Here is a 65,325-nt window from a genome sequence, read left to right as displayed (position 1 = left end):
GTGTCTTGCCCATGGATCAGTCTCTGAGTAAGAGCTTCAGCAGCCTCAGGCCCGGATTTTAGCTTCCGACTGAAACGTTGAGCCTGTGGAAGCTGCATATTCTTTTGGAACCTGCTACTTATCAGCAAATTCCTGCCAGAGGTTACAGGGATTTGCTGCTCAGCTGGTAGAGCTGTTCGCATCCTGCTCTCTCATCCAGCTCAGGCTCGGAGCTCAGGTTCGCAAAGCTCAGCCCCGTAAGGTGTTTAAACGGGAGCTAGGAGCGCTCCGGTCCCTGCACCCCAGCGCTGGATGTCGGGCCCGACAGCTGCCTCCTGCGGGCCGCACCCCGGCACGGCCGGGCGGAACCGTCCCCTCCCGGGGCTCCCCGCCGGGCTTGGCGCCCGGGGCGGCGGCAGGTGCGGGAGGAGGCGCCGGGGAGTTTCCTTTCGGGGCATTGTGGGAAGGCGCGATGCGGCCGGGGCCTCACCTGGCGCGCCGCGGGCAGGCAGGGCGGGAGGCAGCCGGCAGCCAGCCGGGCCGGGCCGGCTCCAGCCCGCCGCCGCGGCACCATGGTAAGTGCGCCGGCCTAACGCTGCTGCGGCGCAATGCCCCTCGACGGGCAGCTCCGCGCTCCCCGGGTGCCGCGGCTCGTCCGCCTGCCCCGGCCCGGCCCCGCGGAGCTCGCTCGGCGCCGTTGGTTTCCCGGAGCCTGGAGCACGCGGCAGCGTTTGCACGGCGGCTGGGGACGCACGGGGAGGCCGGCGAGGTCGGCTGTCCGGCTGTGCCGTCCCGGCGTGCTGGGCAGCAGGCAGGGAGCGAAGCGCCGCGTACGCCTCGGTACTGGAGCAAAGAAAGTTGGGGCTGCGAGTATCCGTGCAGGAATGAATGGCCCGAGGTGCTTTTAAGCGGAGGTAACGTGCGTTTGTGAACAGGTCGGTGGAGGGCTGTCCCAGCTCTTCCGAGAAGCGGAAATGCAGCTTCCAGGAGAGCGTGGGCAAGGTCTGCACCTGTCCTGGGAAACGAACGTTGTGTTTCTCCTTTGTTTCTTCCCTTTTGGCTGGCGGGGTGAGCCTGGGTCACGCTGACGGCCTTTCGTAGCCAAGCAGGGAAATAGGGCTGCTCCGCAGAGACTTGATTAAGTCTTCCTGTAACCCGAGGAGCCGAGGATCGAGGCAGCTCGATGCATCGGGTTTGGTTTCACGTAGGTTCTTCTGGTGGAGCCCGAGCAGCGGCTTCCCGGGGCGGCACGTGGGGAAGGGCTTTTTCCCTGCCGCCCTGGACTGTGCTGCGGGCCGCTTGGCTGCATCCCCTATAGGAGCCCGCTGAGCCGTGGCGCTGCCGTGTGCCAGGCGTGGCTGAAGCTGTTTCGTCAGGCTCAGAAGTAATCACGGTGCCAGCGTGTGCAGTTCGATGATCCCTAGTTTGGTGGGCTCTGAGCTGAACTACAGCCACTCAGGTAGGGGGCAATTCACAGCAAAGCAGCGAGGTGTAACGTGTCTGTTTTAACAGGGAACATGCGGGCCTGGTTTGCTCCTTGTTGCGTGCCGGCAGCCGCTACGTGTGTAGCACGGTGGTGGTGGCTGCTCAGGGTGGGCAGCCTTTGTGTTATGGGCATCCTGACAGGGCAGCCCGTTGGGCGTTCAGGCTGTTGGCAGAAGGTCTGGTGGTTGTTTGCTGGGATCAGGAGAGGTTGCGTGGTTATTCTCTTTTGTTAAACGTGATGGCCAGCATCCCTGGAATAATGGCTGGACTTTCCCCAAGGAGGACTGTGGGCTTTCCAGCCCTAAGATGGCCAGCCATGCCCCGCAATTGAGAAACCATCTCGCAGTGATTATCAGGCCTGGGGCAGGTTCTGTGAGCATGCCCGGAGCTCCTGTGGTGCACAGTTTGCCTGTGGTGCTCATCTGTGCTATCAGTGACGGCAGTGCAGCTGCACCGAGTCCAGCATCGCAGGCTGAATTTTGACGTGTGTTTCTATCCTCATAATGCAGCTGGGTTGTTTTCTTTCCAGGGGTTTAGTCAGAATACACCTCCTCGTGTGTTAGTCTAATTTTGTGTGTTGGGAAAGATGTGCCTGCCGTTCAAATTTGCATGTAAAATCTGTGCCGTAATGAGTTTACGGATGGCAATGCAGTTTCCATACCGCACGTCCCAGTATATATACACATATATATGCTACCTTTCTGGTTACCTCCTGACACAGCTCTCTGTATCTATTTCCCTGGTGTAACGCTTATGTAAATAACCGGAGTTCATACTGTGCCCTTGAAGGTCAGTAAATATGGGAGGTGATTTCGGGGAAGCTGATCTCAGACCTCTCCCTGGTGCATGCACTAAACAAATGCCAGTTCTCAAAGCACTCACCATGGTCCCGAGGGAGCGGTGCTCGCAATGGTGCTACTTATTAGCAGGTCTGTCTGCTGTTTGATGACTATAATTTCGTAAAGTGAGTGTGTATTCTTATTCCTTTGCTGAGCTCACAGCGCGAACGCTTGCTGGCATCGTTACACCAGGCAGTGCTCTCCTGTTGTAGACCCAGTGCCGATGAAAGGGTGCTTTTGTCAGAGTACTCGTGCTTCAAATTCCTCTGCCTGTCCTCCAGGAAGGGTTGTTGTGTTGAGTTGCTCATCAGGAATTAAGGATTATTGAGTTACAGGCTAAGAATAAACTTTATTCAGGCTCACAACTGAAGAACTTTTATTTAAAAGCTCTCCTTAGCTCAGTTTTTCCTGTTTAGCATGAGGGGGTTGTGCTTGCCGCCAGTGTTAAATGCTTGGAGATTGGAAGGTACTCCTGCAAACGGTACCGTGTCTCAGCAGGGGGGTTGTTGCCGTTGTTTGCTCTGCTGCAGATTGCCAGGCTGGTTTCGGGGGAGCTCTTCAGACAAGCGTTGTGTCCTGCTGAGAACTTCGTTACTGCCCAGCTGCTACCTTGTGACATGCAGAACAAAGGATTTTTAGAGAACAGGCTGCATTCTGCTCTCTGATGTATGGGTGCAGCAGAGAAACTCGAAGGGTTGCTGTCTCAACACATCAGAAAGTGAAAGCCGGGATTGGACAGAGAAAATGATTTCTTTCCCCAGGGACACGTGTTGCTGCAATCTTTCATGCCCGTAAGTGTTGCAACACCACTATCCCACAGCCACCTCACCATTATCAGTATTATCAAGTTCTCTATTTGCACAGCTCTGAGTGCAGAACTGGTGCCTGCAGAGTAAAAGGCTCTGCTTCCCTCCTGCCTCTGCTGCTCATCAGTACAGTGCAAAGCATCAGTACCTGTTGGCATGACCTGAAGCCCTGGAGAAAGATCAATAGAAGCTCCTGGCGAACAGGAGGCTCTAAAGACATACTTGGCGTGCTTGGGAAGGAGTTGGCAGGTGGTGTTTCCATGTAGCAAGGCATATGATACTCATCACAGATCTAGAAACCTGGCTGGAAGTGTTGGTTAAGGTGAGTGCAGGCGCTGACACCTGCCTGGTGTTCGTCAATGAACTCTTGGCTCTTCTGAATATTGACTTTACCAACAGTCTCAGTGCCCTTAACTGCTAAAATAAACACAGGTCTGTAAAAGATGTTTTTAGTGTTGTGCAGAACTTACTGTCAGTGATTTGAAGAGGAATGTGCTCTAAACCTTGCCTGTTTTTCTTCCCCCTCAGTGTCACAACTGTGTGTCGCATAGCAGGAGTGATGAACCTCACCTCTAGGAGTTTAACTTGGAAGGATATGAAGGGCAGGAGATAAAAATAGATGGGAGAAGAAGAGAAAACTGCAAATAAACGAGTCTGGTTATTGGAGGTGCTGTTACACATAGTGTGTGGGGGATAAAGTGTTTTGTTTGTCATGTAGTGAACAGTATGTATGAGAGTCAGCAATGGTAATGGAGTAGCATTCACTGGAGAATATCCTAATAGATGGAGACTTCTCAGCTTGGCAATAGATACTGTAGGGGAAAAACCAGAAATGTATGAAATGATGAATGCTGTAAAGAATGCCTCCTAACAGACAAGTAAGGATACAATTTGTGAGGTTTCTAGATATTAAATGTAAAGAAAAGGGGGTATTTTTTTCATGCAGGTTGTCTGTGGCTGTTGATGTGATCCTCTTTAGTTTTGGATCTTCTCTCTCATGTACTCACTCATTACAGAGTATCACTGTTCTGGACTCACTGTCTTTGCAATAATCGTGATTCACTCTCTATAGTCTCTGGGTAGTACGCTTAGCAAATGGACCATGTGAAAATGTTTGAGCCTTTGCAGCTTTTCTGTATCTTTCCTCTAATTACTCAAGAATGTTGTGCTTTACAAACCGTGCTGTGGATGTTTGAAGGCATCAGTTTTATGCAAAATGATGCAGAATGATGGAGGCACAGAGGAAACCAATGGGCTGAGGAGGGCAGATAGAGCAGCTCTTGTTGCAGTGCTTAGAGGATTTATGCTTCAGCATTTGGCACGTACATCAGGCATTTATGCAAGCCAGTTGTATTCTTTGCAGCGATGCCTAAATTAAAATGATACTGCTGCTGTAAAAATAATGCTTTCTATAGCACCCATGCACATCTACTAATTAAGCTTTCTTCCCATTTGTTTCCCTGCTGTCCTATTCCAGCAGCCTGTCATCTGCCTTTGCTTTGGGTGGAGCTCTCTTGAGCGGCCAGCCTTGGGCCTTTTTATATTAGCAGACATTGCAGTTTAAAGCAGTGTATGATCCAGTCGTGCACAAATGGTGTTTCATTTGCAAGTAGGAATATAGTATGTGGATTCAGTGGGCTACAACTGGGAACTGAAATTTGCATCGGCGTGTTTGAAGGCAAGAATGATGAGCCTTTCTGGCCAGACATGTATTTCTGGTCTAATGTGTCTTGGATATATGCTTCTCAATATGATAGATGTAACAGAGGGTGCTCTGTGCAGCAGTCTTTTTTCTTCCCTGGCTTACTGGGTTTGTGTAAGATGTCTGTGCTATTTTCTGTCCAGGCCTGAGAAGAAGAGAGAGGTCATTAAAAGCCTTCTGCAGCATCCAGTAAATGTGGTTGCCTTGCTGTTTGCAGGTGGATTTGCTCAGAGGCCTGCAGTTTCTCTCCACCACTGCAGGGATTCCTCCATGGTCATCACCTTCTGCTTGGTCCCCTGAGGCAGGCAAATAGACATAAGGCACAAGGAAATAAGAAATGGAAAATAGAGTGTCAGGGTTGTCTGCTCGGAGCTTTAGAAATGCCATGGGAATGGCTGCATGACCTACAATGAAATGCTCAGACCTGATGACTCGCAGGCTGAGAAGCTGGAAGGTCGCTGTGGAAGACTAAAGCTGAAGATGGAGCGTGTTTTTACTGTAAATGCCTCTACCTGCTGTGTGCCCTGCTCCAGGGCACAGCCTTCCTCCTTTGCTCCTGAGAGGTCAGAGGCGAGGGAAGAGCACTATAGTGTGCACAGCAGGGCTCTGCAAATAACTGATAAGACAGAGTGGAAATGGGAGTAACAGAGGCCGCACCTTTTGCCAGAGTCCAGTGAGTTAGATTTTTAGCTCTGTTTCTTTACCAGGTGTTTGAGAACCAGACTGGGATTTTTAATTTATTTATTGTCTGTGACTGTAAAACACACAGGGGCTGAGGTGAATCACCAGCTTCAACTTCTTGCAATGAAAGGAATTCGATCACCCCCACAAACCATGGACAGCCTTGGTGCTGCCCTGCTTTCTGCTGAGTTGGGTCACCCTCACCCAGGCTTTCTTGACCAGCAATGCGACTGCAGTTTGTAGTTGCTCTAACCATCATTACCCCTGCAGAGTTAGCAAGTTCTGTTGCTTTGGGGGCAAGTGCAAGCACTCCAATGCTCTGAGATGAGATACTGCTTTGAACACTATTTTCCCACCCTTGGTTAGGGTCAGGAGTGGTTTTGGCTCTGAGCTTGAGTTCAGCTACGCTGTTTTGGTTCTAGGTTTATTTAACTGGAATGAGGCTCAGGGAGGTGGTTGGCTGGATCTGTACTACATGGAGTCCGTATCCTCTTGGTGTTAGTGTGCTGGTCGGTTGAAACTCTTCAGTAATAAAACAGTGTTGACTTCATCTTGAAAAGAATAAAATCAGTGTGTAAATATGGTCACGTGTGCCTGTAATGATCTGGCACAGGCTTTATTGCATGGACTTTGGATGTATTGTTTAGAGGAAATTGTGCAGAAATACTCCTAATGAAGATTAAGCTGGAAGGAGTTCTGTTCCTGCTGGGCAACAATACACTGCTTGGGTATTCTTACATCGCTGCTTTCTCACTTATTTTCCTTTTCCTACTTGCTTACATCAGAAAGACTCTGTGTTTTAAATGTGAAAGCTAAGATTGTGCAGTATTTAATGTACAAGGGTTGGTTTCGTGATACTGTGACTAGAAGTCGTAGTAACAGTAACAAGTATTCATTCCATAGTGCTGCATTTCATTTCCTTGCATTCCACTACATGGCTTTGGCCTTGGTGTGTTAGGGTTGTGTTGCATTGTTGTGTGCTCACAGTAGCTATACATTTTTCATGGGCATTCATCCTTTATTAAAATAAACATTTTAACGATAGCAGTTTGCTTTGGTTTTGAATTTCAAGGTGCTTTGTAAAAAGGTTCTGGACGCCTGTCTGTGCTGAGAAGGAACTTTTCATATCAGAGGTAGGAATGTAAAATCATAAAAGGCGTGCAGAGTATGAACCCATCTAGACAAAAGCAATAAAGATGAATAAAGAAGATAAAGCAGATTCCAAGGGAAGAAGTTAAAAGGGAGCTGTATGACAGAAAGTTGCTTTCTTTCAACCAGGTACAGCCGGTCAGTCTGGCTTTCCCCAGGCTGCAGTTAGTGCTGGTTGTCATATCAGCAGCCAAAGGTGTGGCTTTTTTTCATTCCATTACCCTTTCTTTTTGTGTGGTCTGTAAGCTTCTCTTCGTTAGTGTCATATATTGCCTCCACTGGCAACAGCAGCCTTAAACTTATAGGTTTTAAATGGAACTGAAGAGTTTCTGAGTTCTGCCAATCCATCCGTTTTAGGGTGGTAATTCCTAGTTCACCGTTACTAGTTGCTTGTTCAGGAGCTTTTCTGTTTGATAAAGGTGACTTTGATTAGGGAGAGCTCTTAGCTGAATGTGGGAAGCTGACAGCTGAAGCAGAATCTAAATGCTGTGCTGCTTGAGTAGTGGAGCTGCCTCACGATGCAACTCCTTGCCAAAGCCAAACACCCATCAGAGAGAGGCCTGCCTTGCTTTGCAGCCTTCCAGCTCCTGCCTTCCCTCCCTGGCTACTTGGGGTCCTCCCACCATGGGACCTGGAGCAGCCAAGTGCAACAGGACAGGTTTGAAACCAGTTGGCAAATGCTGTCTGTAAGCTGCCTCATGGGAGGAGGAGAGCACTGTTAGCATGGGTTCTTCTTGCAGCTGGATGAGTGAGATCCCTGCAGCACAGACCCCTTGAGCTCACTTTGCGGGAAGAAATGTGGCATCTCTTAAATGTTTATATCATCGGACAGCAAACTGAGAAAACAACCCTGGGAGTCAGGAAAACTTGCTTCGTCTTCTTGAAAAGTGTTTTTCACTGATTGCCCTGTGGACGATTTGCTCTGTATGTAACACAGGCTATTCTGCAGTCCTTTGGATGGTCTTACTGAATGCTGCAGTGCATATTTGTGTGTTTTGAAACTGCAGTAAATGCCACAAGTGACCCAAGTTTGCCAGCAGCAAACCAAGTGTGAAGTGTTTGGTTGTCCTGGGGAGTAAACCTTCTGTATTTGGTGCTGTTGATGTCTGTTCTATTTACCCTGTAATTATTTTGTGTCAAAAGCCTGCTATCTGATTTTCCAGTAGCCTTGGAACTAAGTGTTGTGTGTTATCCTCACTAGTCTTGTAGATGAAAATAAAACAGAAGGCCTGTAACATTTTGACCTGTTGTACAACATAGCTACAGCTGGCTCAGGGAAGGGAACAGTTCAGGTTTAGAAATCCTCAATGGTTTGAATCCTCAGTTATAAAAAAGAAGTATCTTTTTTTCTCCGGTCAGAAAACAATGGTCTGCAAATACAGCTTGTATCCTTGTGGCTACTTACAGACATTTAGGGAGCTCATTTGGCACCATGCAGTAAGTGGTTGGGTCTGATCTGGTAAAACAAGCTAATGAAATTACATTTAACTCCCAGACTGAGGTCTGTCTCATCTGGACTCTGCATCTGAAGACAGCTGTTGGTCCGGGAGAGGCTGCACATATCATCCTGACCTGCTCCAGAATGGACCTCAAAATGCTCTCTGGCATTGCCTGCGGGTCTGGTGGTTGTTGGTCATAGCCAGCATGGTGTTGTCCAAAAGGAAACCAAACACTCTGCTTCCAGGGGTACTTGGTTTGAAACAGGTCTTTTGTCTTTGCTATCCTCCAGATCTAGAACTAAAATGTTGCAGGATAATCTACCTCTGTTTCTAACTTGGCTGCTGAAAACCAACCCAAAATTCCTTAATCAACATCCATCTTGTTAGTGGCACCATCAAAAAGGAGGATTGTTTTCACAGTCAAAGAGCAAGAAACAGATGAGCTGTTAGACTTGTGTTTACGCAGTGCTTTAACATTTCCAGGTGTACTGATGCATCAGAATCTTTCCAGTGAGCTGTAATCAGCAGGGCTGTGAGATTGAAAAATGTGTTGTATCATGTCAGTGTGGCTGGGCAATTCAGTGTTTACGCTTAGAGGAATTAAGCCATTCAACCTCTTGAGAATGTAATATTGCTTACCTTGAGAGTTCTCCAGATTGAATAGAGTTTAGAAGTTAGGAAAAGGCAGAGGAGTGAAAAGAGGCTTGGGGGGGTCTGGGGGGGGGGATGAGAAGACTGTATTTTTCCTTCTAAGTATCTGCAGTTTGGGGTGTGCTATCTTTCTGCAGGCTGTGAAACCAGAGTACAACAGAGGCTATTAGCTGTTTTCCAACTGTAAATACTTCCATAAGAGTAAAACTGGTCTTCAGGGTTTGCAATGACATTTTGCATATGAAACAGAACATGGTATGGAAGACCCAAAATATGGGAGTTTTGAAGCTTGTGTATGAATCTTGATGCATTGGTGAGAGTCCATAGATAATTCTGCTTTGCAAAGAACAGTAGCCCTAACTTTACTCATGAAAGAGTTGGTGAAACATCAGCTGCGTCTGAAACAGTTTTCAAAGTAATTTGAAATGGAGAGCTGCTCACTTTTCTGTGGGTAAAGCACAACATACTGAAGTATGTTAGTCAGGAGAAAACGGCAATAGTACCGAATTCCGTGGCCTAATGATAGTTAGCCTTTTAAAGGCATAGGGCTGCTCTCTGGGAAAACGTGTTCATTAATTACAGGATCTCAGATGTAAGGCCCATTAAGTCCGGCAGTTGAAACTAAACCTGAATACCCTTTAATTATCTTCCCCTGTTCAAGTACTCTAAGTAGGTATTTCTTCCTGAGGGTGTTAGAAACTTGTCTGAAACAGCATGACCTTGTTATGCTGAACACGCTGTCAGCTTTTGCTAGGAGTTCATTGTCTGAAGCCTTGCCTTTTCAGTCAAATATGATCATCCTCCCCCATCTGTTTCAACGTATTTTGAGATTTGTTTATCAAATAGCTGCTACCTGTGCCTGATTGCTTTTAAATGGACACCTGCGGATTTGCTGCTCTTATCTTCAAAACCTGTATTTTGCTTTTCAAAATGCACTCCCCTTTACAAAGGCTCTGGAGTGAATGTGCTGTGCAGCAAGCAAAAGAGTCATTCATTCAGCTTGTCTCTAGGCAAAGCGCATAGACAGTAAGTACTGTCCCTTCATCTGCTGCAAAAGGGGTAACCCTGACAGCTGGAATATTACCATGTCAAAAAGCAGCTGGCAGTACGATTGGAGAAAAGGAAGAGCATGGTGCTTTGATCTTCACTGTCATCAAGCCATGTGTATTGCCAGTAGCGTAATTGTTTTATGTAGCAAACACATCTGGAAATTAGTGCAGTGCTCAACACAAGGCAGCTAGAAAATCCTTGTAATTCTATCAAGCACATTAGTCTAACAATAGCGAGAGCCATATTTCCAATAGGAGATCCTGCCACGGGCAGAATCCATGCCAGCCCCAGGCTCCCTTCTGCTGGGAGCTTAGAAGCAATTTGGGTAAGGAAGAGGAGGCTTCTGTGCTTCTTCCTTCTCCCAGTGCCAGCCATGCAGATCTGACTGCAGCTGGGTGAGCTTCCAACTGGCCTGGCTGCAGTGCATTGGAGAGGAGCTGTGCCTATGGCTGGCGCAGGCAGAGCAGTTCACGTTTTCCTTTCTACCATCTCATGCCCTGCTGGGTTCTGTTGTTTATCAGGGGACATCCTGTTGAGAGGATCATCCTAAGACAGATTTCCTGTGCTCTTCAAGCCATTTCTGTGATATGGGTAAATGACTTGCTGTGCTGCTTGAAGGCCTATTGTGGTCAGTTCTCTAATCAGCTCATAGAAGTATTTGTGTAAATGTGGATTGATACGTTTCTCCCAGAAGGCTCCACAGCGTTTAAAATCTAGCACTTGTGTATCTCAGTAACGCTGCTGATGCTGAGTGTGCCAAAATCATGGTTCAAATGGTGTGAAATACTGACTGGCTTTGAAATCTGAAATTTCAGAACGGTGCGTGCAGTGCTTTTTGTAGTGTATCGTTGCAGGGTGCTGAGGTCTGTCTTGTGTCATCAGACTCAGCTGTGTTTCAGAATCCAGGGATTTCTTTGGTAAAATGTAGTTGAACTCCATTCCCAAAGTAATTGACTTCTTTCTTCTGCTCCTAGTAGCCCCTTGTAGGAACACAGTGATCAGTAAGTGCACTTAGTGCACTACCAGAACCTGGTGTTGGCTATCACTGCCAGACATTATGTTCCCCTCTATGCCACGCTCTGTATCAGTGGTTCCCTAGCCCGGCTGTATTATACATCTTCATCGCCTTTGCTAACATGCAGTCTTGCTGAAGGAAGGCCTGGGACCTTCTTCTCACTATCACAAAGTGGGGATGTAGCAAAATAGAAAGCGAAGTGACCAGTCGTACATGGTAAAGAAGCGCGGTGGGAGAGATTATACAGGGAGGGGAGATCTGCCAGGGATGGCACAGGAGACAGAGGAGAAGGGGCCCAGCTTCCATGCTCGGCCTCCCCCAGTCCTCCCCATCAGAGGACAGTCGGAGACCTGTGCTGAGCCTGCGGGGTCCTGGCAGGCACCAAGATGCCTCCTGCACTGCCTGGGGCTGAGGCCATGCCCCAGCGTTAACCATGTTGCTTTGTTTGCTCTAGATACACTTTATACTGCTGTTCAGTCGACAGGGGAAATTAAGGCTTCAGAAATGGTATACGACACTACCTGAGAAAGAGAAGAAAAAGATCGTTCGAGAAATTGTTCAGATTGTTTTGTCTCGCAATCAAAAAACCAGTAGTTTTGTTGACTGGAAAGACCTCAAGCTTGTTTACAAAAGGTGTGAGTAATTTTATGGGAACATATAATTGCTATTCGTATAAATAATGTGTTACAAGTGGGAAAATAAAGGCTTGTTTTAGCACCTGGGGCTTGTTGGTTTTTGTTTTAAAGAGTAAGATGTTGGGAACCTGCCATTGTGAGTCTAACGGCACAGTGGCCCTGGGTAAATAAGCAGGGTAAATTGTGGGGGGAAAAAAATGTTTGCACTATTTGTCAAATAAGACAAATGGACTAATGTAATGAGTACTAGTGGTTGCCATTCTATGAGGAGGCTTTTGACTTCGCTCCCCCTTGGCATTCTTTGGGGTGGTCTGCTGACTTGTGTTAGTTAGACTTCATTAGACACTGAGGAGGGGTACAAGCACTTTCAGAGGCACTTTCAGCGCTTTGTCTAATGTTATCTTTGAAGTATTAGTTGGAAAGTGTTAGTTGTCATTTCCTCTTCCAAACAAATCATTGGCTCCCACTTACACAGAGCTAAGCAATAATGACTTTTAGTTGTTGCAAAGAGGTAAGTAGTAAACAAATGTAGTTTTAAGATACAGCACACTGTACTACGTGACGTCTCCCATTAAGCAAAAATGGCTTTTCTTGCTGTGAAGAGTTGAATGCAGACGTCTGATCAGAGCTGCTCCAGACACAGCACCGGAGAGTTGAGGTAGATTGTTAATCTCGTCTCATGGTGATTTAAATAGAAAGTTTTGGTGCAACTAACAAGATCGATTGTGCTAACTCGTTTCTTGTTTACTGGCCCTTTGATACCCAACATTCTCAGGGAGATGTAATGCCTTCCACCTTCATTTTTTCATGCATTTTCATGTTGTTAATAAACAGCAGCGACTCATTCTACAGCTTAATGAACCCCTCTTACTGTAGTGCTATTGCAGCATGTGAGGGAGACCTCTAAAGTACTAATGACTTGCTGTTCATTTTCAGACCAGTGTTGTAGGTATTCTGCTTTGACAAGAGCTGGAATTTGCTTTTCTAACTAAATTAATGATTTGTTTAAATTGTCAAATCTTCTTCAGGGTTCTCCAAGACACCGTGAGAATGAAAGAGAATGATTATTTTAGATACAAGGTAGTCATTAACTATCACTTGTGTAACTTCTAAGAGCGGAGCACTGAGCGTGCGGCTGCTCACTCTCATGTTTTTGTCTTTATTTTCCTAGATATGCTAGTTTGTATTTCTGCTGTGCAATAGAAGACCAGGATAACGAGCTCCTGACACTAGAGGTCGTTCATCGATATGTCGAACTTCTGGACAGATACTTTGGAAATGTAAGTTTCACTCTGCAGCATGATTTGCATTTCTGGCTGACTGGTAAACAGACATCAATAACTGCGTTGTTTTGTGTCTCAGCCTACACTGATTACCCCATACTCTCCTTTAGTCCAGGGGGAAATTAATAATTCGAGTATTTCATAAAATAGTGCTGCAAATAACACAAAATCAATTTGACATCCTTTCTCCCAAAACAAAGCTAATATCGATACCTGCAATGTTTTTCTGGGAATAGAACTTAATGGGAAAGCCTGAGGAACAGCATCTTTAAGAAATAACAAAATCGGTGATGGTATTTTAATTCTCCCTCCTCATGTCTTCAGTTATAAAAGCAGTGAGTGTTTTTGAAATGGTCCCTACTACCTTAATTCGTCCCTTATCTAAATCACTGTGCCGTGACTCACATCTGAACTGTGTCAAAACAACAAAAAGCACCAGTTGGTGACTGTAAGGTCACTGGGGCAGGGGGTTTGTCTTCCTCTGTGAAAGTGTGCGAGCGTATGTAACCCATATTACATGTTCTGTAAAAGGCCTTTTGTAAAACTCGTGGGCTGGGACGTCAGCTTTGTTCTCTGAAACTCAGTGTGCAGGTGGTATGTTATATAAAACATAGCAAATAGAATATCCTTGCTATATGCAGAAGCTGCAATGAAATGCAGTATCCTTCACCTCGCTGCCTGCCACAAGAGTGCATATACTGAATGCTTTTGACCATTTCAAAAATGTTTGGTCCAGTGATGCTTAGGATGCTGTTAAAATAATTCAGATGTGGAATATTTTTTCCTTCTGCCAGGTGTGCGAGCTGGACATTATCTTTAATTTTGAAAAAGCTTATTTTATTCTTGATGAGTTTATAATTGGTGGAGAAGTACAAGACACTTCAAAGAGGTCTGCGGTGAAAGCCATAGAAGACTCTGACATGTTGCAGGAGGTAAGACTGAAGGAGATTAAAGGCAAGCTCTTCGTCTTCCTGCACCGTCTTTGTTGGATAGGAGTTTAAAATACAGCTAAGTGCTACTGGTGCATAACTGGCCCAGTATGTCTGAAGTTCAATTTTAATAGTGTAACAATGCAAGTAATGCAGCAGTTCCGTAAGCTTTAAGCTTTTCAGCATTCTTGCAATTTAAATGCTATCACTTTGTGGAAATAGATGATGGTGTGCCTAAGTTATTCAATCATATATGTAAGTCATTTAAGATTATATTTCATGTCTGGGTATGTATACAGAAAAGGTACAGAAAAATCTGTTTCACTAATAAATTGGAAACAAATAGCCTACAATTAATGTTTAAAATTGGAAAGAGTATATGCTGGAAAACTCTGTTTTTATTCTTAAACACCTGCATGGCTTTTTTATGAGGCATAGGTAAGTAACATTCATTTAAAACCCTGCTGCAGTTTTCCTCTGTAGCATGTACTGTTGAGTTAGCAATTGCAGGAGCGATTGGATATGATGTGTTGGCTTCATTTTTCTGGGTACTGTGGGGAACAGCACGCTGGTACATCTAGATGGGGAGTTTCCCAGCTTTTTAAAATTGGGCTGGCACTAGCATACAAAAACACTGTGCCACTAGGCACAGTGACCAGCTAGACATGATGCGTTTAGCCACAGCTGTGGTATGTCATTGTTTGGACATCAGATTCTAAAAGGCTGTTACTGTTTTAAAAGTAGCATGATATCTACATTAATCTGGTCTAATTATAACTGTCCTCAAGTAAGAAGAGAGCTTGGTTCAATGATTTTATATTGCTCTGCTGCTTCATAATGTGTCGATTGTTTCTTCCTTTTTTTCTCCAGACAGTGGAAGAGTACATGAACAAACCTGCTTTTTAATGTGAAAACTACCTGGAAAAAGAACTGCTGTACACACCTGCAAAATGCATTTGCTGAAATTGCTTCCCAATGTGCCAGAGCAAAGCCCAAACCAATAACTAAAAGGGTTTGTTTGTATAATTGTCAAGATGAAGGTCAGCTAATGTAGCACAGGGTTTAACAATTCTGTATTTGCATTACTCTGCGTTCAAGTTTCTCAGAACTGTTTTTACCCTTGCTCTAGTTTCTCTTTTCCTTGCTGGACTGAACACTTGTTTTGTATCACATCTTTTAGCTACGGGTTTTGTCATCATGAAATGTTAAACTACCAGTACGTGGAAGAGGTATTTCAACTAGTTTTGGTCCACTGCTGACCATATGATTCTACTTTTGTACAAATGTCAATTATTTTGAATGTAATGATTCTTCTGCTGTAATAATAAGGTTTTTTTTTTTTCTAAAAGACATCTTGTTGTGGGCTCTGATTTAATAAGTTTGGTTTGGAAAGATTATTTCTCTTTGGTCCACCCACCCTCTTCCTTCTGTCTTCTGCTCCACTCTGCCAGTGGCAATTCTCCAGCTGCTGTTAGAGCACAGTCTGCACTGCTGGTTGGTCCTGAAGGCTGTTATGACTCGAAACTGACTATTTCCAGGTTTCACAAATCCCTTTTACCACTGCAGGTAGGTGGCCTGTTTCTGTCTTCCTGGATCCCCTGGACTTGGAGAAAGGCTACAGCTGTTGGAAACATACAGCTTTGACAGCAGGAGATATCCTGAAGAGGAGAAAGTAGCTTTGGGGATTTGGGGGTCAAGGATCTCATGTATCTTTTGATTAGGTTTCCACCAGTGACCGTCTTTGTCCAGAGAGTTTTCCATTCCCCAATTCCTACACCTCACCCGAGAGGATGAACTGGCTTTCTAGTAGTTGAACGCAGGCTTTTCATCTGAAGGCTGAACAATTTAATTTACCTTTTATAACTTCACAAACTCCACAAATGGAAAATGAGTAAAACAGAGAAGAATTGGTTGGATTGTTACTACACATTGGAGTTATAAAATGTTGTAAATGTGTATGCAGGGAACCAGGTGGGTAAACTTTCCTATCTTGCTGTCAGTGCAGTTTGAACTCTATAAACCGTTTGACCTGGCATGCTTGTAGAGATTAATTTTGTCTTTAACAGACTTCAAAACTGAGAGGAATTCTCTTTATCTTATCCCATTACTTGTAGCTGGATAGTTTGTTTCTGTCAAGTCGTGAGACTGCCTTACAAAAACTCGGGTAAGTTATCAGACAAATATGCCTGAATGATCCAAGCATTGATTTGCATTACTCCTCAACATTTATTTTCTTGCGTTTCCAGAATGTAAAGTCAGTATTTTCCTTCAAGGTTTTTTCTAATCTTTAAATGTCCTGCATGGTTATTCAATGTTTTTCATGGCACCTTCCTTCCCAGTCTGTTTGAATCTTCCTAGGGAGTTCTTTTCTCTTTTATGGGTGGGTGGGAGCACTTTGGCACAACACAGTAGCTCTGCAAGTTGTCAGCTCACTTTTCTTCCTGTGTCTTTTCTCTTAGTGAAGCTGTGGTAAGTTGGTTCATAGCAACATGCTGCTCTTTTTATAATTACTTTATCCATCTGTTTGCCTGTGTTGATGTCAAAGGCACACTTCCAGCTTTGAAAAAGTAGTGAAATTACTGAAGGGCTTTTAATAGTTCTGAAGATGTATATTTTTTAATAGTAAATTAATGAAATTGTGGAGGAGTTGTGTGTTATATTCTTCTGATTTAAATTGAAGTTTAGAGTGCTTAATTGATTAAGAAACCACTCCAGAATGTGCTTTTTCCAGGTCTAGCTCTTTACTTTTATAAATGTCTTCTGTTCAATCACTGGTAGTTTCATTTATCTTTACTCTTTCCTTGGTCCGTGCTGTGATTCTTACTCTTATAACCGTTAAATTTATTGAGTTTTCAAGTATATCAAAATAGAAGTTCCAAAAAGGTTTATAAGAATATCTTAAGTGAGTCTGTTCAGTCATTTTAATAAGAGCAGTAGGATTTAATTCTCTTCTAATTCACATGAATAATACCTTATGAGAAAGAAATACATGAACACAGAGCTTATTTTCATGTTTCTTACAGCCTTGAGAGAGAAGGGGAGTCGCTCACCAAAGCAGTGTTATAAGGGCGTTCAGATCGACCCAACTCTCACTTAGTATATTGCTTCTTCAGAGAGAAAAGGCCCAGATGAAACTCAGTTAAAGTCAGATTGCCTGTACGTGACTGTGTCAATACATCTGTGCCTCTGTCCTCATGGCAGTTCATTGCCATCAACAGGACTGTGCAGTGACTGTTGCACTCTGGAGTACAGTTCACCAGAACTTGATATCTGAGTGGTCTGATGTTTCTTAAAGCAGCCATTCTGTATGTTCACAAATATCTTTGAAGCGTTGCCACCCATTTCATCTGTTTGCTCCTGATGTTTCCCTTTTCAATCTGACTGTCCTGGGACATGCTCAATAGATTTCCAAGCTTATTAGTGAAATTATTATTGAATATATATATATGTATATGTAGAAAATGTAGAAAATAGAGTCCTTAACAGTTTTCCCAATGTTGCTAACATCTTTTGCAGTTATCTAAACTCTTGCCTTGCTGACAATCTTCAAGCATGTCCTAGTTAGCAAAACAGCATTTACTAAAATAACCTTTAATCATGGTCATGTTAGCCTAGATTCCCGTCCTTGCTTTTGCCAGCTGCATTTCACAAAAAGCTTCTTCATTTTCATGTTAAATCTCTGCTTGGAGGGTTCTTACTTACCAGTTGTGACAGGATCAGTTCTCTGTCACACAACTAATTGCAGCTTGTGAGTTGTGATATCTTTGAACGTATCCTGACAATTGAAGAGAGGGACCCGCGTTAGACTGAGATAAAAATAAGTGCAATAGTGGGAGAAGGAATATTACAAAGTATGACAAATCATGGTGAGATAGGAGCAGGAGTGTCAGGATCTCACAGGACTCATGAGTTCTAAGCATTTCTCTTACTTTTTTCATTGTTCATTCCTAATTGCTGTGGCTTGTTGAAAGGCGTCAGCTCTCAAAAATAACTCAAGGGCAACTGGCATTTTGGTAACCTCTTATCAGCCTTTGTTTAACAAAAAGCCATTGAATCTTCAAACCCCTTTCTTTTCCTCCTACAAAAAGAAAAACTTTGTTTTCAGAAACCTGTGGGAAACTTATTTCGAAGTTTAGATACGATTCTGTGTCTATATTTATGTTGGCAGAATAATGCTCTATTTGTGAAAGGAGCCCGTTTTGTTTACATTCCATCCAATAGATTACACGAGTATTTGCTGTTTTTATCCTCTGCTTAGCACTGCGCTGCACTGAAGTAATAGGGCATGCAGTAATGGTACTTTAGGGGTCAGGAGGGATTGCTTTATAAGGAAAGATTAGAGGAGTTTAACAGTGTGAGTGAGGCTTTCAAAGATACCTAGAGACATTAAATCAACAGTCCCATCAAAATAACAGGACTTGATGCATATCCTGAAGAGAGAAAACTCCTACCTGTGCTTGTTAATGATGTTCTACTCCACTAACAATGTGTTTGATACGCTTTTGTTAGCACAGCTTCTGTGTGAGAGGGAAATGTTGCTTTCACCATGCGTAAAATGTCTGTAAGCAGAGGTCTCAATCGTACAGACTGTCCCTGGTGGGATTTTCATTCATGTTGTGAGCGTGGACTCTGCATCATTATTTTACATAAGGATATTTTTTTGTTTTAAACAGCTGCCAAGAAGCGGTGAGCTCAGAGCAGGTGAGAGCATCCTGGAGAACGTGACGACATTCCTACGGAATTCAATAAAGGGCATTTCCTTTGCAAGGTCGCGGTGGAAATGAAATACAGGCATTGACTCAGATGGCTATTAGGATTATTCAGGATGCCTTTTCATGAAGTTAGCGGGTCTAGGTTGAGGTGCAGCAGTGAAAGCTTAGAGTTTAGAGCAGGAACAAAGGGCTGTGCTGCAGGAGACTTAATGTTTGCTGTCATGGAAACCTGTTGCCTTGGAACATGACTAATGAGACCCAGGTTAAGGGAAAGGAAGAAGCTATTCTTGAAATTGCTCTTCAGCAAGCCCTCATGAAGACCAGCATTATAGATTACTAAGATTTACAGTTATTTCAGCTTCTGTTGGCTGATTCATTTAACCTTGTCCTTTTATTTATTTAGTGGCTCTAGTAACCAGGAGTTTTAATAAAAATATTGCTATAAGACAGTTCAAAGCTCATCTCTAGACCTTCTAGAAATAACTACCTTCTTATTTACATACTTCTTTCCTAGCATGCTACAGTATTTGTCCAAATACTGTGGAAGGGCCGTATTGAAAGCAAACAGGCAGATGCAGGATGCTGCAACATGCTGGGCATTCCCAGCCAGCAGTTTAGACGAGCTGAGGGAGTTTGGCTTTGGCTGTAGTCATTCATTTTAAAGAATAGCTCAGGTATGTGAGTGAGGGTACGCATTCTGTGTACATATTCCTATGGAAAAAGCTAGAGGGGTACCTTTAAGTTTACCTTTCTGACACCTCCTTTTCGAGTTCTGCTGAGAATTCTCTTCCAGAGCTCCTTGCTCCAAAAACCAGTGTGTATCATTACACAGCAGATTCTGTTACAGAGAGCAGAAATACAAAAGTCTTCCGAGTGCTGACGTTATTCCTCCTGCAAAGGTGAATTTTGTGTGTCTGATTATGAGACCTAATTGTGCAGAACAATGCAAGGTTTGGAATCCCTAGGCACACAGAGTGACAAATCTGTTGCAGCTTGCCACGGTTCTCAGCTGCCTTCTGGACCAGAATCTTGCATGAATAAATTGCCAGCAGCTGTGTGAGCCCCACTGCCTTGCAGAGATCGTGCTTCAGGGTCCTCTGGAAGCTGATGGTGAGAAAGCAGCCTTAGCTGAGCAGAGCCGATAACGGCAAATCAGAGGGGAACATCTTCAAAAGAAGTTTCAGGTGAAATGATATGTTCTTTATTTCTTGGTGGACTTGGGATGTGTTTGGGGTGAGCTGGGGAACTGTACTGAAAGAACAAGCTGACAGAGTGGCAAGAAAGGAATGTTCTGCAAAATACAACGAAGATGGGTTTGCCAGGTAGCAGCTGCGTTTGGGGAGGAAGGGGATTTTATTCCTGGTGTGTATTGTCAGTGATAAGGTGGTCCTTGTCCTCAGAGGCTCGCTTCTGTTGGGCAGGATTAATACACATTGGTAATGTTCTGCTGCCAAAAGAGGGGCTGCGGAGGGCAATGAAATCTTAGAAGTTATTTTAAATGTAATAATGAAATGTTGATTCATTCTGACACCTCTATCAGGTCAGTGTGGGGAAAATCCCCACATTTAACATGACAGTTCTGTCTGAAACGATGGAAATAGTGTGTCAGAAATGTTACTAAGGAGTTTATACTTCATTGTTCATGTTTAATCCTGGCATAGAAGGGGCAAGACTGGGCCTCAAGAAATCACCTTGTTCATCGTTCAGTCCCAGGCAGGACCAGCTGCCCTTCAGCTGTATCTGGGTGATATCTCTGTGACTTCTTCCAGTCAGCTTGTGGTGGAGATCCTAAAGTGTTCCTGGACCTCCAGGAACCTCAGCTCCCATGTGTGAGCCATATTCAGCTGTGGATCGCAGAATCGTAGAGGTTGGAAGGGACCTCCAGAGATCGTCGAGTCCAACCCCCCTGCCAAAGCAGGATAGGGGATGCTTGTCAGAAAATTGAAATAGGAACTGCACTGATGAGAAGTCAATGTTAACTGGGGCCCAAGGACAACATAATGAGGTGTGTGCAATACTTCAGGACTTCTTTGCTAAACAATTCTAGAAGGATGCACAGCAGAAGAGGTGACAGTGATTGTGGAGTGATCTGCTCCTTGGGCTTCAAACAGGCACCCAGAGGTCAGTTTTGTTGTGAACTTTCTAAAGTAATGTAAAAATAATATTGATGGTTATTTAATGTTAGTTTATTTGTATAGTTCTACATAGAAGAGTGGTGTGTTCTGATAGCAGTCTGCCTGTAGTGCTGCTTTTTGTAGAATCATCATTAAATAGTTGGAGTCAGAAAGGACCTTCAATTAATGGCCATCTGGTCCAACTCCCCTGCAGTGAACAGGGACACATACAGCTCCATCAGAGCCTGGTCAGCCTGACCTTGGGTGACTCCAGTGGCGGAGCATCCACCACTTCCCTGGGCAACCTGTGCTGGTGCTTCACCACTGCTATTGTAAAAAGAAACAGCCCTTCTTCTGTATATGCAGTCCAAGTCTCCTCATTCCCACTTGTCCTGTCACAACAGACCCCCACTGTAGAGTGTGTCCCCATCCTTCTTATGGCCCCTCTTAAGGCACTGACAAGCCACTCTCAGGTCTTTCCAGAGCTTTCTATTCTCCAGGCTGCACAGCCCCAGCTCTCAGCCTGTTCTTATGGAGGAGGTGTTCCATCCCTCTCCTGTGCTCCCTGATCGTTCAGCCTATTTGCTCTTTGTGTGCCTGGTCAGTTGCTGTGTTCATCCTCAGGCTTTCATGCCTAGCACTGGGGCCTGAGCCAGCAAGCAGGGAAAAGTGCATGTGGGAGCAGGGCTGGGGCTGTGTGTGTCAGAGCTCTAACAAGAGTACCTGTGGGGAAGGGACTTGGTGAGAGCAGAGTTCCGGCTCACAGCAGCACACTGGGGATCTTGGCATTGCTGGCTATCAGAGGTGCTGCCCTGCAGCATCCAGGAGCTGAGCGTGCTCCTGGTCAGGCATGCAACTGCAGCTTGCACTCAGCCCTGGGTACAGAGCTAGCACTGTGCCCTTATCGGGCGGCACTGGAGAGCGCTACCTGGGCAGCTTCAAGGACTGCTCATCTGGGTGTCCTTTGAGCAGCTGGGGCCGTGCCCAGCCCTGCTGGGTATGTGCCTGGAAGCACTGTCAGGGTCTAGCAGGAGGCCAAACGCTGTTGGCTTTGTTTTGAGTCGGGGTCTAACGCACCAGCTTGCACGAGGAGGTATGTTTGATGAGAAGGCTGTGTTGAACCAAAAACAAAAGTTGACCATCAGAGGGAGCAGCCTGTGAGCACAGCACTTCAGGCAAAGCAGCAGAGATGACCCCTGGCCAAACAGCGTGTGCTTGGGAGGAAGCTCAGGCTGTTATGTTGATACCTTTTTTTATCTTTTTAATGAAACCTCCTTCCTGCCATTTCAGAGGAGTGGAGGGTTTGACGTCATGTGCTGATGAGTCACTGCTTTTAACAGGCCAGCAAGCAGGGACTGAGGGAGCTGTCTGGAGCAGCTGCTCTGTTAATCATTCACAAAAAGCTCAGAGAAAGCTCAAGGGGAATGCTTGTGAATAATTAAATTTCTGTTTTCATTATGAGGACTCAGTTGATTTACCTGGATCTGTTAGAATCCAGGTATTGGGGAGAGAGTGAGGAGGACAGTGATCTCACTGATGTGTTGATATCCATGTAGATAGTTTTTGGAGTCCTCAGCGTCAGTCAGGCATGTCTATGATTTAACTATTTCATGCAAAGCTTATGTAATACAGCTCTCATCACCAGCTACTCTGTATCTATCTCTGTACCTGCAACCTGTTACACCATATCTGTGTGTTCTAGAGGAAGCAAGTGCCTTTGATAGGGCAAGGTGTGTATTTTGATGGAAGACTGAAGATCTGCCATATCTCATACCCTGATGCTATCCACCATATGCATTCTTAAAGGAAGCAGAGCTGCCCGGGTTTGTTCATCAATGCTTCTGCTCATCAGTGTCTTTCTTCAGGGGGTTGCTTGGGAGACGGTGGTCCATCATGTCAAGTTAATGCTGATTCAGTAACTTGGAAAGACGTGTTGTACTCATCATTGCTATGATGAGCTTAAACTTCAGTTGCTGACATGCTGTGATCAGAGAGTTTATTAGGTTCAGCTTCAGAAGAGTAGGGCTTATCTCCACTAGGGTCCAGACTGGATGTATTCCTGCATGGTGAATTATTCACAGTAAAGCTCATCTCTATTGTTCAGGTGCCTTAAGCAACAGTTGTTGTCTTTTATCCAGGGACAGAGTTAGATGAGCACTTTTACTCCCATAGTAATCCCATTACCAAAGTGCCTGGTAAAACCAGGGACACAGAACGTTAGATTAACTTCACCTACGCAGTGGGACTGCTGGGGCAGTTTGGGAAGTGAGGTTGCTTGTGGATATTTACTTCAATCACCTACGAGGATGTGAGTGGAAAGTTGCTATTCTGGCTGACACTGGAAGAATGGAGGAAAAAAGTATAGTATGAAACCACTTGAGTCTGAGAAACCTTTCTGCCTTTGGGCATTGTTTCCATGGATTTATGATATCCCACTGATGTGCAGGCAGAAGCTATTTTCAAGCTCCTATCCATTTTAAGCTACGGAAAAATCTAAATACTGAAGGCTGTATTTCTAGTAGATTAATGATGTTATATCTAGCTTTGTGAATAACCAGAGATGTTATAAGATTCAAAGCACCACAAGCCAGTGAGTCTGGGACGTGGGACAGAGCCCCGCTTGAATATCACAGCTTAAGGTGGTTATTTATGCTAGCAGGGGAAAATGTATCAGCAAATCGAATCTTGCTTGTATATAGCATACCATAATAATGAAAGTCATCTTTCAGAGCAAAGTTGGTATTGAAATGCTGAGGAACGCTGAAAATAGAAGAAATCAAACAGGAACTTTTGAAGCATGAGAATAGAATCAAAAGGAGAAAATCAGTTAAAATCTAAAGAGAACGCAGCTACTGAGGCCTTGTGTCAAATGTGGTGCGGCAGTTGACTCTACAAAAGATGCTTTTTTGATTTGCTTATTAAAGGGACCTACTGAAGAGTCGTTGTTCCCTGAGAAATCAGATGCACTGTGTAGTTAAATATCATATTAAAAAATAAAAGTACCTCTGTAAAATGTAGAGGCAAGAAAGCAATAATGCCTGAAGAGGTTATTAAAAGCCTCCCGGAGAAATTGCCCATGTGAGATATATTACAAAACCGAGCAGCAGTTAGCAACAAGAAATCTTCTGAGATGCTGAAGCCTGAGTCTGTGTGATGCTGAGCTCCTCGGAGGCCTCTCTGTGTGGATGAAGGCTTTGCTCTGGCATTTCTAGGCTGGAGGCATTCTCTGTGCAAAGGGCAGGCTGGTTTACAAATGAGCTTGAAAACTTTAGGAGAGAAAAATGTGTCTAGATAATTATAAAGTATAGATTATTTTAAAAATAACCAATTCAGCCAGCCAGTTTAATCCCTTGCTCTGTGTACCCAGCAAAAAAGTTTGAGTTTCACTGGAAAAATAATAATTGGAGAACAATGAACACGATCAGCATGCTCCATTGTTGGGATGCAGGCCTGCCTGCTGCGGCTTTGCTTAGCGGTCAGAGTAGGTGCTGCAGATGCAGTGCCCATTGGTCAGCTCATGGCTACCTCACTTGTGGCCTCTTTTTGCTAAGGAGAGCTTGTCCAGACTCCTCAAACCTACTGCTTCTCCAAGGCTACAGTCAGTGCTTTACTCACCCAGCAAACCTCAAGCGGTTCTTGTAGCACCATAATGTATTGTGTTATATTTGTCATTAATAATTGACGGAGTACTCAAAGGTTGCACTGTGACATTTCTATCCTTTGTTTCTTCTGTAAGAACAGTTTTATGAGTTAAATTAAAGAAGTTAAGAACCTTGAAGAGATGCTTCTCCAATGCCTTAGGATTTCTTCTGAGGCCAGGACTGAGTTTCTTTTCCTGCACCTCTCCTCAGTGTGGCACCACCCCGCATGATTTACAGAGAGCTGTATGTCATGTGTCAACCAAGACATCAGATGACTCCAACATGCCTGATCTTTGTTTTCCAAAAGCAGCTCAAAGGCATCCTCAGAGTCAGCCATGGCTCTGTGCTCATGAAGGTGGGTCACCCTGTTGCAGAGCATGGGCTGATGTGCACAGTGCTGGGGTAGGGCTGGTGCTGGCCAGGGCAGTAGGGGCTCTTTGCTGGCAGTGGCAGTGTGTCTGTGATCCTGCTCCCAGCCCTGTGCCAGGAGTCTAGTCACTGTGGAGCATGCCTTGACCATTTAACAAGACTAAAATTAGCTTTTCTGAGCACCCCCTGCTTTGTCAGCCCGATCCTTGCATGCTGCAAGCACTGCTTCTCTATGCTTTGTTACGGGAGCTCTGCTTGTTCCCATGAAGCTGTTCTGCATTTTGAGAGTGCGATGCTGTGTCTCCAAAGAGAGGCAAGGACGTGTCTGTCTTTTAGCTCCAAGCCTCCTGGAAAACAAGGTCAACCTGATTGTTTTTAGAACAGATGGCTTCCTTCCATGTAGTGGCATTTCCCTGGCCAAGTGGAGTCTGACTATACATAAATATCAAATGCAGCTATATGTAGATTTATGAGAATAGTAGAAAATTACAAGGTTGGGAGAATTCAGAGCTGCTGAGAAACATGACCATATGTATATTTTCAGTCAGCACTTTAAATAGCTACTTTTCTTTGTCTCCAATAGGCATCTTTAAACTAAGCTAACCTAGGGGGTGACAGGTTATCCCAGTCTCTCCTGGGAGAGGATTTCAGTGGAAGATGGCTGGAAGCAACTGCATGAGAAGAGCTTGATATATTCTGAGCCGTGTCCCCCAGTGGAGGCAGGTTTCTGAGGCAATGTGAGCTCAAACAGATCTAATCTGGATACTACAAGAAGAGGATGGCTGTGGTGCATGGGTAATGAGAGTAGAAAGAATGCAGGTGGATTAATTGGACACCAAGATTAATTTGCTGTTCCTGAGTAACCGCATGCTGCTGTCAGTTTTGCTTGATATTTTTTAAAGAATTTATGGTCTTGGCTTATACTGTGTTTAGTGGCTGTAATAGGAAATGATGGTGCCCCAAATTCATGTCTCTCTGTATTACAACAGGCTCGCGGAGAAGTGGGGAGTGAGCTACATGCCTTACACAGAAGAGGGTTGTTTCAGATTTGCTTTGTTTGTCAGGATATTTTCATGCTTTTCCGCATCCCATGGAAATAATTCAGGTTGTATTAATCAGATATTTCAAATAATATTATGCAGGAGGGAGGAAGACCGTTTGACCTTCAGAGGCCCATTCCTGTTCTATTTTCTGTAAGAATGTGGGTTGCATCAGCTGGGACTGTGACTGATAGCAGGTACTTGCCTTTCTGTGTAATGGAGAGAAACAGCACCCCTGGTACACTGTGGGGAGCCCTGTCTCTTCAGGGCTGGAGTCCAGAGCCCTTCCCTCCAGCTTTATTTCATTAACTCCTTTCAGAGAATACAGCAGGAGCATAATCCAATCACATTGGCGTTTGGAGGAACTGGCGCAGGGTAGGACACTCCAGCTCAGTAAGGAGAGATGTTGCTTTGTGACTCATTTCCTGCAGCCAGTCACTGAGTCACTGTCCGCATTTATTGCTAGGAACTATGTGAAAACTTCTGAATGGATTCCTGCGTAGCTCATGTTCTATTGAGCTTCAGATACAGAAGGAGGCACTTAAAGACATGGGGGGGATGTTGCCTCCTCCAAAGCCATGAGCTACATTGAAGTAGGTAGAGATGTAGCAGCTAGCTTAATAGTGTGCAGGTTTTCTTTGGCCTGCAGGCCACAGCTTGAAAAAAGATAAGGCTCTTTTAACCTTTATTAGTATTAAAGTCATCTCATTTTAAGAAATATAGATTTTTGTTTTGAGATGAAAACTAATTGGACTCAGTAAACCCCTGAATTCTGATCAAAATGGCTCCTTCATTTAAAGCCATTCATACATCACAGGGAACAAATACCAAAATAAGGTATGACAAGACTAAAGTGAACCTAAATGCATCATTTATTTTTCGATAACTTTAGGATAGCCAACCTCAAAATATTGTATATTTTCATCCTTTTTCTAGTGGATTTGGAGTCTAATGTCATCATTTTATAGTGACACAATTTGATGTCATATCCCTTCACTCAAGTATAGCATTATGCCAAAAGACTTGCTTAGGTTGGCCTGCCAGAAGGCAAACAGTATGCACAGACCTACTTATATGTAGGCATCCTTTCTGCTTCCAAATAGAAGTGATCCTGGTCATGAGAGTTGTTGGCTGCATACCCAGCAGTATTAATCAGCCCACCCAGTAGAGCGAAATAGTTTCTTTTGACTTTCCTGACATCTAGTAAATATTCAGAGTGACCATAGATCACCACTCCAGAGTGGTGGGCCAGTTCTGTTAGCCAAGTTGATGAAAAAAATCATGAATATAAAATAGGGCCTACTTTGAATCCATCCATCCCGCAGTTCTTGCATGGTGAAGTCAGCCAGTGCTCCCAGTGTGGTGAACAGTGACCCAACCCATTCCTGGGCTGAATCTTGGGCTCCTTATGGTCTAGCCTCGCATGGCAGTGCTTGGTGCTATGGCAGAAAGCAGCAGGACTGCCTTGCCCTGTTCTGGATGCCTTAGCAGGGAGAAGGATCTGGAGCAAAGCTGGTGGCTTCATGGTCCTGTGCTTCTGGTGCTTGTGTTTGTGCTCCTGCACAGCTGTGGCTGTCACAGCAGCCAGGAGCTCAGTCAGTTCATACATCCTCCCCCTGTATGAAACACACAGACCAGAATATTTAATACAAAGTAGGTTGTTATGTGAGACAGCTAAGAAATTAGGGGAAAACAAAGCAAAACCTGGCTATTAGGGGAAAACAAAGCAAAACCTGGCTCCAGAAAATCTGATTAGTAGTCTTTTGTTTATTTATTTTGATTCACAGAGATTATCTGCCAGTAAATGACTGAAGCTGAGCAGGGACTGATGTGTGTGTCTGATCTCCATGTGCTCTGTCTGCAACAGTCATGATTTTTTTCCTGTGTGAGTTTCAGTGTCTTTGCAGAGGCAGGTCCTGAAACTTCACTTTCCAAGGAACTTGGGAGTGGGTTTTTTGGGGGATTTGCTCATTATAGAGTGGATCCTTCATCCCCTGTCTGGATGCTCATAAAGAATGTATGGTCAGATGATTGGAGAGAACTGAGACTGGTTAACTGATGTGTTACCAGCCCTCAGTGAAACCTATGGTGACTGGTGCACTCTAAGTGTAGTTTGGCTTGTCTTTCCTGTGCAGCTGCTTGCAGCTGTCTGTACCTCCTTATGGCCGCCCTTCCTGAGGACAAGGGGACCAGCCCTGAAGCCTGAAAGTGGCTTCTGAATTTCCACACCCTTAAATTTGCTTTCATTGGTTGTATTTGGAACACATTTATTGAAGTAAATTCCTAGTAGGATATTGAATGTTGCTGAATGCTGGGCTTTCATTCTTTTTTTGAGCTACACTTTAATTAGTCGTCCCCCCCCCCCCCTTTTTTTTTTTAATCATTTGAATCATATTACAATGCAGTGAGTCAAGGTTTATTTTGGAAGAGGAAATGAAGTCTATCAGAGCAATTGGAAAACTAGAGGCTTTTCTAAGGTGGTGAGCAGCCTGGGGTGGGTTGGGGTAGGGGTGGGGTAGGGGTGGGGGTGTTGCTGCTGTTGCTGCTGTTGCTGCAGACAAGTTTTTAGAAAACTCTGGGTAAGATGCAGAAAGGTTGTATCACTGCCACAGCTCTCGCTGACAAAACATGCTATAAAAGCAGAATCCTGTTGCTTAGCGACTTACAAGAGATGATTAACCCTTTGCAGCACGGACAGTGTTTGCTGAGAAGCTCCCTTGAGGCATCGTTGTAGACAATATTGAATATGAAGAAGCTACTTTGTTATCTTTTGCTCCCACCTGTGTTGATTCATTCATCATTAATGCTAAATGAAGAACCCTTTCAATGTTGCAGCTAGTTACTGAAGGGGATGACTTAATAAAAAGTCATTCTCCTATAGGATGACACGTAATTATCACACAGGCGGGATCATACGGCGACAGTAAAGATGGAGTTAAAACTGACTGAAATAATCTGAGGTTACGATATTTAACAGCGCTGCCAGTGTTTTTTTTTTCATATGACCTCAAGCATCTCTAGAATTTCTGCTTGGTTTAAAGACTGACTCTGTCTTGTTATTGCCCATGCACAGGGAGCCTTAAAGCAGAGAGTGGTAGCAACAGTAGGTAGGCAAGTTCCTCACCTCTCATCTCTTTCCAGTTCAACAGGGAATTTCTGAAGGCCATTTCAGGCTAAAAACTCTCCTTTTAATTGAAATCTTTCTATTTCCTTCTTTGAGGAGGGCTTAGAATTCAGTAAGAGCGGATAAGCAGGAACGTGTGGCTGTGGCAGTTGTGTGCTGAGGTGCAGAAGTTTTCTATATGTTGTCACTAAGATGTTTCAGCACTGGAGTCGATAACTTCGTCAGATGTGATCACTTGGGACAACGTTCATCTCATCCAGCTTGAGCCATCTTAAAAATGAAGCATGGAGTCTAGACATCTATAGGCAGAGCGAAGGGAGCAGTTGCACTGGGTAATTCATTACGTCTCTTTTAAGCACATCCTGCGGTAGGCTGGGCTGCCCTGGTTTGCCCCTTTGGAAAGCAATGTAGAAAGACCAGTTTGTGCTGTGGCCTATGGGGAGTGCTGGGTGAGAGGAACACAAGCCTGTGATTTTAGTAGCATCTTGCGTGGCATTATTTCCACAAGGATGATTTTCTAGTGTTCAGTATGCTGCTTAATAACAGTGAAAGTGAAACAGGGTTTTCAGCAGCAGCTGTGGAAAAACACTCATATGGGAACAAAGGTTAAGGCACAGACAGAGGATTTTAAATTGCAAAGGCCTCCCTTTGTGAAATTAGCTAGTAATAAAGTCGAGAATTGCCCTGAAGCAAGAAACGCTCTGAGTTTCACCTCTCCCCCTTGTAATTTTGCAGTCGCAGCAATTAATTTCTGTAACTATTGGCCCCAGTTCTGGTAGCTGCAGAGTAGATTGGGGCTGCTGGCTGCTGAGAACAGTTGCTGCATATGCATTGCACATATACGTGATTGATGGACTTTGTTCATCATCATCCTCAGCACCTTTGTGTATCTGCTGCCGTTAATGGAGAAAATTATCCTAGCTAGAAACGATTTGTATTTGGTAGCGTGAAGGTTGTGTGCTCCTCTTGTTTGCTGAAGGGTTAACTGTGACCTTAACATAGATGTAGAATCAATCCAGATGACAAATTGCTGTGAGCGCAGCCTTTCTTGTTGCATATCTGAATGCCATCCCTGTCTTTCTCTGTCTTTGGTCAGTATAATTTTGTATGGTCCTAGCAGGGCAAACAGAAACAAGGAGAGCTTGTTATCTTGTTTCACAAATGTGTTCACCTGATGCATTTAAGGCTTTCAGCTCCAGAAGGCAGCCAGTGTGACAAACAAGCTGAGTGCAGGCCACTTGGTGTTTTGCACTGCAGCTTTTCTTATGAATCTCTGTGCCACTGCAAGATCTCTAGGGAGATTAACTCTGTAGCAGAGGCACAAACAAGTGCAGATAGTTCTAAGTTGCTAGCCAGATTGTTTACTGCTGTTTTGAACATACTCTTTTAACTCACCAGCAGCAAGAAGAAACTTCTACCTCTGATGTCTGATCTGTTTTCCTTTAGCTACTGTGAGTAAGGAGACATGGCTTGCAAATTGGGATGCTGTGGCATTTCACTAGAATGGATGGATTCAGCCTGTCTGAAATGTGATTTCTCTTGGAGCCTATCAAGAGGAAATACCCATTTATCTTCCCTTCGTGCTGGCTGCTGTGTCACACAGAGGGACAGAATGCATTATTAGCCCAGCCTTGTACCACTCCTTGCATGAGTCAGTCATGCGAGTTGCAGTGCTTAGGTTATGAGCTGGTAATCCTAGGCTCATGCATGGAGCTTTGTTCTGGGGCAGAGAAGAGCCAGAGGAAGTGTGAAGTAAATGCCTGTGTGCAAAAAGTCCAACAGCCTGTTTGCTCTGGAGGAGTGACAAAAGTTGAAATAGGATTCCCAGGGATTAGAAGGGGGAGGGCTGCAGTGCCCCACACTCTCTGGTGAGAGAACAGCACCTGCAGCCTCACTCCTCTCTCTCCCCAGTTACTGAGACTGGAAATGGGATCACTGACTGGTGGGTGTGCTGGGAGGTAGCAGGCATTCAGACTCTATTCATACTTGGCTAGGATCTCAGTTTGTGTTTTTTTATGTGTGTTTGTAGGGAAGGGTTTTCATAGAGTTGAGGTCCCAGAACTTAAGTTTTGAAGGGAAGCAAACTTAAGAGGGAATTTTTGTGATCAGTGGAGCTGTCAGAAAACAATATGAGCAGCTGAGTCTTGTTTCCTTTGGGGAAATATCTGGGATGTTTTGTACCTGCATGACTCAGACTAGGAAGCAGCTGAAGCCTTCCTGATTTTTGTGGTTCTCCTTTCTGCAGGAGAATCCGCAATTCTGCAAGGTTGCAACACAGCATAAGTGATGCGTCCTGGGAACTACGTTGGGTCTCAAGGTGCTCTGAAGGCTGAGATGCTGTGTGCCAGAGGAGCCTTGGAGCAGCCTTGGTGCCTCAGGCTTGGAGTCTATGGAGCTGGGGCCGTTTGTCATGTGTTGGCCTCTCCCCTCCTGTATAGGAGGAGAGGTATAGGGCAGAGGAAGCTGGAGTGCCCTGACAGGACCTGCCCTACCTCTGTAGGGCCCAGGCCAGGTGGGCCTGAGTCATCTCTGTGCTGGCCTTGCACTGGGTCTGCTTGTTGGCAAACACATGCTTGCACCTGCCCATGGGATTGAGTTCACTAATTCCTAATTTAGGGGGAAATGTGCAGATATTCTTCAGGTCCAGGAGTGCTTAGGCCATCTGAATTGTGAATAAATACCCAACGCGTTAAATCCTAGTGACAAGAATGGGGAAATAAGTTAACTAATCAAGAAATTATTGATTTTTTTTTTTTTTTTTAATTTGTTCTTGGTTAATATGCAGCCATCCCTTGCCATGCTTGAATACACCTGCAAACACACAATGTGAGACAGGCAGTAAGGAGTGATGGAACTCATTTTCACGTTCTCTAATTGCAGCAGAAAGTAGTCTGTCGACCATATCTGATGTGGAAGGTCTGCACGCCCAAGTGTTCACCAGGAGGGATGGATATGTGAGTCCAGGTGAAGCTGTTGCTTTCAGTTCTGCCAACAGTGAGCTCTTGGGAGCTCGCTCCTTCAGTCAGATGACAGCTGGTGACAGATTTCTTAATATTTGTTTCAGTGTTGGTGCCTTTCACTGTTTGGCACATAGGGAGAAAAAGATTCACTGTTCTGATTCAGCTGTACCTGGCCTTTTTGTTCTCACTGTTTTAGCTTAATGGCGGTAGCTTTTAAATGTGAAGCCCGTGACTTGAGATTATTTAATTAAACTGTAAACAGCTGCATTTTGAATTCATCGTGCTTCAGAGCTAGAATGAACCTTACTGCCACGATGCTGCAGAACACAGCAGTTTTTGCAAGTAAATTCAGTACAAGATCATAGAAAGCTTAACTGTCCTCAGGCACAGCACAGGGGGCTGTTCTGGTGCATTTCTCAAATGTTGTGCTTTATTTTGTGCAGTTTTCCACTCTTTAAGATGTTTTTCTTCCTACCTGCTCAGAACCTAATGAAAACGTTATGCTATTATTTTTGTATAGTAAAGAAGCCTTCCGGTTTTAAACACTTAACCCCGTGATGGGAGTAGAAACTTCAGTCTTCTGCAGAGAAGGAAACCAGGCACTGGGAGACCTACTGATCTGAAGAAGTCCCTCACAGAAATCCACAGCAGACCGAGGAAGACATGTTTGTGGTTGCCCTGCTAACACGCCTCGCAGCCTTGCTCTCAGATTTGCTATTTGAACTTGCATGTAAGTTATGCCTCGTGCTGGAAGCACGGCTGTTTCTAGGAATGTGCCCCATCCCAATAAAGAGGCAAGAAATTCTAGAAAGAGAAAACCCATGACTTTGGATGAATATGCACTAGTGGTGGTGTGCTGTCTTTTCCACCCAGTTTCAGATACCTCTGGGTGCCTGTGTGGGTTGCAGCCAGCATGGTGACTTGACAGACTGCTTCTGTGCTCTCCCAGCAGCACAAAGCAGAGCAGATCCTGCAGTCCCATCTTCATTTCACTTAAGAAATAGCAAATGGTTGCTGTGTCTGTAAATCTCCATCAACCTTTTTTATTTTCAGTGACTGGGGAAACATGTTGCTGTATTCTGTGTAATAGAGGAGAAGATACTTTCTGCCTAGGGTCTTCTTGCAGGCTGTTAAGTGCTAGCAGAGACCAAAGAAAGGCAACTCTTTGGCAACTCAGTTTCTTTCTGCTGGCATAGAGATTACAGTGAAGGGGTAGTTGGGTAGTCATAGATGTTCAAGACTGTTGGCCTTTGCATTTCTTAGTTTCAGAGTCTCCACATGAGGTCCTTAGCTAGAAGCGTTGATTGAGAACAACCCAGGTTTTTGTCTTAATACATCAAAGAGCATACACTGTTTCTTCACCTAGGTATTTCAAAGTCCCTATAAGCTTAGATGGCATTGCAGTGCAGAGGCTGGAGATGGTGTTTTGCAACCACTACTCAGAGAATTAGGTAACATATTATGGATACCAAAACTGGCTCCATGAACAAGGCTTATCTACCTGGTTCTGAGAAATTCCTGGTGGTGGTAGTGGGGGCAATAGCTGATAGTTCTGATTCTGTCTAAGAACTAATTTTTATTGTATCAAGAGGTAGAAAATACTGTGGGATGATGTTATAGTATTTCCTAGAACATAATTCCAAGGAAGCACATATGTAACAAGTGCTAAATAATGAGAAGGGGATTCTATCAGCAAATTAAATATATAATTGTTATTGAGAAAGATCAGAGTCCCGAGGAACACATGACTGAATCTGACAGTAGACAAAAGGGGGTCATTGAAACGAAAAGTCTCCCAGTTATAGCTATTCAGAACTCTTATTGTGATCTGGACCACCTAGAGTCTGATGAATATTGCTACTAGTTTTGAAGTACTTTTTGACCTACAGATCCATGTGAGCATTTTCATTTTTGTGATCCATTTGCAGAAGCATGCGATAGCAAAGTGTGTATCTTACAATGTTGCAGAGGGCTTTATGTCCCAGGATCCTGGCTATAGCTCACAGCCTGGAGCACAGATCATACCCAGAAATGAGGCAGTGCAATGTCAGATACAATGGGGTGGGTTATTTGTAGTGAACAACTGATTTAGTTTCTTTCCTTCTGTCCCTGGATGATATACTGTGAGGTTCTGACTGCCAGAGATCTGCGTGTGTGAAATGACAATGATGTTTTTATACAAATGGGTTTCATGTTCTGGATGGCCTGTAAGCAATTCAGGGGAATTATTTCTCATTATTTGCCATTTCAGCTGAGTGACAGGCTTTGCAAGACACAGAGCACTGAGTCTGATTCCTGAATGAATAGCTTCCAGATTCACGTGGAGCACAGAAGATGGTCTTTTAGTAGGGCCACAGGCATGTTCTCCACACAAACCCTAATGAAAACATGTTTCTCATGCTTTCTGCTTCTGCACTGTGTTCTTGTTGCTGTTTGTTTATCACTTGCAAGGAATGGGAGTGTTGCTTAGTCTGTGGGCAGTCATTGGTTTGCCTGCAGACAGAGCACTGTGCGTGCTTCTTGGCAGCATGCCCTGCCTGCAGGTTTGGGACCCACTGGTACCGAACCGGGCTGTTGGTGCTGCACTGTCTGTGGTGCTGCTGCGTCGGAGGAGTGACCAAAGTTGTTTTGAGGGTGCTGCTTCAGAGAGGGGTGTGCGAGAGGGGAATTCATTTGTGGCAGTTGTAGCTCTGAATAGGAAATGATTAATATTTCATGATTATTTTTCTGTAAGGCATGATTCTTTGGAGAACGCATCAGCCTGACTCGCTTAGAGAATTATTAGAGAATGATCCTGCCTTACTTAGCTTCAGATCAAAATGTAGTCAGGCAGTGCATGCAAATATCCTTATATTAAATGTGAACTCTCTGGCTGTCTGACTAATGCTCTGCTGCCAATACGTCAGTACAAAAGTGAGCACTTAACTTTTAGAAATTTCTGTTCCATTCTCCAGTCTTACAAGTTAGCTGCCTTTTCTTCTCTTCATTTGTGGTGTGGACCTTTGATCTAGTTTTACAATAGGGAAAAATGGAAAATTTCTATGACATCACAAATGTTAACCAATCATGTAAATTGCAGCATCTTTGATTCTGATGAAAATTGTTCTCTTTTTTTCTTATTTATTTTTTACTTTTCTTGGGCTGTGAGCAAATCTTAAAATACAAGGGCTACTCAGAAAGCAATGCCTCCTATTTTAATATGTCAGCCCATGACATCAGAGGCAGATGTTGGTGGTATGGCAGTAGAGGCCACTACTTTCTGCCAGTATTCCATTACATTTTGTTGCCATGTGACAGATGGCAGCAGAGGGGCAGTTTGACAAAATGGCATCTGACATGGACGTGTATATGAAGCAAAGGGGTGTCACTGAGGCAGTGAGTGGTATGGTTCAGCAGTGGTGACAGAAGGTCGCCTCCACTGGTACAAACTTGGATGAGCACGAGATGCAGGCTCTTGTTAATGACTGGTGAAAATGCTGAACTAATGCTGGTGACTATGTTGAAAGAAAAAGCAGATGAGAACTTACTCTATCAAACAGTGTTATTGTGCTCTTTGTATCCATTGTGGTTTCCATGGAAATGAGGAGGTGGTGTTACAGAGTGCCCTACCTATTTCAGGATAGTTTGTAAGAAAGACTTATGCCATGTTGTAGCAGGAAGCTGTTATGTGCCATCAATCAGCATGAAAGAAAAAGTGGGACGGATTCTTACTTAGGTATACACCTAAGTACATAAGTTCATTAATCTGAATTAAGTCAGACCAGAGGAAATGACACAAAAGATGATGTGTGTTCCCTCAGACTATTGTAATGGCTTAATCCTTGTGCAAACAGCAATACTGGCATATAAATAATTCACAGCAGATTCTTCTGGTTCTAAGCAGTGTTTCATTGTAGAGAAAACTACAAAAACATGATAAAGGAGAATTAAGATTGCAGAGAAATTAGGTGTTAGGAAACGTCACCATTAAGGTGGTCTGTGAAATGTGGATTTTACTACCACTACCCCGCATCCATGCGTGATCTATTCTTGTTCTTAATTACGTTCACATCTACATTTATAGAATGAAGTGGATATGCATATTATAAGGAAGCGAAACAAGAACTTCTGGTTCTTTCTAGGATGCTATTTTATAGTTAGGATTTGTCTTATGTCATGACCGTCTCGGGTTTTTAAGAGCTGTGTATAGTCTCTAAGGCAGAAAGGTTTGTGTGGGAACGCAAGACAGTTCTACACTCATCCAATACTTATTAATAAGTTTTGGAGAGAAATGGTTTGCCATTCTTGAAATTCCTTGAGAGCTCACTGAGACATTGCGCCATCCCATCATCATTATCAAAGGATTAAACAACTTTAAAAAAATTAATACTTTTCTGTGTAAAAATAAAAAACCACCCCAAGCACCTAATAAAAGAATCCCTTTGAGGTATGCATATTTTTCTGTAGGTGCAAGTAAACACTGTTATCTGATGATCCATCTTTTTTAGGCTAGTGCAGCTGATATGTCAAGTGAGACTTGCTCAGCGTTATTAAAATTCATATCGCTTCATGAATTTAAGACTTACATCAGCACAATGCAAAGTGTGAAATCAAAAGCTACTCTGTAGGTCACAGTAGTCTTCAGATAACAAGCAATATTACCATGGGAAGATACCACATTTATCAGTGAATTGTAGGTACCAGCAGAGATGTTGCCTTCAGTGATCCATGTGGCAATCAAATCTGCATGTTTGTTTTATGAATCGAGTGCCTGAAAGATATTATCTGTTGGTGTTTGTTTTTTGAGATTCTTTCTCTTAAAGTGTCAGTTTTGGCAAGAGCAGTGATTGAACTGTTTTAATAGTTTTAAGAGTGAGGTTTGGTTTTGTTTTGTCTGGTTCCACTGGCACAGAAAAGCCTCTGCAGTTCTTTGTCATTTCCAAGTTGACGCTGCCTTGATGCTGCTGACTGTCAGCGCAGTCTCTGAACCGTGGCTGTCAAAAGTAACAACATAAAACTAGAATTAAGGATATTCATTATTCATTCATAATTAGCTAAAGGCTGTTGTTCACTAAACCCTGACTTCTCAAAACACATAAGCATGTTTTTGATTTTTATTAAGACCAAATGAGTTTGATCTTTGTGCATCTGAAGCACATACTGCCAGTTCTCCTATTTAAGCACTTTTAAAATGCAAATAAATGGCTATAATTTGGCTCTTTGCTTCGTGGATAAAAATCAGGGAAAGCTGCAGTTGTGTATGGATTTAATCCTAGGAGCAGGTTTTGTGTTTCTGGTTCCTTATAGGTTAATTGTGCTGGGATCTGCTCTGTTACGTTTCTCACATCAACTTACTTTTCCTAAGATTTCTCTTATATTGTAAGCCTCATTTCATACACTTAATATCACTGTTCATCAGCCTAAAGTACCCCTTGGTCCCACCCCTTTGGCACAGATCCTGAAAGTGAGACTTCAGATTCCTGCCTCAGCCCCTGGACCATCTGGTTTTTTGCAGTTCAGATATGCTAGATGTAGTCTCCAGAGGAGCATACGTCTTCTCAGCTGCACTGGCTGGTGCACTACAGCTGCATCCAGGAGAACTGAGCCCTTTCTTTCTCTTCCCAGTGTCTACCATGTCTCCTCGGGTTGCTGTTCTTCCTTCATATTTCTTCTGTGCACCAGATGACAAAAGCCTCCCTGCATGGTCAATAATCCATTTAGTTCATCAGGCAAGATCTCCAGTGCCAGATGGTATCTGGCCTCTTGATTCAACTTTGAGATGCACTAGTGGAAAACCACAGGCAGCCAAAAGGCTCCCCGTTGACTACAGATCTGCGCAGGAGCACACGCAAACCACGCTCCAGGTAACCCTGACAGTAATTCATTGCAGTGCTTTGTGACCTGATTTTAAATAGCTGTAACAAATTGTTTTTGCCTTGAATCACATATAATTTATTTTGGGCAAACCAGGCCACTTTTATGGGATCCAGCATCATGCCAAGTGTGGTAGATACAGATGACAGGATGCTTGTCCATTTCTGGAAGGTGGCTGCTAAGTCCCTGGGGGATGCATCTCATGTTTGTGAGCTGCTCCTGGCTCTGGACTTCTATGTGCGTACAGATCTGCTGCTGTTGGGATAGCTCTGGGTGTTGGCTGCAGCATAGGTTTGCAAGACTGCTCCAAAATATGGTGCTGATAGGAGAGACAGCATGCTGACACAGACCTTCCCCCTCAAGAGATCATCACTGAAAACTGGGCTGCTTTTAGGAAGGGACACACTAGGCAATTTCCTAGCATGGTGAATTAGAAGAGATAGAAAAATTACAGCAGTATGTGTACAAAAGGAGAGGACCTGGCTCCCACGAGCAGCTCTGGCTCTGTCCCTGCATGGTGTGTCTCTGCACCAGAGAAACCTGCCTGGTCTTGAAGCTGTAGGATGTGGAATAAGAATAGCACTGGGGGGAAGCTACTGGCATCATGTAATTCAATGTCACTTACCATCAGGCAAAGGCAAAATAGTATTACCTGAGTTCTTATGCTCACTGATGCCTGTGGCAGGAAAAGCCAGTTTTCCCTACTCAGTTCAAATGCCCTGTGTGAATGTGAAGGCTTTTTCAGAGTGAAAGACTCTCAGCCAGGGCTCTTTCAAATGGAAGCCAATAAATCCTGCTGGAGAAGTGCATTTCTTGCAGCCAGAGCCTTGTTGGCAGATTCTGACTGGCCAAACACGAGTATACATCATCTATAGAGTTTATGCTTGATTTTTAAGGGTATCCAGGAGAAAATTTCCAGAGTAAGGCTGCTGCAGATTTGGGATGAGATTGTGCAGATTTGAGGTTGTCTGTTTATTTCACTTCTGAATCCTTTCAAATCTGCATTGCTATCCCAGTATCAAAGCAGCTGTTTTCATGACAAGCCTTCTGTCACCTGGACACAAATGGTTTGTTCTGAGTACACTTCAATTAGAAAAATTGCTTAGGTTTAATATTTTATAGAAGAAGCTGTGCTAATTTCTGCTAATACAGAGACTGTGCTGTCCCTCTTCCCTTCTATATATTCCATTTTAAAATGCTATTCCTCCATTATGAGGCAAGAAAAATTGCCTTTGATCACAGAGTCTTATTTTGGTCTTGATCTGGGAGTGCCCAGATAGGCCTGTAGCCATAAGCTGTCTGTACTCAGATGAAATGGTGGATGGGCTGCTTTCTCATTGGGCATTTGTCTCTTCCTGAATTTATTTGTTGTTGTAGCCTTTTTCTCCCTGAATTACAGTAGGCATTAATGCTGGGGAAGCTTTGCAGACCCACTGCCATTCTTCAAGGCCTTACAAGGAAAACCTGCTCCATGCTTTGCCCTTCTTGGGATTCTCCATGCCCCTGACAAGCACAGAAAGGTAAGGATGGGTCATTTGCCCAGCATGAAGCCCTCTGAGTCCAGTGCAGGTCTCCCAGCCTAGGAGCAGGCAGTGACATGGGGCTTGGCAGAAGAGCAAGGCAGCAGCCTGGGACTGGGAGGGCATTTGGCAGCCATGTGTGGCACACAGACAGGATTTCCCTAGGGGAAAATTGCAGCATTTTCTCCTAATTATATGGATTTTACTTGCCAGTCAAGTCTCTGATAGCTGAGAGAAATGCAAGACTGCTATCTAAAACAGCACAGAGGTCCAAGGCAAATATTCTTCCCAGCTTGCAGAAGTGTAACGAGCTGTCATTTAGCTCTCAGCCCGCTTGGAGAACTGATGGCAATGCTTGTGTTTTGATTTCTGCTGGGGAAGAGCAGCCTGCCTAGCACTTACTGATCCCTAGCTCAAGAGAGAGTTTCAGGACCAAATGATAGCAAAAAGTGCTTACCAAATATTCACAGTATTTAATTGGGGGGCAGGGGGAAGGAGTCCTGGAAAAAGTACTTCTGGTTTACCATTGGGGATGAATGCTGTATTTTCCTGATCATTATTACTAAAGATAGGCACTTCTGAGGCATTAGGGGGTGCAGGTTTTCAGCTGTACTCACCCCTGGGGTCCCATTTCACATTGGGAGAAGCAGCTTGCCCATGTGCACTTTTGTGAGTTGTATGCTCCTCTTTGCTGCTCAGAATGTGCTTCCTGCACACCTGGCAACAGCATTAGACTCTCATGGACCAGGGAATGTCTTTAAGGTGACAAATTTGCTGTGCTGACATTCTGACTGCGAGGACACACCTGCTGTGATGCTGTCCGGCTCTCCCCGGCTGTATATTCTGAAATGCAAAGTCAGTATGGCCCAGCCCCAAAATGTAAGCCCTCAGCTTTAATGCTGATGGTACTAGCTTGTGAGCAAGTGAGACAGTGTGTTCTCTCTTTGCTGTGAGCACTCAAGTTTGTTTCGAATTAACCTTTAAGTTAATATACAGATAATTGGACGTGTCATGAAGCGTTCCTACCTTATCCATGTGAGATAATTTGGTGGTTTGGGATCAAACTATCTGCCCTCTCCTGGGTAAAAGTTTTCCTCAGAGACAAATTCTGTACCATTGGTTTTGTGCTGTGCTTTGCAGTCTTTTTTTTTTTTATTTTTTTCCCTTTCTATTTTTATCACATTCATGACCAAATGCTATATTTGGTTTTGACCCAGCTCTATATATACTATATATACTGCTCTTCCAGCAGTAGAGCTAGAACTTATATAGGCACATGCTAGGCAAAGAAGGACAGTTCTATGGCTGCAGAAACTGCTGTAATGGCACCACGGAAACTAATGATGCTAGCAAAGACAGTGCAAGAGAAAATGGTGATAACCTTTTATGACAAGGAAGCAGAGTGTGGTTTATTGCTCCCATAGCTTTAGCAAATAGATTCTTGCTTCCTCTGTTGCCAAAGCATCCGTTGCCCTAATGGCTCGGGGAGGGAAGGATGTTTGCCTCCATTAGGTGTGCAGGTGTGTGACTTCATGCTTTGAGGATGGATGGAGTCTCAAAAGATGAGTAAGAAAAAGGAGGGTTAATGGGTGGCAATTGTATTACTTGTTTCTATCCTGCACTGTCGGACAAGTGAACAGGTAACAAAGCAGAGGTGTTCTGCCAGAGACAAGGAGACCCCAAATCACAGAACTTTTCCATGTTTGTGAGTGATTAACACAAATATTAATGAGGCTTTGATGTAATTAAGATGGAACTGGCTTAGCCCCAAGATTGTGAAGATTCTATAGAGCAGAATTGCTGAGATGATTTAACAAAGGATTAACTAATGTAACTGATCCCTGTGCACAGCTGTGAAATTGCTTCTACCCATTTATTTAAAATGAAAAGACACAAAAACAGGTGAGCAGTAACTTAGTTCACTCCCGCATATTCCCAATGTGTGTTCCCTCATGCCAGTTTCCATGGCCAACAAAAGGCCATTCTGGCCACCAGTCACAGGACATATCGTGTCCCTCATCAGCAGCAGCACCCCGTGAGCTGGCTGTGCTCTGACCCTGGGGAGCCCTGACTGTGTGATGCTGTGGCCTTGGCTCCTGGGGCACCAGCTTAGAAGCCTGGATGCTGTGAGTGGGAGCAGTGCTGCCTTTTCTTCCTTCTCCCACTTATAATATGTGGGCCCTGCCTGCTTTGTGCTCCCATCCTCTTACGTCAGGCTTAGCTCCTTGCAGCAGCTCTGAAGCATCTGGAGGTGCTGGGTAAGTGATCTTGCATGGTAAAGCCCATAGGTGATACATGGCTGGGGCAGTGCTGTGCCCTGAGCACCCCGCTGCACCTGCTTCCAGGTGCCAAGGAAAGCAGAGCCTGGGCAATGCTAATTAAAACTCTTCTCTCAGTGCTCTTTGGCAAAGTGCAAAGAAAGCCTATTTTTCATCCTCAGTGACTAAAAATAAATCCTATTTTGGGTTTAAGAAGGAGCCGTGTGACTAAAACGAGCCGTTTGGCTTCATTCATGTTTGCTGTCTATTAATCTGTTCTCTTCACCCTCACCAGAGTATGACTCAGACTTTCTCATTGTCTTCCTCCCTCACTATGTGTGTTTTGACTTTAAATCCTGCCGGCTGACGCACGCAGAGCTGACACCACGACAGCTCGATCCAGCCGGCTCCCAGCAGACTCCTGATCTTCACCGGCTGCTGAACGTAACACCCTGCCTGCTCTGCTGGTATTTTTACAGCTAATGTTGGTAAGCAGATGACACAGGCTGGTGAAGATCCTTGAAACTCCACGGGAGGAAACGCGTGAGTATGTATGTGGGGGAGGCCTGCAGATAAAAATACTGTGGCGGCTATGGGAGAAGACACACACGCCTCAATCTGTTGGTGGGTTGCTATTCTCGTTCATGGTAATCAAAGTGGAGGCTGCACTGGAACAAGTACAGCAGTAGGTTCTTTCCCTGTTGTTTCACTTGCTGTGTTCCACTCTCCCTCTGGTACGGCTTCTTGCCTCCTCTCCCATCAGAAGCAATGGCCAAGCCCAGCTCCCGGTATTCCGACCACCCGCCAGGCACTCAGCAACCCCATTGCCCATGGGGTGGGGTCACTTCAGAGCCCTCACCTTCCTTACACCATTATTTCTTCCTTCCTCTTCCAGCTTTGCTTATGAAATTCAGACCACTTAGCAATTTAGAGAGGCATAAAGTACTTGTGTACAAATATGCTTGATTTTCCAAGCGTGAAAAATAAGCACAAAATAACAAGTCTAATGTTGGACCTGAGAGGAGGGCAAGTATTTTTAAATTAAAATCCTTTAAAAGAATCTGTATCTGCGATGATGGATGAACTATTTTTTTTTCTGACGGAAGAAAACCTCCCCCTTCTCATTACAGTCAGAATACGTGCAGATATTCAAGTCAGATGAAAGATGAATTCTAAATATGACGACAGCCCTTCTTTTGTAAGAAATGCCACGCAAATGAGTTGTAAATTATTTTTAGTTGCTACTGGAAACAGAGGAAAGGGGGAAAAATCAATATTGACACAACCCTGCTTTATTTTTAAGGAGTTACTGATCGTCTGGTGGCACCAATAAGGAGAGAAGAGAGCTGAAGCTGAAGCGAGTGGTGCAAGCTGGTCTGGGCTTAGAGAACAGAGGCACAACAGGCACACGACATTATTCCTGCATGGCTGTAGCCATCGCCATTGCTGCTTCCCTTCACACAGGCTGGGCAGAGGCAGGGCTCAGGGTCCCTGAACAGGAGCAGCAGTGTGCGGTCCTCATCACCACCCTTGTGCTGGGACTGAGTGTGAGGACACTGAGCCCTTGACACACCTTGTCACCAGCCAGGAGCATTCCTGACAGCTCCTCCAGGCCGCCTGGCTTCTCTTTCTGCATTGGCTGTAGTTGTGACGGACATCAAGATGCGTATGGCAAAGCCCTGCAGTGAAGGTCCCTCCTGCATCAATGCCTTGGTTCTTGCAATCGTGAACGTGTAGAATTCAGGTACGATTAACTTCTAGCATCTCATGATGTGCAGCTGTATAAGGTAGAGCATGTGACAGGGCAAGCCACTCAGAGCAATGCCACATTTGTTACCGCTCTGTTCCCAGGCTGCACAGGAGAATGCAATATGGTCAGAATGAATTCAGAAAAAAGGTTGCCAAGCTCCTATGGTTTAGAGGCTGATACTGAGCTGGTTGTAATGTAATTACGTAAATTTCAGAGATGCTGTAATGTGATCTTACTCTTCCTTAAAATGCCATGGAACTTCTAATGACAACACAGATCAAATTTTGTGTTTCATGACTCATTCCAAGGAAAAGGATGCAATGCACTCAATAGGAAGAAGAAAAAGAAAAGCAGCAAAGAAGGTACCTTCATTAAGGCCCTCCTTTTAGGTCTACGTGAATCCAATCATCAGCACAACATCCAGGTGAAGTTCAGGTTTTTACATGGAGTCAAACTGACAGCCCTTCTGTAAGGGCTAAGTAATTTTGTAAATTCTATCCACTGAAACCAAAAGAGCCGTGCAGAGCAGAGCTAAGCCAAACATCTGCCTGCCTTCACACACTGCAAATCTCAAGTGAGTGGTTAAGGAACAGAGGAAGGAATTGTGCTGATGTGCCAATTAATCAGTGTGGTCTGAAATGCATGCCGGCGCAGGAGGTCAGGGCAGATGGATGGATGGAAGGGGGCAGCACGATGATTTCATGCTAAAGAATTTGCTAGATAAATGTCAGGCTTTTGGTAGTGGAATGCATGAAAAAAGAGTCCACTGGAAGCACGTGCAGAGGTACAACAGAATTCTTGATAGTTTTGAACTGAACATTTTCTTCTTACTTGTGTTTTTCTTCTCACTTGTGTTTTTCTTCTCTTCACCATGACTGTTTTCTCAGCAGACCGAGAAATGCCAGCACCAGCCGTGTCCACCTGCAGGTGCCGAGGGCTTTGCACAGACAGAAGATGGTCCTGTACTTTCTTGGTAGCTCCATGTGAGTTGAGGAGAGGCTGCCTGACCTCCAGTTCTGCCACAGCACACGCAGCCGGGGCAGTCCTGTTGGCCGTGCACACAGCTGCTATGAATTCTACCTTGCTGTTCTTCTGTCAATTTAATTTTGTAACATTTACTGGTTTAGAAGGTACATTCGTCCTAGGCTGTTTTTGTTGTTGTTGTTGTTTTTTCCATTTTGTGCTGCAAAAAGGTCAGTGTTGTCAGAGAAGATTTATTTTGGGGGAAAAGGAGTCCCATTAAAAGCCAAGGTAAAAATGCTTTCTGGAACAGAAAGGATTGAGCCTAAGCCCAGCCCCAGCAGCTGAAGAAATATGTTCCATGCCATACCTCCTGATTTATGACTGAGGTATTTGCTCACCGTACCGATCCATGCGTGCAAGTGTTGCCCTTTGCACAGGCAGTGCTAAGAGCACCCTGTGGCCAGAGCTGAGCCCCTGTAGGGCCACTGCTGGGCCCACCTGCACCCACTGTCCCACATCCTGTCCCTGTGCTGTCAGGTAACCGTGCTACAGCTACCTCGGTGGGGATTTTTAAAAGCCATCGAGCTGTGTGCCAAACATCGCCCTGGGCTGCCTGGCATGCACCCTTCCTTGCAGCGTGCCTCACACCCACCCTCACACTCACACTTTCCTTCCCTCCCCCCATATTTCTTTAATTTTTCACTTTTTTTTGTTTTCTTATTGCCTCTTCTCCTCTTTTCTTATTTCTCATCTTTTTCTTTTCCCACATTTTCATCCTTCCTTTCTTTTCCTTTTTCTCTCACATTTCTTACCCTTCTTTTCCTTTCCCCCCCCCCCCCCCCTTTTTTTATCCCTTTTCGCCCTTGTTTTCATCCCCCCCGCAGTCCCACCCCGCCCCGGGACAGCCCGTTCCCACCCCCGTTCCCTCCCCGTGGTGCGGATGGGCGGCGCTCTGCCACTCAGGCGGGGCGAGGAGCGGAGCGCGGTGACGTCAGGCGCGCCGAGGGCGGTATAAGCGGGCGCTGTCCGGGTGCTGAAGGCGGCGGCGGCGGCGCGGTGCTGGCAGGTAGGGGCTGCGGGCGGGCAGGGGCTGGCGGGGCTGGGGAGCCGGGTGCCCCGCTCCTGGCATCGACAGGGCTAAGCGGAGCTTAGGTAGGAATCGAAAAGGAATAAGGAAGAAAAAGGTTAAGTTAAAGATGAGCGAGAGCAGAAAGTTGATGGGGTTGTAGCTGGTGTCTGCAGTGATAACTAACTAACTGTATGTACGCATATACCATAGACCTATAAATCTTTATTCTGTGTTTTGAAGACTGAAGCGATGAAGTGTAACGTCTCAGTGATTGCGTTGAGTTGCACTGGCTCATCAGCATGGCACTTTGACCATGTCAAAATACAGGATGCATGGTTACCTTGGATGCAGAGACAATCTGATTAGCTCTCCATGTGCATACAGTCATTATCCTTGCTCAGAACTGTTTGTAGTTTGTTTGTTTTTATTCCCTTCCTCCTCACCTTTTGTTTTGTAATCTTGTTCTTGCTTTGAGTCTCGCACAGGATAAAGGGTTGCTTTAAAAAAGCAACTTTATTGCAATTGTGCTATTTATTGCCAAAGAAAATGGGAAGAAAAGTGCTGGCTGTATTTCCTTATTTTCTTTATGGAAAACTGCAGCTGGATTCCCTCTCATAGTCTTAAGGACTCATCCTTAGGAAAGGTTTTGAGTTTTCATAGCAAATTTCCACTGGAAACATTACATCTGCATCAGAGAGAGAGAGAGAGAGAGAAAATTGCTGCTACCATGGAAACATCCCAGAAAAGATTTATTGTCTTATCTGTTTTCCAAGGAACTTATGTCAGTCTGCATTGCCTTTGTGTGTGTTAAATTGTGAAGTCAGTCCTCTCATTTTGTAATGAGAGACTTGTATATTTGTTGGACAGAGATTGATTTTACTGTTTCTTGGGTTCTAACTGAGAAAAAATAATACACTCCCCATCCACCCAAGCTTGACAATTATGCATCTGTAGACCAAACAGCATTTTAGCATATTTTCTTTTGAGAGAGATAAGAATGCTTTACTCTGTATTCTAAAGATACTCAGACCTGACAGAGTAGGAAGGTCTCTCTTACCCCTAAAGAGAGCAGTATATTTAATGACATTTTGTGACCTGAACTTAAATGTTTTAAAATAATAATTTCTAACTCCATTTGACAAAGGCTTATGAATATAATCTACCAATAACTTAGAACTGAAGACTGATCTAGAGACAAACGTACTCTATACATATAGAGTGGTACCTATGTGTCATTATTTCTGTGAAGGAAATATTCCTCTGAACAACATCCTCCTGGAGTGGTAAACAAAACTTCACTGGCTTGAGATTTAATTGGGTGTTGCTGACTCTTACAATAGATGGAGCAATACGTAACTGTGTGCAGTAAAATAGGTTGTTCTCCTGGGCTCTCTTAATGGGATGTGCCTGGCAGATAATTACAGAACAACTCTACCTTCTTCCATTCCTCAAAAAGTACAGAGTTTCTCCTGTTTTTATCCTTCTCACACTTACAGAAAAGTAACAACAATAATAATTTTTATTTATTTGTTACAGTAGACAATACGTAGATAACATTTTGTTATTTTTCTATTTCTGCTCTCTCCCTCTTACCCCAAGATATATTTGTTTATATATAGAAAATAGTGCCTTGTCTATGACACAATATGTGTTGTCTTTCATTCAGGGCAAACACATACCTAGAGGGTACATCTTTCCACTCAGCTGTTCTGAATTAATGCTTTATGAAATCAGTTCTCAAATGTACACAGACTTGAATATTCATAGATGTTTGGGGAAATGGCTTGCTCTTCTGGCTGTTAGCTTGCTTGGGCATAATGAGGTAAAAAGTGGCTCTGAACTGATGTTAATTATTCAGTTAAGACACATTATGTTAAGCACAAAAGCAGGGGGAAAATGTGCAAGTGAGCTGAAATGAGCATATTCATATTCCCTTTCTACTTACAGCAGTGGATAAACAATGGTATACATAGCTCTCTATCAGTCTGACATGAATCACCAAGTTCTTGACAGAATGGCTTCACCAAGCCAAAAAACAAAGAAGCCCAAACAGGTCCATTAAGCAAAGTGGTTTCTATGTTTACCGTTTATTGCTCATTATTGTACTTAGTTCATTAATGTAACTGCATCAGGAAAGAGTCTCATTTGTCTCACGGCTCTAATGTATGAGCTCCTGAGCATCTCCTACGAAATAAGTGACTGCAATTTTTCACTTCACAGTGCAGAGTGTGCTCACCTCACTGCAGGACTGGGCTTGTGCAGCTCTATCCTCATATGCAGCAATGACGTAATTTTGTTAATCTAGCCTGATGCATATTTTCTCTAATTATGTTCTTTTAAACAGTTTATTATTGGCTGACATCAACTGGACATGCTGATTAGATGTGGGTTTCTACTGCTATATTCTATGTTTATGCCAGTGGCAAGCTTCTGTTTGTCCTGGGACCTATTTCAACAAATTAATGAATGAATGAACAAAATCAGCACTCAGAACCTGCTTACTTGAGTCAATTTCCAAAACTGTTTTGGAAAATTTCAGTAACATTATATTGTACTTGTAGGGTAAATTATAGCTTCTCCTTCATATAGGGGATTACTTTTCATGCATTGCTCAGAGAGCCTCTTAACTAAAATACAATTGCAATGCAAATAATATTTTTTTCCCTTGAAATAGCACAAAAGGAAGTAATAACACTGAGAGTAATGAGAGAAATAAACCTGCAAGTCATTTTATATGCCATGTTCTCCACTTCATTACATTAATTTTATGGCAGTATAGCACCATTAAGAGGTATTACTCATTCAGAAAATGAGATGCCCAGTGGAACAATCACAAAATATTACTATATTCAGTCTTAATATTAATATATTGAGCTGTATTTTAATGTGGACATACTGGCTTTACTGTTTAAAGCTTTCATTTTAATGATCAAAACGATATCTAGAATCTTCTGTGAGCATTCATTGAGCTGTATAGGATTTTGATCTTATATTTCAGCTCAGCCATTGCAAAAACTGGTGTTTGCAAAGAAAAACGCACACACATTTCTATCACTGCAACTCAGTAGTTTACACTTAACTGAGGAATTTTAGGAAAGAGTCAGAAAATCTCAGATTTCCATCAAAATACACGTCCTCCAATCTATACTGATATTCTTCATAATGCGTTTCAGTTTAAAATAGCAGTCTCTATTTTGCTTCTCAGTTTGCTAAGTTTGTCTCCGTATATTAACCATCCTTTTTTTCTTTTTTTCTTCTTCTTCATTTCAAGGAAGTATGCTAAACATGGCAGAAACTAAAACCATCCAGCTTGGAGCAGCCTGTGCTGTCACCTTTTTCTTTGTCCTAATCTGTTGGGCTGATGCAGCTTCATTTCAGCAGTATCAGCTGCTTCAAAAGGACCCAGACTATGTAATGAAAAACTTACAGAGGCTCCCAAATCCTGATATGATCAAAGCTTTGGAATACATAGAAGATCTTCGCAAGCAAGCTAACAAGGGAGAAAGCATCCCTGATTACAACTCCTTTCAAAGTGTCCCATACCTCCTGCAACAGAAAGAAAACAAAGATCAGATTCATCCACCGGAAAATGGAAGGGATTCTTTGACTGAGGATGAGTCTCAGTGGGTTAAGGTTATGTTGGAAGCCTTGCGACAAGCTGAGAAGGAGTCAAAAGCTGGCACAAAGGAAAATAAACTTTATGGTTTGAGCTCGGATAACAGCTTTCCAGCTGGAGTAACTGACGATTATGAGGCTTACAAGTGGCCTGAGAGGTGGCAAAAATATCTCAAAATGCCTCTTGGCCACTATGAAGACAGTTCAAGAGACAGTCCTTTCAAGCGCACTAATGAAATAGTGGAGGAGCAATACACACCCCAAAGTCTTGCTACACTGGAATCGGTGTTTCAGGAGTTGGGGAAGATGGCAGGACCTAGTAATCACAAGAAGGAGAGGCTGGATGAAGACCAGAAATTGTATGCAGATGATGAAGATGATGTCTATAAAGTAAATAACATTGCCTACGAAGATGTGGTTGGAGGAGAAGACTGGAATCCCGTAGAAGAAAAAGTGGAAAGCCAAACCCAGGAAGAGATAAAAGATAGCAAAGAGGAGATTGACAAACATGAAGAGGAAGTTGATGATGAAATGAAGAGGTCAGGGAAACTCAGCTTCCTTGAGGATGAAATGAGAAGAGAGAATAAAGATCAAATGTCAGAGGATGTTTCAAAGCTAATGAATTATTACCTGAAGAGGCTGATGGGTAGTGCTGGAAACAGGAAACTAAGGACTGGAGGAGAGCTTGAGGAGAAAAGAGCAGCCACAATTTTGGACAAGCAACTTAACCCTCAGTCTATAGCTCAGTTAATAGAAATGTCAAGGAGTTTACAAATTCCTCCAGAGGATTTAATAGATATGTTGAAAGCTGGGGAGAAAAAACAGCTTCAGAGTGAAAGGTTGGAAGCTGAGCAGGAAGCAGAATTCCCAGAAGACCTCGATGAGATCACTGAAACTAATCTAGGACAGAGTGACATATTTAAAAATAACGCAAACTCTAAAAATGGGTACATGAAGCAGCCTCTTAATGCGATTCCAGAAAATCTACCTGAAGACCTCAATATTGAAGACATTGTCAGCCTTCTGGGAACTGGCAATTTAGGCAATCAGAATCCCTCCTACTTACTAAATCGTCTTAATCAAGACAATGATTTGCCAAGACTGCCTTACATTCCCAGAAGACTGAAAGGACGCCCAGTTCCCAAAACCGCATGGATTAACGACTTGGAAAGGCGACAAATGGAGTATGAGAAACTGGATGAGAAGGACGAAGAGCTGGCTGATTACTTGGCAAAGATGCTGGCAAAATATCCCGAAGTTATCAATACAAACCAGATGAAACGAGTTCCTGTTCCAGCTTCTGAAAGCGACTTGCAGGAAGACGAGCAGCTGGAGCAGGCCATCAGAGAGCACCTGAGCCAGCTGGGACCACAGGAGGCCGCAAGGCTGGCTTCGCTCAGCAAAAGGCTCTCCATGGCTGGGGACACTGATGACACACAAAACAGGCAGTATCTGGATGAGGATATGCTGGCAAAGGTGCTAGAGTATCTAAAACAGGAGAAATCAGAGCTTGAAAGAGATCACATTACTAAACGGGCGATGGAAAATATGTAATTGTTCTCCAAATATGATTTCTCTCCCACGTGTTGACTTCTATCCTAATTCAGTTGTGATTTATTCCTGCTCTCCCACTCCACAACTTCTGGTAGACTACTTACCATTGAACAGTCTGCATATCTTTCTCAGAGCTGTTATCTTGTTTATTGATATACTTATGTATGTTATAAATTATGGGGCAAATAACAAATTGCTTCAAGTGTTTTAAGAAACAATTTAATGAAATCAAGTAAAACTATAACATATAAACAAATGACCTTTGCATTGTTAATAAAACATGATAAACCGAAGAGTGATGATTATCATTTGAAATTTTTAAGATTAATTGGATTATTTTGTTACTGTCTGTAGTGTTTTTTGTGGAGTATCGAATAAAAAAAATAAAGCATTATATATATAGTTTTATTTACAAGGCTTTTTCTATTCAGTGTTTTATTGTTAATGAATAAATTATTTCTGGACAATAGACTGTGTTTCTTTCTGGGAGCTGATAAAGTCACAGTAATTAGAAACTGAAACATATTTTTATTTCTATGGAGTTTTTCCCAGGTCTGTTATTTTACCACTAATTAATTTGGTGGCATAATTCTTCTCTTCTGGGTTGTAATACCACTGATTGGCATTATCTTCCAGGTATTGGGTACCTGAAGACCTTGCTGAAGTCAAAAGTGTACTGGAGCAGTAATTGCATTGCACTGTTTGAAAACTGAGACCCAAGTAACTAATGACTCTGTATCTCTTGGCAGCGGGGGGAAGGTAAGCAATCGTTCTAGCTAAGACAAACTGTATAGCAAAGATCTAAATAATACCAAATTGAACCTTCTTATCTGAGCAGAAGGAAATTTCTACAAATGAATTCCTTGCCACCTTTCACAATGGCTACAGTGCAGAAAGAAACGAGCCCCAAGGCAAGGCAAGCCGAGAACTAACACTGATGGCAATGTCCCTTTCTTGTCTAATAAAAATAGTTGTTGTTACACAATAGTTAAATATGCACATAAGCATACAGATCTTTATCATTCACTACTTCACTTGACATCCTGGACATGCAAAAGATCCCTCAAGCTCCTGCCAAGAATTGTAGGGGATGTTCTGGAAAAGCTACAGCTAGTTTCCAGAACTAAATGTGCTTGTGTAACTCCATGAGTCATACATGTTTTTCACTAGGACAGCTCAGGCATAAGCATTTCCAGGATTATAGTTTAAAAGTAGCTCTCCCTGCGGTATTCTTCAGCATCTCATCTCTGCTAAGTGGGGTGGGGATGATTTTTGGCGAGGTAATGTCTAATGAAGCAAAGTACAAAGGCTGCAGAAATAAGAGTTCATTTCCAGTGTCACAATTACCTGGAGCAATTGCAGATGACAGTTCATCCAGAGCTCTTGCTTTGGTCGGCATTAAAAGTCTTCATTTCTCCATTACATGGATGAGTCAAAACATTAAGCAGAGAACTGAAGAAAAATTACCAGAGTTTTACTTCTAGACTCTAAGAAAGACAAACCTGTTGCTTTTTGAGTAGTACTTGCTTGCTGGTGATGTGAAATCACTGTATTTCTTTTAAAACAACATCATGCTCTAAAAATACATATATATACTTATATATACACACACATATATATATACACACACACACCATTTTTATCACTTTGATTCCTAATGCTGACATCCCTCTTGATAGAAGTACTGCCCTGTGAAGGGCTGGGTTAGCCTATGGTGGGAACACAGGCTGAGCTGGGTCAGGGTCCTGCAGCTGGCAGCCAAGCAGCAGGAGCCTGCACAGGGAGGCCTACATAGAGGGCCAACAGGCATGCAAATGTGCCTGCATGACACAGGTGCTGAGCACCAGCAGGATACCAGGCTAAATAAATACAAAACACTTAACAGGAATAGGCTGAGAAGATACAGCAACAATAATGACATTTGTTCTTTCCTTTCCTTTTTTTCCTTCTTTTCCTTCACACCCACCCACCTTTTTCTCCTTCCCTTTGCTTATTTCAGTAGTGTCATTCATACAAGGGTGGATTTAGTAAGGAACATCCTCACCACATTCTCCATGGAAGCGAGCCCCGAGGACCATCATGTGAGGTTGCTATGGCAGCTGGGAGGAGTGTGACAGGCAATGGCCATGGTGGCCCAGCAGCACTGAAGAGATGATAATGAAAATTGCTCTGCAGAAACCACCTTTGTTTCTGCTGTATGCCAAGATAGAGTCTAGATGGCCTCTATGACACCCCTTGGGTCTTGGTGCTTTGCTGTGTGTGGGCTCATTACTTTCCCTGGTGCCAATGCCTGCAGCACTGCAGCTCTCGTAATGCTACCAATGGACCCCAGAGCCCAGGGTCTCCTGAGGGACCTGACTCAGAGATCCTGATGCTGCAAAAAACAAAGGAAGAAGACTGTAGGGCTCATGGTTTAAAGCTGTCGGTTTTTTGTTGTTGTTGTTGTTGTTGTTGTTTTTTTCCCTTCTGTTATTAAGTCTATGTATGAATTTGCATCAGAACTACAACATTTTACACCACTTATTAACAATAAGCTACTGTTATGCCTACCGTTAAACAATCACCTTGGTTTTGAAAGACTTGTTAGGCTCAATCAGTGCTCCTCAAACACCCCAACAATGCCATACCTCCAGCTATAAGGTGTGCAGGGACACAACTGAGATACCACACAGAGGAAACACAGTTGAAAATGCTACTGGACATGCTTAAGTCCATCAGTCTCCTTTCCTTCCTACCACAGACCTTAGCACTCCCTCCCCCAGGCTCCCCAAAGCCCCAAGCAGTGATCTGGCACAAATGCTACCTCGTAGCTACCTATCCAAGGCAAGTGCAGGGAAAAAATAGGGTACAAGAACAAGCTGAGGGTCTAAGGAACCAGAGCACCTTGTACAAATCTGTTCATAAGGGAACAGATTATTTCAGGGACTGTGCAAAAGCAAATAAAGCCAAACCTCAAAGCAGAAAAGATGTCAACACCTGTCTTGACATATTCTGCCTTCCTCATTGCATGCAGGAGCCCTGTAGCCCCTCATGCAAAGGGAACAATGAGAGATTTTCTATACACTGCTGTGTCTCTACGATTTACCTCTTGTTCACATTATTCTAAGTGCTGATGGCAGCTGTATGAGCTGCTTGATGTCTAGGGGACCCGGTCAGAAGCAACACTCCTTCTGGCCTCCCACACAGCCAACTGGGCCAGCATGAGGAGATGAGGAAGGGCAAGATTTTCACTCACATTTCAGCTGTGGAAATAACAAAACTTAGAAAAGAGAAGCTTCAGCACAAGTAACTGCATCAGTTTGTAAGAACCTAGTGCAGGGTGTGCAAGCCATCAGGGGCTTTGTTGGTGGTGGTTTGTCCTCATAAAAAGGAAAAGGTTGTTAAGCTTCAAATTACAGTTACATGTTCTGCGATAGAGCTACATGGAGGTTTCAAGCTGATTTCAAGCTAAAAAGCAACATTTATATCTTTTCCTCTACCAGACTCAGAAAATAGTCTTATAATAGTCTTATAATAATCTTACTGTAAAGTATTCATTTTTTTTTTTTTTATTTTTATTTTTTAATGAAATGAGCAAATATTATATAGGCAGCACCCTCTTAGTATCTATAGCTGCCTCTGGACATGTAACCAAAGATCCTGCAGAAGAGCAAATAGTTATACCTGACTGCAGGACACTGCTATCCACGAGCCGCTCTGCTCTGCCCATGCAGAAACACACTGCAGTACTTTACTGCTCCCAAATCCATGGACACTGCACTTGGATTTCCTGTACTTTATGCTTCACTTGTGAGCATAGAGGGACAAAGTCACATTGTTAATTAAGGAATGTAATCCATAACAAACACACTACCAACCTTGTTATAATAATGCACAAAATAGTGACCACCCTGCAGACTTTCCTCAGGCAAAAGAAGAGGCAGAGCTTTAATTCCCCTTTCATGCCACAGTTTCACAACACGCTGGATGCAGCTGGTCTGCATGCTGTTTCTTAGTGGCTTTTGTCTAGCAACAAAAAAATCTTGCTGCTTATATCTTCTTACCCCTAAAGGCTGCAGCTTCACAGCGTTCTCATACTTCAACAAGCAGACTGAACAGAAACGTTGTGTTTGGTCTCAACCTACCAAACTGCCAAACATCCTTCTGAAGATCTGAGGGAGTTCTGTGTACATCCACCAGAATTCACTGTATTAGTACCCAGGAGAGTTAATACCTTTTGGCTATTTTCCCCCCCTTACTAAGTCACACACTACCTCAAGTGTTTTGTTTACATCTGCATCTCGATGGCTCCATTATTTTGTCAGCTGGGGCTATGAAATGAGAACATTTGCCGATTCAAAAATTAATGTAACCACATTATCTCATTTGAAGAAATTGGATCGTTGCAATTATTTTTTTCAAAGAGTATTTCTACATTGCAGTGAAAACAGTTTGACTCACGTACATGTGACAGTCACCAGCATTTCCCAAAGCATTTACAAGATCACTTGTTTTGCAGGCAAAGCGACAGGAGGCAGCTGTGACTTTCTGAACATGTCAATGGCTGAGCTGTGGCTGGAAGGCAGGCATCCTGAGCAGTGCTTGAATTCCTGGCATTATTCTGCCATTACTACTGTTACGAATCAACAGGGAGCCTAATGCCTCAAGCCCTGCTCCTCCAGGCTAATCCTGCCCACACCAATCTTCCACTTCTTCAGTGCAAGTCATGCATTGTAGAGAGCAGCCATGATAAGATCTGTATGTGAACTGCCTTTCCTGGAGCATCCTTTACCTCCCCACAAGGTGGGAAACACCCATCTGGGTCTGTTTGCTAAATGAGGTACAAATTCATGCAGACACAGCCAGGTGCCAGCCACACTTTGCATTCGCTCAGCTCCCCACGTGCCTCTGGAGCTGCGAGAGCTCAGACTGGAAACAGCAGGAAGGTGCAGAGCTTCCAGTGCGCAACGTGGAAAGGAGGAGCCCTGAATCAGAGCTGATGATCCGAACAGCATGACTTTTGGATCATTCAAAAAGGTTTGAAAGCGTTAATAATTCATTTGCAGATATTGCAGAGCTCTAAATGTGCCTGATTAAATGCACTTGACATTTCTCTTGAGAGAGGCTGTTATTCCAGGAAACCACTTGCTATCTGCAAATGTCTTGGAAGCAGCACACTCCAAATTGCAGGCTCACTTACAGTGTTTTCCCCTAGTAAAAGAAGAAAAGTAACCCCTGCTTCCAAACGTAACGTGCGCTGGTGGATACCTCCATTACAGCAGTTTGAAACTCATAATTCTATGAATCTACATAACAGTCATTCAGTGTGTGCTGACCAGGGGGCTGGTGCAGCACTCCACCTGCCTCTGCTGAGACGTGCTGCAGGCACTGAGCTCTGCCTCGCCAGGGGAGGAGAGCACAGAAATTGCTGTTTGGCAACTCCCCAACTCATACAATTGCAGCTCCGTGACGTGCTTCCCAAACACCTTCCTGGTGTCCATCTAAAAATAAGAGCCCCACCTGCATCCCAGCAGGAAAGGCAGCCCCGACACAGCAGGTGCCCACAGCACAGTGCTGTGGTCAGAGCAGTGGCCAGAAGAAATAATGAGCTTTATGCCACCTCTGCCACCCAATCTGGGTCTAGAAGGTTTGTATTGCTTTGGGCTTAAGGTGGAATAAATCTCTCCAGGCATAGTTTTCCATTTCCATTTCCATGGATTATTGAGCTTGGAGGCCTATGTGGGCAGCTGCCACCACGGCAGTATCTCATCTTCTGGGCATGGCAGGATGCATCCCTGCCAGAGCCTTGGCTGAGGGCACATGGGCAAGGCCTTCTTGGCTTGTTTTTCTCCTGCCCTAAACAAGTAATAGCACCATGCTGGGTACTGCAGGATGCAACAGAGGAGACACACTGTGTTCCTATCGCCAGGTGCAGCATATTACCACCACCCTCACCTTGGTTGTGACTTCTTGTCTATTAAATCTCTTTCCAGAATTGCATTTCCTTTAAATTGATTTCCCCCCCCCCCCCCCCAATCTCAAATTTGAGATTCCACTTAGGTTCAACATCATAAATCCACTGCCCCTAAATTCAAAAGGAAGCCTGCCATCCACTCTCTTCCCTTTGACGCAAGAGAAGGCACCAAACTGTTTGAAGACACAATGTTATCACTTCTGCAAGGAACAAATTTTCTACCCTGGTACCTATGTGTTTTGCCACCTGCTGGTAAATTTCACAGAAGAGAAACAAACCACTTTACATGCTATCACTGCTGGTGCTCCCACATTGGGGATGTGAGAGTCAGGCCAGGAACACAACGTACAGGAACAGCAAAGATAAATCATTAAAGGGCAAAAAGCCAACACGCCTCACTTGCCACTTACGTGGCACGACAAGGGAGGTTGTGTTAAGTCCCTGTAGGCAGGTTTGGGGATGCAAGTGTAATCTGACAGGAAAACTGTTTTCCTGACAGTTAAATTTACTCAGAGCCAATATTCAGTCAATGTATTTTCTTCTCACAAACACAATTGCAAGAAGGCAGGAGCTTCACAGCAATGAGCAGTCAGTAGTACAAGGTGTATAAGGAACAAAATTAGAAGACTGTATTCTGTATGCAAGTCTGCAAATACCATCATATTCCACCAATTAATTTAGGCAACTGGAACTGCACAAACTCTTGAGTACTTAATCTTACAAATGGCATTAGTCTTCACTGTAGAAGAAGGGTTGGGTTGAAGCTTGTTCACACCTGTATTTATTGCCTTTCTTGTTTCCATCTGGAAGCTACCACCACTGCTCTCTCCTTGCAGGAGTGCACAGGCTGAGGCTGTTCCCCACAGCCCACACACCTGTGGGAACAGATGATGCATGGGGCTGCTGTGGTGCCACGGAGATCTGCCTGCTGCCCTTCTGCTACCCTTGCAACAAAAGGGGAAGAAAAAGTTCTAGTCTAAGGTGCTCTTTAGTGACCAGAAAGAAAGCTCAGCAGGAATGAGAACACAGCTTCCACCTCTGGCAGGCACCCCACTGCACAGTGGCCATAGCATCCTTTGAAGGTGGGCTTATAGGCCCTCTGTGAAGCTGACCTGTGCTTCATGCATAGGTAACCATGTCAGACCCCAGCTCCTTCCGCACCATGCTCAGACACTGTTTAGTAGCCCTCCTGGCTTACTTTCCAAACAGCTTGCAGTAAGAACCCCAAAGCCACACAACTATGGAAGAACAGGAATATATCCAATAGCACAGTTTGTTTGTTTGTTTTTGTGGGTATCATCCTTGACACAAGAACAAAGGGGATAATAACTAGCATGAACATTAAAAATACACCAAGATGAATTGTAGCAGGTGGATCGAGTCCCTGAGAAACAACATTTTGACAGCAGCCTTCCAAGAAAACTCAAAAGTGCAATCAATATTATCAATACTATGCTCAAACACCTTCACCCATCCATCCAATCTAGGAGCAGACTGCTAGAAAATCATATTATCTTTATCTCATTAACCCCACTAAAAGCAACATTTACATTTTTAACTTAATACGGTGCTCACCGAAACACTCTCCAAAGACACATGATGAATGATGCTGTGGAGGCCTCCCATCCCTATCACCTGCCTACCACCACCTGCCACAGGAAAAATAAATGGGAATAGGCAGCCTGGCTGTGTGGCAGATTGATGGAGTTGTTTGGGGGAAACCGGAGAGGTGACCGCTGCCAGGCCTGTGGCCTCCTGCACAGTGATGGGCACTGGGGAGCCTTCCATCTCTGAGCTGACACCTCTCTAGTGACTTTCTTGGCTAACTCATTTGTTAATCAGGTTGGATAATTTCCTTTTCTTCAATTTTCCTGCCTTCTGGCTCAGCTCAGCGCATGACTCAGTAAGGCTCGCTTAATCATCTTCATGAGAAATTCGGAGTATATTTTACTGCTGGAAAAGTTCTTGCTGATCAGCTAAACTATCTAAAATGAATTTTTTTAAAAAAAAGCAAAAAACAAACCAAACAACCCAAAAAACCTCTTTAGATTGTAGGTGCATTTTAGAATTAATTCCCACGCTGTAGCATCTTTCCAACAAGCAGCCAAAAGCAGCAAAGGATCGCTTCATAAATATACAGAAGTGGTGGCCTTACACAAAGGCATCCCTCAGCCATCATGCTGCAGATATAGAACATAATTTAGCTATCGTACACCAAGACTGTTGGCATATTTGCGTTATTCCTGAGGAAATGACATTGCCTTGTAGCTCACCTTTTACAGTACACGCTTTCCTGCCTGTGCAATTCAAATCAATTCATTATTCAGTAGCCTATCTCCTAAATAGTCCAAGGCTGATGTCCTTAGGAAATGAATTTTTTAATATTCTTCTTGATGAACGTGTGTTTTGTGCCACCTGAAAATAGATGCTCTATTTTTCTAGGCCAGTTGCATATTTTAGCTACCGAGTCGTACATTTTCACGTCTGTAGCTTCCTATATATTAAGATGGAAAACCAATTTAAAGTCATTTGACTGACAACATATGATTATTTGTACTCCTACATAGCCTCTGAGTACTAAGTTTGATTTATAGCTTGCTACTCTACATCTTTCAAAAGCCAAGAAGCAGGGAACGCATTGCATTCTGAATTCTTAGTAGGTAAGCGCAGGAATTACAGTACACTTTCTAACAAAGGCTGTCAGGATGCACAGAGCATCTAACAGCCTAACTGCAGGGCCTGAGTTTGACCTTCACAGATTGAGAATGAGATGCAGAGGGACCTGTTCTGCCACCAGCTCAGACATGGGCAGCAGGAGCATGGTGGGGCTTCCACTGGGCTTTCTCATGAGGATATTACAGGCAGAGTGGGAGCTGGGGCTGTGCAGCGTACCCACGGGCAGAAATAGGCAGGCTGGCTCTTCACTGTGGAACCTCATGAAAGGAAAGTATATATGAGAATACAAACACAATCTCAAACACACAAAAAAAGTCACAGCAGTCCCTGAAGTTGGCCTCTGAAGTTCAGTTTCTATGAATGGAGATACAGCAAGTACCTACAAGTACTTTCAGTTGCCAAACAATTCTGTGATACTCCAAGTGACTTCAGGAACCCATGAGATAAATTGGGAGCCATTTCCCAGGTGGAATGCAAAGTATTGATTCTCACTGGAAAAATATTTGGATTTTATTATACTCTGATTTCCCTCTTCACAGAGCTGTAGCAGAGCCTGTCGTCACTTATCTGAGCTCTACTAATAAATACTTAGAAACAAATTCACAGTGAAAATCTGATTGCATTGAACTCAATGGGAGTTACCACCGCCTCTCAGACTTAGTCTTGGTCTTAGAGCCCGTACTTTTTAAATAGGACCTGTCCCTAAGAAAGGGTCAGTACATTCCCTTCTGTTTCTAATGCAGCTTTTTAAGCTTGCCTTAAAATCCACTTTCCACAGTTTCTAGAAAGATTTCAGCCTGTTCCTATGCTTAAAATAGACAACATGCTCAAGATTTTGGGGAAAACAATGCAGCTGTACCAGGATGTTTATAGCTATGATGTGGGAGCCTGGCTGATGACACAACCCCAGGATCTTCATATGTAGGTCAGGAGACGAGCTACTAGAAAACTATAGAAATCCTGCTACTCAGCAGATGCAAGAGCTGCAGTCGCCTTTGAAGGCTCCAGGCAGCCATCTCCATCTCATCTGTGTCCCAGAGCATACACAGATGCAAACCTGTGCCTCAGCAGCCCCAATAAGATACTGGCTCCCACTAGCAGCAGCAGCTGCCTCCACTCCATTACTCATTCACATGGGCACATGCAGAGCAAGTAAGCAACTTAGGAGAGATGGCAGCATAAACTGTTATTCAATTTCCATCTCTGTTATCATTATTCATCTGTTTTGTGGTCTGCCTGCTGCCTCCCAGGCCTGATCTCCAGAGAGATCCTTCTGCTGGGGTGATTTCTTTCTGCAGAACTATTTGCCTTTTTTGGGTTGACTGCAAGTGGAAATGAAATTCTGTTGAAAGGGATTCATTAGAAGAAGATTAGTGAGATTAGCTGAGCCATAACTGTGTTGTGCTTTCCTTGTATGCCTGAATGCAAAGGACTGCACTACAAATGACAGAGAAAAGGGCTCGCAGGTCTCCAGGAGCTCAGTGTGCCATAGCCCTATCAGGCAGCTATTTACCAGAGAACAGATGAGAGGCCAGCTTCTGCAGATATCTGTTACTGTATGCTCTCTGTCACACAAACACACACACACACACACACACACACACACACAGAAACAAGGATTTATGTGGCTAGCAGCAGAGTGTCCCCAACCATCCATCTCTGGGAAGGGTGACATTTGCCACCACAGCTTCACAACACCCCCAGGGCTGTCTCATGGTCTTCACTAGGAGCCAGCAGAACTACTGGCTGCTCTGCTCTGAAACCCAATGCCTGAGCACCAATGGGCCCTGCAGGAGGTAGCTGCGTCCCTTGCTGTTACCCAAATGAGTTTGGTTTCCACCAGCAACAACTCCCTTGACAAAACTGCAAACATGGGTTCAAAAGAGCTCTGCTGTTTTGGCTGTGTTTATGGAGAAGGCGAGTATTTGCAGGGCATGGAGGACAGTTATCAGCATTTAGAAATGAGAATAAAATAAATCAGGGATGTTAAAACACTTATGACTGTACTTAGGAAATACATTTCATTACTGTATATGCAAACTCCATTTGCAGCTTGAGCACACAAGAGTCTTTAGGAGGGGAATTTACTGCTGGAGATAATGAGCCAGTTTTCACCAACCTGTAAATCTGTCGGCTGCTTACAGGGGCATGTGGGCCATCAGAGCTCAGATGAGCGCCCTGCTAAATAGTGTAAACAGCAATGGCATTTAGAGTTCTGTTTAACGGAGGGTGGAGATGTAAGTCAATTTTACAATATCATCTACCAGGGAGTAAGCCTCTACAGATCATACATCACTGCTCTGGCAATGGCCCATAATGTCTTTAAGCTGCGTTTTTAAATTATGAATAATGCCTATTAAAAAATCATAACTCTTATTTGTGGTAAGCAACCCTGAGCAAAGACACTGCCAGAGTAATCAGAGCCTGAATCACAAATACAGTATCTATCAACATCCCAAGGAACGGTCTGTAGGATCAGCATATCCATTATAACACCTTACCGCGTGTCTTAAAGCCAGTAAGCTGAAAAATGCTTCCCATCAACAATCATTCTGCCTAGGAAGGGAGTCAAGTCCCTCCTAAGTTTAGAGCTGAGAACCTGAGAAATTTAGCAGTACGCACACTTGAAGAAAGCCCTTCATATGTTTGAGAAAATTATTTAGGCTTAAACTTAATCTTGGCTCAAGTAACTTAATATCAAATAACATGAGATAAATGTGACATCTCCTTTCTGTCTCCATAGCCATATGGAAGCTCTTTTTGACAAGCTGAGCTTCATCCTCAGCGTGATGAGACCATTTTGGAAGGCATACCAGAGGAAACCAGGCTGCTAAACCCAAACATGCAATCTAGAAACCCATCCTACCCCAACACATGGGTCCCTCAGCACTTTGGGGCAGAGAACCTGGCATGGCAGGACAGGATCAGGAGAAGCCTTATAGCCTTGTCGTCATCTGCCTCCACCTAGTGCTCTAGGAAGGCTGCCGGGCAGGTACAGCCCTTGCCACAGCATTCCTTCAATCACACCAGCTTGGAACAGCAGCTGGCCTTAATGCAGGCTTTTCTCTAATTGTTTTCCTTCTAACCAGCTGCATAAAGGCCAACCACCATTCATGCACCACAGAAATGCTAGGTGAAACTGCCAGGTCACAACCAGATACTTACTTAACCACAGGAGTTTCATTTCCTAATGCCTCACAAAGCACCTTGCACAGGCTTGCACCATGAATGAATAGCACCATCCATAGGCTTACAACAGAAAAGGAAATGTATCACGTCTCCATTAAAGGACGGAAACTGATGGCCCTCAGTACCACAGCAGAAACGGATTTCACAAGGTTTCTCATAGCAGCTACCAAAAAGCACAGCCTGTTGTCAGAGGCCGCTGTCAGGCGTAAGCCCTGCAGGTGACAGTGCACTCCAGTGGGTCATGCCCCTGGATGTAAGGGCTGCACCCAGCTCATCCTACAAGAACACACCTACAATGAGGATAAATCTCAATCAGCACTTAGTTTAATAGGCTTCATTTACCACAGATGAACACAAGCCACGAGCAGACATGCCAGCTGCACCTCCCGCTCCGCACAGCATCTGAGATGGCAGCTCTTCCTCTATAGCAGCTCATTTCCCCCCAAGAAGCCAGCTGTCAACAAGAGCGAGCTCATCTGTTCTGAACATTAACTCTCTCTAATTCTCGCTTTCTTGGTGGGCCTTTGCCATAGAAACATGCCTTAGCAACAGGGAGGCAGAGCAGAGCAGCTTAAGACAGAAACAATCACAATGCAGCCCCAGTCCCTCTGTGAAGCACATCAGCTCACGTTCTGCCTTCCCAGCTTACCTTCTTTCAGCAGGGCATAACTAACAGATGGGCATTTCTAGCAGAATCAGGGTGTGGAGCAGATGCACTGGAAAACTGCTCAGCCCTTTGATGTGAGTACATGTGGCCTGGATTGTCTGCCCCGTGCATCCAAGAGATGTTCTTCAGTGACACCACCCCAGCGTGCCAAGGGGATTTCTGCAGTTTGTTGCCATGGACATAACAAAAGGGAAGAGAAGAAGGAACGGGAACCTGAACATAAGGGTACCGAGATGGGTGCAAACCACCACGGCCAGCATGAACAACCTGCATCTTTCTACTTTGACTCCTCCTGACACAAAAACACCACAGAAGCTGTTAGCACACTTTCGACCTGACTTTGCACGTGAACTTGCATTCCTTTCACTTCTAATCCTCCCTACCAGGTTTTTCATTATCTGTTCTGCTGCCTCTGTGATAATCATCTCAAGGAAGAGCCCTGGTGGCCTGCACCTCTGACACACAGCATCTCCTCTGCTCACCTGTCAGCATCAGGACATGATTAACTGCCATAATTAAATGACCCAAATTTACAAACCTGGCTTGTATGGAATGGAAAGCAAACAACTTGCCCAGCCTGTCCTATTCAGATGGGGTAAAGGCTTTATGACTACAGGCTGCAGGATCTGCAGAATTTCACCCCCACACACACATATAAAACACACTTTAGCAAGAAAACACTTCTTGTTTTTCTGTTACTTTGCTATTTTGTTTTTGTGTTGTAGTGTTTCTTAACTTTTACCCAGAAAGAATCTGAGATGAGCCGGCATTTGTTTATGTCTTTGACAGAAACTGCAGCCCTGAGAGGGTTTAGATTAAAGCACACTCATTAAGCAACCAATCGAAGAACCACGCATTTGACTAAATGATTCATCGGATGTTTTTGATCTCAAAGATATTCAGAAAATTGATTATATAAAAGGTTGTAATTTATGGAGTCTGTTTTCTCCTAATATAACGACACATCTACATTTTTAGAATACTGAATAAAATAATCTGCTTACATTACACACACAAGTACTCTCACACAGACCTATGAGTAATTGCGCATAAAACGTTCACAGAAGAATCAAACATGCTAAAGGTTAACTATAACAGAACTTTCACAATCAAAGAGAAAAAATGCATGAGGCAGAGACAGCCCAGGGCTTCACTTCATGAAGGCAGGGTGTGCCAACAGGCTTCCCTCTGCCTTCAACCTCCTACTTTGGCCTGGCCATTATGCCCAAGGCCTTGATGATCTGTGTTATCATATATCACCAGGACTGGTAACTGTGTCCTGCTAAATACTAAGGCTATGAGCCAGTCATCTTACCCCACAAACAGTGAGCAGCCCGAGAGCACCTTCTGCACTAACTCCCACAAGCTAAGAGTGATCTCAATTTCATCTAAATATTGAGAAGCTTGAGCAACTGGAATCATGGGGTACATTACACAGAGTAATTGTTGGAAACAACTTATTGGCATATTCTGCCTTTAAAAGAAGAAAAGTGTTGAAGAAGCCTCTGGAGTAGAATGCTGTCAGTACACAAAGAGCCTGCTTCATGACAGTTCCCTAAGCAGCACAAGACCTTCAAACCTTAGACTGATAGCAGCATGGGGAGAGCTTGGTATGCTGACTCTTAGAGATAGAGCACTGAGAATGGGAAGAAGTACAAAACACCACAGCCAGGCTCTGTAATAAGATTGCATGGATGGGAATTTGGTGGTACCACAGAACTGATGAACTGTATAACTAACTCTCCAAGTCAGCAGCTTTTCAGTTCCCTGTTGCACCAAACGCAACAAAGATGTTACCATTAGAGTCACTAAAGCTCCACCTGAAGATAGTTTAAAAACAGCTCGAGAGAAAGGAGATTTGGGGGAAGATACCATCACAGACAAGTTGGGAGGACACCACTGGCTTCTGGGACCAGCTGGCAGACTGAGCCTTGCTTCCCCTCTATGGAAGCACCTATTGGGTAAGATTCACATGCTTGGATGTACCAGGAAACTTAGAAATCTCTATCAAGTTATTCCAGTTTTCCACTTTTGTAGTCAGCTGGATTATTCACACTGTAGGTATTTGCACACACTCCACAAACACTGTATCTATCACGGGCAATTCAAAGAATCTGTAACCCACTGCTCTAACAAAAAGCACTATTCGATAAACTAGTTGTACATGTTGATTTCTCATTGGGCCTGGCCAAACTCCTTAAGTGTGGTTTAGGAGTCCATCTGAACATGACTAAAGAAAGGGGTGCCACATTATGGGTGAATCCTCAGTGCTTTATGCTGATCTCATTCTGTTAAAAATATTTTGTTGTTCTTCCCTCTCCTGCAGCCCCCTCCCTGAGAGTCCTGTCTTCAAGGGGATGGGAATGATCAGCTATCAGCTTCTGCAAAAGGGTGGAAGGACACAGGAAGAGAGGTACTGGTTATGGCCATTAGCCTCTCTTGTAATCAGAGGCTGATCAGGTAGTTCGGTGGAGCACCTTGCTTTGGAAACTTAAAACCAAAACCCAGAACTCCTCCTCAGAATGAATCTATTAAGTTCATGAGAAGAATCTATTCTACTTTCTCTTTTTTTCCTTTTTGCTCTAATAAAGACAAAAAAATTAATAGCTGCATTATTCCAAACTGCTCCAGAGCTCTTATGAAGAACTGAGCTGC

At 43.9% G+C, this 65,325-nt stretch overlaps 2 protein-coding genes and 1 long non-coding RNA gene across 4 annotated transcripts; all 3 read left to right on the top strand.

The window, feature by feature from the left end:
* The first annotated feature begins 374 nt into the window (after positions 1–374).
* On the top strand, positions 375–15,338 carry AP1S3 (adaptor related protein complex 1 subunit sigma 3). The gene is made up of 5 exons (XM_072344540.1): positions 375–554; positions 11,251–11,429; positions 12,603–12,711; positions 13,509–13,646; positions 14,514–15,338. The coding sequence occupies exons 1-5, from the start codon at positions 552–554 to the stop codon at positions 14,547–14,549; spliced, it is 465 nt and encodes a 154-aa protein (XP_072200641.1). The 5' UTR covers positions 375–551; the 3' UTR covers positions 14,550–15,338.
* Positions 15,339–41,609: 26,271 nt separating this feature from the next.
* LOC140256179 (uncharacterized) lies at positions 41,610–44,478 on the top strand. Its single transcript, XR_011904653.1, has 3 exons — positions 41,610–41,777; positions 42,538–42,978; positions 43,875–44,478. It is a non-coding gene; the product is annotated as an uncharacterized lncRNA (long non-coding RNA).
* A 377-nt stretch (positions 44,479–44,855) lies between these two features.
* Positions 44,856–50,602, top strand: SCG2 (secretogranin II). Of its 2 annotated transcripts, none has more exons than XM_072344490.1 (2): positions 44,856–45,013; positions 48,288–50,602. In XM_072344490.1, exon 2 carries the CDS (start codon positions 48,293–48,295, stop codon positions 50,183–50,185), a length of 1,893 nt encoding a protein of 630 aa, XP_072200591.1. In that variant the 5' UTR covers positions 44,856–45,013; positions 48,288–48,292; the 3' UTR covers positions 50,186–50,602. The 2 variants fall into 2 exon arrangements, with proteins under 2 accessions (XP_072200591.1, XP_072200592.1); XM_072344491.1 differs by having other exon boundaries at positions 44,911–45,013; positions 48,292–50,602.
* The last annotated feature ends 14,723 nt before the right edge of the window (positions 50,603–65,325 follow it).

Source organism: Excalfactoria chinensis, chromosome 9, assembly GCF_039878825.1.
Source record: "Excalfactoria chinensis isolate bCotChi1 chromosome 9, bCotChi1.hap2, whole genome shotgun sequence".
NCBI classification, from domain to species: Eukaryota; Metazoa; Chordata; class Aves; order Galliformes; family Phasianidae; genus Excalfactoria; species Excalfactoria chinensis.
This window is presented reverse-complemented; position numbering and strand designations above follow the sequence as displayed.

Bases quoted from the DNA above. Each gene is read 5' to 3' on its own strand.
- SCG2 (XM_072344490.1), top strand. From the start codon at position 48,293: ATGCTAAACATGGCAGAAACTAAAACCATCCAGCTTGGAGCAGCCTGT.
- AP1S3 (XM_072344540.1), top strand. The intron at 11,430-12,602 runs GTGTGAGTAATT...TTATTTTCCTAG, and splicing joins CTCAAGCTTGTTTACAAAAG to ATATGCTAGTTTGTATTTCT. The intron at 12,712-13,508 runs GTAAGTTTCACT...TCCTTCTGCCAG, and splicing joins TGGACAGATACTTTGGAAAT to GTGTGCGAGCTGGACATTAT.